Here is a 71,729-nt window from a genome sequence, read left to right as displayed (position 1 = left end):
CAATCGGTAACTCCCCTCGTTTCCATCGACAAACTCAACTCTTGATATCTTCCCTCGGACCTTGCCACCTTCTTCTTCACATTGTTCACACTCTTTTTCTCTCCCTTTCTGCTTTCTCGCTCCACAGCTCTTGGGGTCCCCAAACACTTTCCTTCTTCTTCATTCATTCATTCTGATCCTGTTCTGAGACAATTGAGAAAGGTATTTCCAAGTCCCAGTATCAAAAGTTTTAATCTTTGAATCGTTTTAGAATGGCAGCAACATCCCATTTCTTTTGGGTTGTGATTTCTTGGCTGATACACTCTACTGTGTTATTTGGTCGAAATAGTTTTACCATTTCCAACCAATTTTACTTTTCTTTTTTTATCGTTCTGCAATGGCAGTGGCGCTAATATTGGTTTTTGTTTCTTTGGTGTAACTGGGTTTACTTACTTAGGTCTCTTTGTTTTCAAAATGGATGCCACAATGCCCATTTGCAAGATTGTCACTCCAACTCCTGTAAGTACCTCTGTCTCCCTGTATTTATTGTATTTTTGGAATTGAGTCTTGGGTTGTGTTCTGTTTAGTTGGAATTGGGTTGTGTTCTGTTTAGTTGGAATTGGGTTGTGTTAGTTTAAGTTCTTAGGTACAGAATTGGGTTGCATTTTATTTCTGTATGGACTGAAGGATGTCTGGCTTGGTAGATAATTACCTTTTATATCGTCAGTTTTGTAGAAAAGCTCAATGCTTTATCCAATGCAGCCAAACAGATGATAAGTGAAAGATCCTAATTGATTAGGGAAAAGTAAAATATTGGAATTCTTAGATAAGTAGAATTTACAAAACCAATGAGGTCTGCTTGTTATATTGTCTTCAGAATCCTCCATTCTATTATGATCTCCACTCCAGACCTGTTTTCTGGTTTATTTATTCATTCACATTTGTTCTTGTTTTTCTTATGTCAATGGAAGGGCTTATTTTTTGGGAGAACTAGAGAGATCCAGAGTTCCCAATGCAGCTTTATGGTGGGAAATAAAGTCAACTTTTTAAGGCAGAGAGCTCGGGGTGCTCAAGTTACTTTCAAATCCAGGAAGCATGGGGGAGCTCTCCATGCTACATGTCGTGCTGAAAAAATTCTGGTGGCAAATAGAGGAGAAATTGCTGTTCGCATTATTCGAACTGCCCATGAAATGGGAATACCTTGTGTGGCTGTTTACTCAACAATAGACAAGGACGCACTGCATGTGAAATTGGCTGATGAATCAGTTTGTATTGGTGAAGCAGCAAGCAGTCAATCGTAAGTGGTTGATCAGTTAATTTTTCATTTTGTTGTTCTTTCTTCTTTAACCTGCATCCCTGTGTTATTTTGTTGATTAAATGGAAAACTGGAATAGTTTAACATGGAGCTCATGTGGAGAGAGAGAGAGAGAGAGAGAGAGAGAGAGAGAGGCCATTTAAACCATGACAAAGGACTGCATTTCTTTCTGAATACCATTAAAGTTCATGATTTAGGAAACCTAAAGGAACCGTGATGTATTTATTCATGTCATGCCTTAACTGGATTTGTGCAGTGCGTGTGATTGTTTTTTTCTTCTTGCTTAGTTACAATTTAGTATAAAGTTAATCTTAATTACTCAGATTTAGCTAGTAAGATTACCATGAATTGTTTTTTCTCTTCCGAAAAAAATTAAGGATGAAAGTAAAATACATAACAACATCATTAATAGATGATCATTTTTTCACAAAGACATTTGAAATAAAGAAAGTGAAAACAAAGACTCTAGTAATAATAAGCCAATGGTTTTAAATGGCTCATGCCTGGCATTGGTCCTTTTCGTGCTCGTGCCAGATATGTCGACCTGGACCGACATGAATGTGAATGTCCATGCCTGGTTGGCATGGCATGACATTGGATATTTCCCCTTTCATGACCACTTTAATTGTGCCATTCTCATGCCAGCCTGCTTTGCACCATTATCTGTGCACTACATTCTTTATCTTTGTATCATGATAAGTTTTTTTTTTATCCTTTGTCTCAGTTTCTGTTACAGATGACAGTGGTTGAATTGTGCATTTTGATCTGTCTTTCTACAGGTACTTAGTTGTTCCAAATGTTTTATCTGCTGCTATCAGTCGGAAATGTACAATGCTGCATCCAGGATACGGTTTCCTTGCTGAGAATGCATCATTTGTTGAAATGTGCAGAGAACACGGAATCAACTTTATTGGGCCTAAGGTAAGTACTTGAAATAAAAAACTTCAAGCTAGGAAGTTTTGGACTTTCTTCTCTTCATTCAAATTTTAGATGTAACCCTGATAACTTAACATAGAGTCTTTCAAAATTTCATGTAAATTCGGAATGACATATTATCTAGCAATTTAGTGATTAGTAATGAATAAAATGTTCAACTCAGAAGATATTTATTGTTCTTATCCTAGCCTAAAACAATTTTTTATTTTTTATTTCTTGAGTTGTGCTTTATTTGCCTTTATATCTCTCTAAATATTCCCTTTCTTAGAGTGAATAGTGATTGATCCGTTTAGGTCATGGAGATATAAGCACATGACTCTTTAGTTACTCATTAGTTAATTGATGTACTGATGTGGGACAAACTGTTTGCTATTTGGGTTACAGCCGGACAGCATCCGTGTTATGGGTGATAAAGCGACTGCCAGAGACACAATGAAGACAGCAGGTGTTCCAACTGTACCAGGAAGTGATGGATTACTACAGGTCTCTACTTTACCCTCAGTTATTATACATTTCAACACCTCCAGGTCTAGGTGGTTATATGAATTGGTTTGTGTTAATTGTTGTCAACTTTTTTTTTTTTAATTTTTATTTTTCTGTCAACAGAGCACAGAGGAAGGAATCAGGCTTGCAGATGAGATTGGTTTTCCTGTTATGATCAAGGTAAAGTGTCTTGTATTAATATATCTCATGATAATTAAAATTCATTGCACCTTCATGTGCCTTAGAATTTGCAGTGCATACTCTCTCATGTCAACTCTGAAAATTCAGAAGTTAAACGTACTTCTAATGTAAAAAATTGAATTTGTTTTATCAATAAAACCTATTGATAATATTATAGGCATTTATTGACTATCAATTGTACAATGAGGGTAATTTAGAGGAATACATGCCTATTTATGTAGGATAGCCGCTCAAGATTTGTAACTGTTTGACTAGGAAAGACTTCCTACCCAGTTACCTTGCTATAGTGCTAGACTAGGACAACTTACTAACTCAATGAAGCCGGAAGATATTTTTTACGGGTTTCAAATTTTCAGTTTGAATCATGCATGGAGTTGCTAAGAAAGACTTCAGTTGGCGGCTTAATTCTTAGTACCTATAGAGAATTTGAACTGTTACCTCTGATCTCTGGATAAGGTCGCTTTCATCGTTTTTCAGAAAAAATCTAAACGATCTTATTTACTAGTATGGTATTTATCTACCTTAATGAATCAAACTTGAACTTTTTAAGACTTCAATGAACTGTAATACTTATGAGATGAATGGTTGTTTTAGGATTCTGGCCTTTCATTGATATTTTCCTTCTAGCTCTGTGTTAACAGAGCCGATATACTATTTTATCTGTTATATGATTTGTTTCTATAAAGTGATGAGCATATTTTTTTTATTTAAGGCAACGGCAGGAGGTGGAGGACGTGGCATGCGTCTTGCTAAAGAACCTGAAGAGTTTGTGAAGTTGCTACAGGTACTACACCTAATAAGACATTATCTTCCTATTTTGTTGCTTTGATGCCTTCATTTTTTGTTTGTCTTCTGTGAAAGTATTTCGTAAATCATCTTTGGAGGTATATTTTTAAGTTTTATGTTAAATAAGTTTAAGACTACAACTTTGAACAGTTGGGTTCTGAGTTTAGTCGATCTTGTTATCGACAAAATGAATGTTTTCTATTTGTATTACATTGTTGCTTCCATTATCTTAATTTGCTGCCTCACTTTAATTGTTTGCAGCAAGCAAAGAGTGAGGCTGCAGCTGCTTTTGGAAATGATGGAGTTTACTTGGAAAAGTACATCCAAAATCCTAGACACATTGAATTTCAGGTAATGTACTCATAAAAGTTCCTGTAAAATTTGTTCAAATATTATTCTTTATAATTAGACATTGGTATTCAATTTGACTTTTGATGCCTGCCTGCAACCCCTTGATTCATCTATTGTATACAGGTTCTTGCAGATAAATATGGTAATGTTGTTCACTTTGGAGAGCGGGATTGCAGTATCCAGGTACTTTAAGTGGCCTTATTGCTTGCATGAATCTCTATTAAGTTTTTTTTCTTCTAGTTATTATAACTTCTTAAACATCTTAGTTCTGATTTCTTGAAGGCAAGCAAAAATGGTCATAACCTTATGACTCTTTGTAACATTAGGATATATTATCCATTTATCCTCTATTTTTTCCTTGAAATGCAAAACCCAATGACTCCTGCCATATTGATTTTTCATGTGTTGAATTCGACCATCTCAGAGAAGGAACCAAAAGCTGCTGGAAGAAGCACCCTCCCCTGCATTGACCCCAGAGTTGCGTAAAGCTATGGGTGATGCAGCAGTTGCCGCAGCAGCATCGATTGGTTACATTGGTGTTGGAACCATTGAATTCCTTTTGGATGAAAGAGGTTCCTTTTACTTCATGGAAATGAACACTCGTATTCAGGTTAAACTAATCTTTTGAGGATGGCTTTGTTTTGCACAAATTTTTTTGCTTAGTTATGTTAAATTACTTTTTTTCCCAATGGAACCACAGGTTGAGCATCCTGTGACAGAGATGATTTCCTCTGTTGACTTGATTGAAGAACAAATTCGTGTAGCTATGGGAGAAAAACTTCGATACACACAGGTAATTAATTGTAGTAGGGTAGTTTTAGATACACATATGATGCTTCCTGTTCAATGTCTGATGGAGGTGGCTCCATCTACAGGATGAGATAGTGCTCAGAGGACATTCAATTGAATGTCGTATCAATGCAGAAGATGCTTTTAAAGGATTCCGACCTGGGCCAGGTGTGTGTACATAGCTATGTTCTGGTTCCCTCGGTTTTTTTCTATTATCTTGTATTGGTTTTATGGGGTGCAGCCAAACCCTGATGAATAGGTTCTGAGTTAGTTCAGCAGTCAAGGTTTCCATGGATTTTATTACTGTCGTTTTCAGTGTACGTAATCTTCTCTGCCATTTTTACAGGAAGAATAACCGCCTACTTACCATCTGGAGGTCCCTTTGTTAGAATGGATAGCCATGTTTATCCTGATTATGTGGTTCCTCCAAACTACGACTCCCTTCTTGGAAAGGTTTGTGGACCAATAAACCGTTGCTAGCCATGGTTTCCCATATACATATGTACAGTATAAAATTATAGGTTCTAGGTTTGTTGTTCTGATTACCTTGGCAATTTCTCTCTTAATGTAGCTTATTGTTTGGGCACCAACAAGAGAAAAGGCAATTGAGCGAATGAGGAGGGCTCTTGATGACACTATTATAACAGGTAAGTAATGAAGTTAATTGTTGAAATCCTTCCATTTTACTTATTATTTGTGTCAGCATAATTGTACTTTGTGTGAGCCAATTGGAAGTGTTGTCAATAGAACAGAGCGGTTGGCAGTTTAGTGGAGGATGATATTAGAAGGGTCTGTATGCCCAGGGTTCTTTCTGTTTAGTTGTTCTTTGTTATATTAGTGGGGTTGAGTTGTATTTGTTTCATTTTTTGTTTACAGCTTTGGGTCGTTCAATTCATATTGTAAATCTACAATTTTTTTTCTTTATTCATGGCTGTGAATGTAGTTAGCTAGATAAATATTTTTTTTTTCTATTCATGGCTGTTAATTTAGTTATTGCCTTTATTCCACAGGGGTTCCCACAACCATTGAATATCATAAACTTATCCTTGATGTAGAGGATTTCAAAAATGGCAAGGTTGATACTGCTTTTATTCCGAAGCATGAAGAGGAGCTCGCAGCGGTAAGAAGCTAGTCTAACCCTGAACATAATTTTGCTGGTGAGGTTTTGATTTTTCATTTGGGTTATTCTGGTGGTTATGGACAGGCGACTGGGGCTCAGGTGTTTACAATTTATTTATTTATTTTTGTGTGATGTAAGTCAACTAGAAACTGGCTTCAAACTCTAATTAGGTGATTAGGGTTTTAAAGGTATTAACAGTCAAATAACTTTTGATCTTTGTAAGTTATTTAACACTGAGCTCTACGTCCAGTATGTAAGTCCTGGAAAGTAGTTATCTTTGCCTTTGGCATTTAGGGCCTGTTTGGGAGTGCTTTTGGAGATGCCAAAAGCGCTTCTAAATGGGTAAGAGCACTTCTTTCTTTTAAAATTTCTAAAAGCACTCCCAAATGAGCCCTTAATATATTGTCACCTGACTGATTCTGAATAAATTGTATTTCTTTTTAATCCATAACTTAGTATCATTAGATGAAGTGGAGATTTTACGTGCACAATTTATATTTTTAAGAAATAACAAATTGCTTCTTTTTAGTGGGTCTTTCCCTGGTCAGAGGTTTTTATTCATTAAACTTGTGTTATATTTACTAATGCCGTATTATTTATGTGACCACAGCCCCAACATTTGGTGCCTGCAGCCCCTGCCAAAGAACTAGCTGGTGCATCTGCTTAGATGGATGGAGCTCGAGTTGCTACTGTCTGGTCAAGTCACCCACTACATTTAAAAAGCGGCAAATCATTCACTTTTTTGTATTTTAGTTATTTAATTTGTGTTAATGTTGTTACTTTTATAGCACTAGTAACATTGACATGCCTTGCATTTCATGTGAGAATTCCCTTTGGAATTTTGATATGTTCTGTTTCAACTGGGTGTACTGTGTACAAACCTGTATTGCTCCCTATATATGTAGAAATGATGATGAGGTTTTGCAAACTATCCATATTAATAAGCAAAGATGCTTCCTTCATTGTTAGGCTCAATCCTAAAATACCATTTTTCAGGTTTCACTTTTGGCTGAATTTAATTGTTAGGCTGTTGGCTGAAATCAACCTTAATTAAGGTTTTGAGTTATAAGCTGTAGTGGCATCTAAATGAGGCAATGCTCCCATATGCTGGTCTTCAAATTGACATAAGAACCCTATGTTGGATGAATGCCTAATGTCTGTCTAGAGGAAGTGGGAATTGATTATATATCATTTCAATGTAACGAAGCAACAGCAAACAAGAGACTCATCTCCGAGAAGTTATTGTGTATTTGATACACCTAACTGGACCTGGCAACAAAACCCGTTTTTTGTTTTTGTTTTTTCAGGTCGTGTCCGACACAACCCGTTTTCTTAAATGGGTCAATTGTAACAAGTGAATCTATTTATCAACAAGGCCCACTCAAACTGAACCCGAATACTGAATTTTTCGTGCCTGTCTCCATTCTTTTTTTTCTTTTCCTTTTTGGTAAAGTGGAAGCCAAACGCCCAGCAAAAGCACTAAGGAACGATTAGTCTGGGTAAAGAAACCCTGCACAAATCATTAACAATCAAGTGGGTGTTTGTATTCTTTATCGGATCATGCATACCTAACAAGTATATTATATATATATTTTTTCTTTTGTGCCAAGAAGGGTCAAAGCCCATTACAAACAAGCACCTAAACTACTCTGGGTCTCAAGCCCCTACAGAGATCCTCAAAGGTGAGTGCAAACCCAACTCCAAATACAGTCCATAGACGCTCAGACTATCATGAGTGGTAAGTTATAAGGGGTAAGTTATAAGCGTTTCACTTTATAGCCATTAGATCAATCCAAGGGCTAGGGAGGATTGAGATAAAGTTGTGCAATTGGGTAGGTGAGGAACCCAAACCCGAATTTAATATCCAGCATTGAAGTTGGTCCCAAAAAAAAAAAAAACAAAGAGGCAAGTTCGAAGTTTGAACAGAAAAAAGCCATCGTTCTAAAACCCATAGCTCTTTGAGAAACCGCTAAGCTCTGGGAACGATTGAAGGCAACGGTTACGACGGTTGAAGGCGACGGTTGAAGGCAACGATTGAACGCAACTCTGTTCTCTAACTCGTGAAAAAATATTTATTTTGAATGGAAGGGGCAAAGGCGTGGATTCTGAAACAGTGAAAGGGCGAAGCAATGGAAGGGGAAGGAGAAAAGCCATATTCGTTGGAAGTGATAGGTTCCATTTGTGGAGCAAAGCCGCACAAAGAGCCCTCACAGACACCTTGCGATTGTTCAATAACCAATATTTGGTGAGTAATTTATGGAATTTGAGTTTAGGGTTAGAGTAATGGTTTTCCCCAATTTGTACCATCAATGTTGTTGGATTTGGTATCTCTTCTTTGTGCTTCACTTGCATGTTAATTTTTGCTTGGGTATATGTTAAAAATCGAATGAAAATCAAGTCAATAACATGTCAATAACAAGTCAATAATTATGGGAATAAGATAATGGTGTTGAATTGGGGTTAGAGTAACGGTTTTCCCCAATTTGTACCATCAATGTTGTTGAATTTGGCATCTTTTCTTGGTGCTTCACTTGCATGTTAATTTTTGCTTGGGTATATGTTAAAAATCAAATGAAAATCAAGTCAATAACATATAACATGTCAATAACTTGTCAATAATTATAGGAATAAGATAATGGTGTTGAATTGGAGGAGGCCTTCAAAACCTTCCACATTTGAAGCAGTGCAGATTACCTCTCTGGCGCTAGAATTTATATATTTTTTGAAATAAATATTATTTCCTTTGTTACTAAATTTGCCTGTGAAAAATGAGAACATATAATAATAAACTCATGAATAAAAGTGCAAAGCATTTGAAATAAAGGTTGATCTATGACGATTGTGGCTGACTGAAAAAAAAGCTAGAAAGAAAGAATGATGTGGCAATGGCTTAGCAAGCAGATAGCAGAGTAGATGCTTTGCTTTGCTTCCTTCCACCATATTTCTTATTTATTTATTTATTTTGTGTTGTGTATGAGATGACAATAATTGTCATGTGTGTGAAGTGCAGAACTTGCCTAGATTGCACTCACACTCACTCATGCATCAACCATTGATTGGAGTTTGGATCCATAAATAAAATACATGTTATTGCTTGTAATTCACAGAATCATTGCATTAACAGGTATTTGCACAAAATTTGTCATATTGCTTTGATGATGTTAAAGCCTGTGATCAGTAATCCCTATACGCATGTACTTTGTACAATTTGTAATGTGCCTGATTGACTAGTTGCGTAAATACCAATATGATTGTGTAGTATATGTGTTCACATTATTTCATCTTGTATTTCAGGAAATGGGATCCAACGTGGAGCTGGTATGGCCAAAGTCAGAGGCATATTCATCACGGGTGAACAACTGCTCACATGCAAATTCATCTCTAGCTGCAATTCGAGCGAAGTTGAGTGCCGAACAATTAGAAAAATTCAAGACATCATGCTTTGGCCATCTTCTGAATATAGATAAGATTCAGTTTAGCAGGCAGATTGTGCATGGGGTTGTGTTGCGTTGAGTAGCGAGGCAGGGTGTGAAAGACTTGGATGGACTAAATTTCTTAATAGGGTGCGACGTTGCTCAGTTCACTCGTCAGGATTTTTGTTTGATCACTGGGCTTCGTTTTGGAGAAGTGCCAGAAGTTTTCAGTGGAGAAAGTGATGAAATTAGACTTCATAAAAGATATTTTATAGACGAAGGAATTACATATAATGCTTTAGAAGAAGCATTTCTGAGGTGCACAGATGAAGATGACATCTACAAGCTAGCTCTTGTTTACTTTGCTGAGTAGTGGTTTTGGGAAGGGACAATCATTTGAACATCAATGTAAATCACCTGACCCTTGTAGAGGAGTTGGATGCATTCAACAGGTATCTGTGGGGTTCCGTGTCATTTGACAAAACCCAAGACAATCTATTTTCTGCACCAACAAAGTATATGAAAAGCTTTGAAAATGAAAAGGGAATAAGGAAGGGGAAAAGTAAGGTAACGGGAATAAGCCGGAGAAATGAGAAAGGCAAGAAGGATAAGCATGGTGAAGTGCAAAGGGGTGGTTGGAGTTTTAATGGTTTCACTTATGCTTTGCAGGTACATAGTAATAATGTTCATGTCAATTTTGCTTTGTGGACTTTAAAACTTAAATAATGACTTTTGTCATATGAATTGTGTAGATTTGGGTATATGAATTAATTCATAGAATGGTGGACCTGAATTACTGCAAGGTTGTTGATCTAACAGCTGTCCCACGTATTTTGTAATGGAGAACCACTACGTTTGTTCCCGAGATGAGAAAGTTGAACAACTATTTTTTCCAGAGCAAAGAGGTTTGGTTTGCAACCCTTGAAACTGTTTATAAGATTCAATGAAATTATTAAGTAGAATGATTAAATATGAATCTTGTCTGTATTCTAAAACAGTCAGTTCAGTTGCGGGTGCTACGTCCGAGTGAAGAGGAAATGAGACAACCATATTGGAGTTGGCCACAGGATCGCCCTGTTGTTGTCTCGGCAGAGTCAATTCCTTCTTCATGTGCAGATCTTGATGAGTTGAACAAGGTGGTAAACTTGTTGAGGTCCGAGTTGTTTCAAGTAAAGCAGGAAAAAGACGTCATTGAGTTAAAGGTCATACGGATCGAAAAACTTTTGGACCACTGTTTAGGTTCTCAGTTTGAGCAGAAAGTAAGGAGGGACCTAGCTTTACTGAAAGAAATGACGAATCGTTGTGCCATCTCACATCTATTTAAGGGAAGTGAGGAAATGGATGACATTCAATGGGATGAAGGGCCAAGTAACAAAAATGAGGGAGAGGAAAAGGAAGAGGAGGGGATTGAAGGGGGTGAAGTGCAAAGAAAACTAAGTGAGGTAGAGGAAGCTCAAAGGAAAAGAAGTGAGGGAGAGCAAGTGAAAATAAAAAGCAGCAAGGGAGAAGAAGCGCAAAGAAAGAGCAGTGATGGAGAGAAAGTGAAAAGATAAAGCAGTGAGGGAGAGGAATTGCAAAGAAAAAGCAGTGAGGGAGAGAATCCGCAAAGAAAAAGAAGGGAGGGCAAGGAATTGAAAAGACAAAGAAGTGAGGAAAAGGAAGTGCAAAGAAACCAATGTGAGGAAGAGCATGATGAAGTTATGTTGCTTGGCGATGACATTGGCGAGAGCACGGAGGGGACAAAGGTTGAGTTTACTCTCGGGGACATTGATTTGGATCAACCTACAACTGTGCTATCTCAGTTGAACGTTTGCTTGAATGATGAAGGTAAAGCTGTGGAACAAGGGGTCCAATTACGGAAGAAGAAGAGGATCATTCCTATGTGGAAGATTCTTGAAGCTAGTGAATTGGTTCAAAAAACTCTGCCAGAGACAACCGGACTTCGGATGTTAGACCCAATGAAGGAGATTCCGTATGATGATATGGTGAAATTGCTGAAACTTTGTTGGGAATGGCACCATAACCCAAAGTAAGTCCCTTGTTTTTTGATATAGAAGGCATGAGTGTATATATTTTTTAATTGTTGTGTTCTAAAACTTTATTATATTCATAGTTTGGTGATGCAATTTGGCAACTTGGAAGCTGAGATTGAATTCTTCGCTTCCCTCGTCAAAGCTGACGGTTGGCTGAAAGGAGATGTAAGTTTAATTGATTATGCATTTGTTTTAATGTACATATATTATGAGATTGATAAGAAAAACATGTGCATCACATTGATTTGGGGTTGTATCTCATCCAGAAGTGACAACAAGAGTTGGAGGAAGTAGAAATATCAGACTAGACAACGACCGATGTATTTTTTATGGTATGTGATAGGCCTTGACCAAGTGCAGTTAATAATTACAAATTATCCACACTTGCTTTGTGGAGCTATTGATTGTTTTCTATTTCACAGAATCACATTCATACTTGCTTTATTTTTTATGGTATGTCATAGGCCTTGACCAAGTGCAGTTAATAATTACAAATTATCCAGACTTGCTTTGTGGAGGTGTTTAACTATTGATTGTTTTCTATTTCACAGAATCACATTCATACTTGCTTTGCGGATAATAAACGAAAAAAAGAGCAGGTTGGGTGGAAAATTAGAAACAGTTTATTGAACATTGTAAATGGCAAGGTTCCGACGTATGGGATGGATTGACAAAACACGTACAAGGTGTATGGCCCTTGTATGTTGACGAAGTGTAAGCATTGGGTGGCTCTAATGATTGATCTGGTTCAGTGTCAAATCAAAGTGTACGATTCAATGGTTTCACTTATTCCAGATGAGATCTTAAAGGAAGAACTTGCCCCGCTTTCAATTACGATTCCAAATCTTCTCAACACCATCGACTTTTATGAAGAAGGTGTTTACGCAAACGATTGCAACCTAGATTGGTGGTTTCTGTGGCCAATAGAATGTGTGAATGTTCCACAACAGTCTAATCAGTGAGCACAACTTTTTATTTAATTTTATTACTTTAAATTGTCAATTACGTTAGAATGTCATTAGTTGAATTGATCGAGTTCTTGTTTTGCTTCAGAGGCGATTGTGGCATGTTCGTGTTGAAGTACATTGAGCTTTTGAGAGCTGAGATTCCGTTAGATACTTGCACCTCGCAGAACATGCCCTTTTTTCGATTGAAGTTTGCTACAGAGATATTACGGGGAGATGCTTACATGAAATGATATTGGTTGAACTTGGTTTAGGTACAACAGTCCAATTTCAAACTCATGTAAATACACAATAGAGACCCATGGTTCCTTTTGAAATTCTACCTCTGCTCCTCAATTCTTCTTCGTCTTTCTCAATCTTAGTGTATTTTTGTACATAATTTTAGGTTTAAGTTATTGGAAAAGAACAATTAGAACAAAAATAGTGGCAAATATTATAGCGGATGCATGCTTATTGTTTACGAAGATTGTTTATTGTTAATTGATTGTTTATTGCTTATGAAGGAAATAAACAACAATACACAAGCAACAGACAAGCAATATGCACGAAATAAACATGCTATATACACACAATAGACATGCAATATACATCAGTCCCCGATTACACCACCCATAAGGATGTCGTATTGAATAGGAAATTCTACTTAACGGTTGTTTTTCCTACTAAAAGAAAGAATAAGGATCATTTCCCCGCTTAAATCCAACTCCTTAAATCTTACTTGAGTGGTACTTTTGCCCATAATAAACATGCAATATTGGAGTAATAACATGCAATATACATTCAGTAAACAATCAATAATCCTTCAATAAACATTCCATATCGAACCAATAACATGCGAAATACATGCAGTAAACAATCAATAAATCTTAATAAACATGTAAACAATTAATAAACCATAAATAAACATTAAATATCGGCTCAATAACATGCAAAATATATGCAGTAAACAATCAATAAACCTTCAATAACTATTCAATATCGGAGCAATAACATATGAAATACATGCAGTAAACAATCAATAAACCTTCAATAAACATTCAATATCCGAGCAATAACATGCAGTAAACAATCAATAAACCTTCAATATACGCAAATAATCAATCTATATACACTGAATAATTATGCAATTTTTTAAAAAATGTATTGTCTTATTATTGCATTGTATTGGCCCTGTATTGTGATTTTATCGTTTTCGTATGACTTTATTTTTTTTAAGTCAGTCTTGGAAAGTTTTTGCTAGGTTTCAGACAAATAAATGCTGTTGTTTCAAACAATAATTTAAACTCAATGTCAATCCACCTATTTCAAGAACAAAAATTACAAAATTGGTTTGAAAACTCATTGGTGGTGCGTGCAACATATCCTTTTGGGGAGAACTTTTACAATCCTTGAAACTGTGCACTTAATTGGTCATTAAAAGAACAAATAATATGAAAATTGATATAAGTAATAAAACTAATACCAAGTCCTTAATAGACTTCAACATATTCAGCACCGTAGCATCATACGTGTCATCTTTCTGTTCTGCTTGAGTGGAGGTTATATCAATTCATTCGAATCCATTGCAACTGGTGGCTCTCTAATTGTAGGCATCATATATGCAAAATAATTCTGTCAGAGTTAGACCTAGGTTTTTTTTCACCAACATACATATTTTGGAAATGAAAACTTACATAGGAGGTTAGACACTTCCAAAATGGCTTCCTTCGATTTTTATCTGATTTTGAAACTCGAAGCACCATTGCAGCTCCACAATACTGACACCTTTTGTTTGAGCAGGAGATGAAGACGAAGACATGTTGAATCTTCTCACTTGTACCTCTTCTCACTCAGATCTTCTCACTGAAACCTCTTCGGACTCATACCTTCTCACTCATAGTTCTCAGTCATACCCCTTCACTCATAACCCTAAACTTCTCACTCAGCTCTCTCTCATCTCTACCCAAATCGAATTATATCCTTCTTTTCTGTGTGTGGGTGGGTTGGTCACGATCTGGACACCTGTACCGTCAGAATTGTGGCACCTTTTACCCCAAAAACCAATATAATATTTCATTACCAAATATTAATCAGAAAATTGACAGGGCACTGCTTAAAATATATTATTTTAATTATATTTCATTAACCCTGCTAGTTAGATAAGAATCTATCATCATTGGTTTCATTTTAATAACCTTAGTTTAAAGTGATGTTATACGTGGCAACCCAATCATCGGAAGATCTCTTCCATATGGAATCTGTGTGCCCATTATTCCATACGTTGGCAAACACTTCACAAGTGTGGAACACTATTTCAATGGCAAAGTACCCAGACCATCCTAGTTGGTACCATGCCAATCCTGCGGTCCAGCTTTTTTTGCAACAATGCAGGTTTGCGAGAACCCTGAGTCGATATTTAGAGAAGCGTTCGAAGTGTTTTTCATGCAGGGTAACATGGAAGCATTGTATGGGATGCGCATTGCAGCCACGACAGGCCATATGGAAGCAGCATATCTAGTTGGACTACTTGGCATGTCCGGAATTGGTCAGTCAAAAGAGGATGCATTAGAATTTTTGTGCTGAGACGAAGATTAAGCCGAGTTTTCTTTGTTGCAAGACACATCGTAGATATGTTTTACTATGGGAAGATTAAGTTCAATCACTGCAGTGCTTGTAACAGCAACGAATTGTGTTTTGTTATTCAAGGCTGGCTTACTGAAGCAAAGATAAATCATGCCTTTTGGACTTGTTGCAATCGATGCAAATGGCACCGTGAGAGTGTTTTTTGGTTCAAGGTGATGCGTTTGTATGTTGTACCAGGGAATCCATACCCTTATAATTAGTTGTAGTATGTTTTTACGGATTTTATGCATTGTGGACTTGCTTCTCTTCAGTTCTAGGTTGGCTGGCTATGTTGAACAAATGTTGTTTACATGTTGGGTATTAATCTATATTTTGTCTGGTGTTTGTGCTGTCATAAACCGTTTTATATATAAATGCATAATATATATATATGTATATTATATAGTCGAATGATTACTGACATCATAGATGCGTACGAATGATGTTTTACTGACACAACCATTTTGCACAACTGCAATCTTAATATTTGGTAAACGAAAAGGCATGCATGGAGTGCGTAGGTGTCTTTTTACCGGTGCTTGGGAATGCCACTTTCCCACTTATCATATCCCAAACAATTTGGTTACATGTTTTTTAAGCAAAACTTGAACAGTGAATGACTTTGAATAATTTGTTCCTGATGTTGTAGAATGGATGGCTTGTATATTTCCATTTTATTTTTCAAAACATCCCTTAACCCTAAAAAAGAAAAAAAAAACAAACAAATTGAAGAAAGAGAAACTGATTAGCACCAAAAATGGTCTATTCGCACGCAAAATAAAAATAAAAATAAATTTTTTGAGTAAATATAATTAACAAATGTACATGCTAAAAAGTAATATAATAATTTAGGGTAAATAATAATAAAATACTAATGTAGCGTAACCATGAAACAGGGAATTCAATAGGAAGATGAAGTCTCAATGAGTTCGTAGCAATTTTCGGAACATTATTGTGATTTTTGTGTATTTAGTTATGAATTTTTTAAGAAAAAGTAATAAAATAATAATTTATGGTAAAAGGCAAGGATGTAGCTATGTTGACTGACGTACACTTGTGCAAGTGGTGAAAGGTGACGGGTTGAGATCGCGTCAGGTGTCCTCTTGCGATTATTTTGTCTTTTTAAGTGCAAAAATCTTTCAAAAAATATAATAAATAGTAGAAAAATCCTAAAAATGCCCCGAAAATTCCTAATGCCTCCTTGTGACGTTATAAAACTAGGGAAATCTATAAATCATCCCTTTCGCAATAAAAAAAATCAGAATTGTTTTAGATAACTCACTTTCCTCTTTAAGTATATATGTTTGTTAACTTTAACTTCAATAACCTACATCAACAAGTATCTCCCGTTAATGTTCGGAATTGTTTTGTAAAATGTGTAACCATGAATCGGGGAATTCAGTAAGAGAGCTGGAGTCTCAATGAGTTCGTAGCAATTTTCGGAATATTTTTCTAATTTTTGTGTATTTAGTTATGAATTTTCTAAGAAAAAGTAATAAAATAATAATTTAGTGTAAAAGGCAAGGATGTGGCTATGTTGATTGACGTACACTTGTGCAAGAGGTGAAAGGTGACGGGCTGAGATCGCGCCAGGTGTCCTCGTGCGATTATTTTAGCTTTTTAGTGCAAAAATCTTTCAAAAAATGTAATAAATAGTAGAAAAATCCTAAAAATGCCTCGAAAATTACTCCAGCCTCCTTGTGACGTTATAAAACTAGGGGAACCTATAAATCATCCCTTTCGCAACAAAAAAAATCAGAATTGTTTTAGATAACTCACTTTCCTCTTTAAGTATATATGTTTGTTAACTTTAACTTCAATAACCTACATCAATAAGCATCTCTCGTTAATGTTCGGAATTGTTTTATAAAATGCGTAACTATGAATCGGGGAATTCAGTAAGGGAGTTGGAGTCTTAATGAGTTTGTAGCAATTTTCGGAATATTTTTCTGATTTTTGTGTATTTAGTTTTGAATTTTCTAAGAAAAAATAATAAAATAATAATTAAGGGTAAAAGGCAAGGATGTGGCCATGTTGACTGACGTACACTTGTGCAAGAGGTGAAAGGTGAAGGCTGAGATCGCGCTAGGTGTCTTCTTCCGATTATTTTGGCTTTTTTAGTGCAAAAATCTTTCAAAAAATGTAATAAATAGTAGAAAAATCCTTAAAATGCCCTGAAAATTACTCCGGCCTCCTTTTGACGTTATAAAATTAGGGGAACCTATAAATCATCCGTTTCACAATAGAAAATTCGGAATTATTTTAGATAACTCACTTTCCTCTTAACCCTAAGTATATATGTTTGTTCACTTTAACAAGTATATATTACTCTTTGTAAAAATACAAGAATTAGTTTCCTTTCATATAAAAGGATGTAAAATTATCTGTTTTTTTTATTTATAATAATGTACATATATAATAATTGTACACTGCTTTGAAGCCATCATTGCAACTGCGCCTAGAGCTTTGAGTACGTCAGAGGTATTCAATAAGTTGTCCATATGCAACTTCTCCTAGAGTTTTGAACACGTCACAGCTATTCAATAAGTTGTCCATATGACGCCGCATTGGGAATCAGTAATATACTATCATGTCCAATCACATAAAATAATGCCATACTTAGTCTGAAAAACCTCCACCAGTCAAGCAATTTTAAAATATTAGTGAATATTTGTCCTAGTCTATATGAGTGATTATATATTCACTTTGCATTTTTTTCACAGTTTATGTTAACTTTGGGGATTCCACAAACATATAATATAAAGACAGAAAGCAATAGTAGGAGATGAACCAGTACAAAAAATAATATATAACTGGTACAAAATAATGCCATAACCTTGTCACAAACGCACTCACAAATGCTTTTCCATAAACGTTGCCCTAACATATAATAAATAAAGGGAACATTGCATATGATGCAACCATGTCCAAATCTGATACATGATAAATAAAAAATGGACATGGCAGCAACATATGACTGAAGTAGATGGGCACTTTGCATCTTGTGTTATTGTAATTAAAGGCATCAAAATATTAAAGTTGAAATCTTCCATAGTAGTAAGCATCAAAATAGGTTTGAAGCAGAGTTTAACGAAAATTCCAATTCCACTGATTTGCCTATGCTCAAACACGAGAACCAAAATGGTTACTTCCCTTGCTGAGTATATTTGTTAACATCGGAAACGATAATAGATGACAAATCGAACCCGGGTACGATGAGTTTTGCATAGGATTGGAAATATTTGAATCCAGCTTGCATCACACACTTCTTTGACTCCAATGCATTAGATGAATTCTTGTATTTTTGAACAGCTACACTTCGAAGTCGTTTGTGTCTACGCTTCCTGCTCTGCAACTTCGCCCTATCCAGATTGGCCTGCCTTTTGTCATCTTCAATTTGGCCTTCAACAAATTCCAAACGTGTCCTTGCTTTTTGGATTTCATCACCAAGTTGAAGATGTCTCTCCTTCCAGAAAGAAAGAACTCTTTCAGACTCAAAACTTCCAACAAAATGGTCATTTTGCCTAGGAATGTGACATTGCTTGTCTGGTGACTCACTTGCGTTTCGAAGGCGGTCTTTGTTTGGAGGGGTGTTTATTATGCTCACATCAAACTTGGTTAGTAAATCCATTCTACGGGGGAAGAGAGTTTCTGTGGAGGAAAGAGTTTCAGTAGATGGAGATAGATTCGGTGGAGGAGTGAGTTTCTTGTGGAGGGGGAGTTTCTATGAAGGGGGTGATAGTAATACCAATAAAAGGGTTCCCGCCAAAAAACATTTGGTTGACAATGTATAAATTAATTTTTGGTCTGATACAATCTAAGTTTAATCATAACTAGTTTGGTTTGTTTGGTTGGGTTCACTAACTAGATGTCACTTCCATTAAGTTTCTTTCAACCACTAACAGTGGTGTAAAGAGAGTGTCAGGTTGACATGCTTGAAAAGCAAAACCTGACACCTTTTTAAAAAAAATTGAAATAAAGTACATATGTTGACTACGCACAAGCTTTGGTATGTTGGTCTATAAAGCTATGTCCATTTTCTCAAACGAAATTGCATATGCAATCCTCATCCTATAAACCAAATAGGATTATTCAAGCATGTCAACCTCTTTAGGCGCTAACAACACAGTCGAAGATGAAAAATTGGAGTCGCAGGTTCCATTTCCACGTTGTACTCGCCGACCCCTTCCATTTTCAAGATCATTTGGGAGTGAGGGGGACTCCGATGATCCATTAGAGGCAATACATGCAGCAGTAGCAAGCTAGATTATAATTCCAAACTGATCAATTCATGGCATGAGAAATGTGTTGAAGACGAAGCCATTTTGGCTGATCTTAACATTAGAGTGAACAAAGCGTTCTCCCAAAAGAACAAGTACTTGAAGCTAAGTCATAAAAGGAAGCTGAAAGCTGATGAGTTGGATACAGTAATGAATGATGAAATTAAAGGTTGTTTGATGAACCATATGCGATGCGAAGAGCACCACAATGAACTGGAGTTGGCATTCAGCGAAAGATTTGAAAAATTCCGAGCATTTGTGGCAACTACTCATACAAGTTAAAATTGGGACTATGTGTCCCCTGATGATCTGAGAGAGATACTAGGCGATGGTGGTGACATGAGTGAGCATAAGCACGTCAAAGCTGCTCGAAAGAAGCCTACCAATACGACTAAGTGATTGCGGCTACCGCTGTTCAGTTGGTTAGGGGTAATCGTGGTATTGCACATATTAGAAGTATATTCCCTTAATGTCATTATCTTAAAATAACACGAATAACAGTTTCATTTGCTTCATATATAATTATTGGGACTATGTATTGCAAGTCATCATATGTTCCTTCTGTCTAACATTATATTTTGCAAACATCGAAATATTATTCAATAAGCCGTCAATATCACAGCATGTTGGGAATCAGTAAAGCCCCATTATCATGTCCGTTCACATTAATGAGCTGGCGTACTTTTTCTCAAAAAACTGACAAGTGAGTCATAAGTAAAACACCATGTGCTATACATTGTTTAGTGAATGGTTTATGGTTTGTTTATATATAATAAAATTTCAAATATTGCTGAATATTTATTTCGTCTATATCACTGGGGACATGAGTGATTATAAGCACGTGAGACCTGCTAAGAAGAAACTGACCAATACGACCAAGTGATTGTGGCTACCGTTATTCAGTTGGTTGGGGAGATCGTGGTATTGCTAAGAGGGAGCACATAAAATGCTTTGCAATTAAATTTTCTTTTGTGTGTGGAATTATGAGTAGTTCAAATGTTAATGTACCCTTTAATATTCTCCAACAGTTCGAAATGTGATTAGCTGCAATGTACTTTTTTACACGCTGCTTTCTAATCATTTTGTTCCAACAAAGTGCTTCAAGTATCCTTCAATTACAAATGTTTACAAAGTCGTGCACCTAATAACCAGTAGAGCTCAGATCTTAATAACTAGTAAAACACTGGAACATAACATTCGGAAAAAGTGGGTGCTGTTGGAAATAATGAGTGCTACTGGAAATCATTACTGGTAATGGAAACAACAGCTGGCTGCTGGAAATGCTGCATTAGCCTGTGATATAATCAATGAATCTGTTAAAATATAATTCACCATAAACTACCCATTTTACATGGTAAAAGTTATTGCTTCTTCACATAACTCATGTAGGGGCCTTTTTTCTTCGACAATCAGAATGGGTCTGTAAAGGGCGATTGATGAAATTGTCCCCTTTATTTGAGTTCAAAAATCAAGCCCCAAAATGCTTCGAAAAGGCAGTAGAGCTTTAGGAAACATCTTGGTTTTCTTCAACAATCAAAGCAACAACAACTTATAGATAAATTCTTGGCTTCGCATGAGAAGCTTGTGGCATGGGAGCAAAATTTTCATGAGTTTAGCAATGAAGAGAAAACTAAGTGTTCCTAGGGGAAAGATGGGGTATTAAGGTTGGAGAGAAAGGATTTTGCAGAGAGGTTTGGTTGAGCATCAGGAAAAAGAGAGAAAAAGGTAGCTGGAGTGTTTTTTCGGCAACTTGACAGAGACTCTGTCAAGTGTCAGAACAGCTTGCCAATAGGGAAAACTAAGGGAAAATGATGAGCTGAGCACGAAATTGTTGGGTTTTGGGAGTAAGAGAGGAAGCTTTCTCTCTGATGTAGTTGATGCTTGGTGGGTGAAAGAGGCCCCCTTTATAGCCGATGGAAGTTGACATTTTCCAAGAAACCCTAATGGTTTCTATCCAATTTGGCCAAGTCTTTCCCTTCCTTTCTCCCCTCATCCTTTCAATCATCCTATTTTGGTGAAATTTCCTCTGCCCATTTGCATAAAATCAGGATTTTGGGTACTCAAAGCCATTTCCTGGAGCTGCCTCAGAATTCTCATTTTCAGCTATTTCCTTCCTTTCATTTCTTCCTTTTTTTTATGGCCAGGTCTGATGAGGGAAAGAGAATGGGTGTGCATGCTAGTTCAAAGAGTGATCTACGCTCCAATATCCCTTGGTCATTTGGAAGTTTTTGCTTGAAACTTTTTCTTCCCATGTGCTAGAGCTTTGCAACAGCTTTTCAGACTTTCCTTCGTGGCTTTTGTTTTCCAACAAAGTGCTGATGGTTTTGCAGGTCTTTATTTTATTTATGTGGGCCTTCTAGAACAATGGATTGACTTATCAAATAAATGGGCCAACTTCACCAAGGTTTGGCTTGAGGTGTTGGGATTTTTGGTTGAGTCAATAGGCTATTTTGGTTGGGCTATTTTTATTTGGAGTGATGGGATATTCTTTTCTCTCTTGTGCTTACCCATATGTTTGGGCCTATGAAATGGGCTTGAGTCCCAAGGCCCCCAAGCAACCTGGGACTTCCATTTCTCGGCCCATCAATGGGCCTCATGACAATTTATTACCATCCATACCACAACCCACTCAAGCAAGCCCCGGGCAACTTGCGTGGCTTGGGCCCACTTAAGCTTGTAGCGTGGCATGATGCTTATTTGCTTGGCGTGGCATGTGTGCAAAGCGTATATGATGAACTTTCACGTGCCCAAATCGGGTTTCTTCTCGATAAAGTATCACATTGGGCCGAGAATTTATTTGGGCTGAAGCGTGGATTTTTTGGGCCTCAACAACTCAAAATTTGATACTTTATCAAATGTCTATGAAAATTTCTAAATAGGGAGAAGACGTAAAATTAACGCGTGTCAAAATTTCATGCAAGAATGAAACCAAGCAAATTTTCATTTCAATTATCAGTGGACATAGTAAGAGCTCATCGGTGCACTTGAACAAAAAAATAATAATAATAAAACTGCATCTAGAAAACTTCACTTGATCATTAGTCTTCATAACAATCGGGCTTCGTATAATAGAAACATAAATCATTTAGTTGGTCTGTGCATCCTGTCAAATTCATCGAATAAAGGGTCACTAACATCTATTGGAGTTGATTCGTCATTGTTCGACGGTGACGTCCTGCATAAACATCAAACACAAGCACATAAAAAATTTACCCATTCAAATTTTAGGTGTTATTATAAGTGTTAACATCTTACGGTGTGTTCAAATTTCTTGGGCATTGTCTTCTATCAAGACCAATGTGTCCACACTCCCGACAGTGTCTAATCTCTAGCTTCATTGCCTTTTCCTTTGCTCCTGTTACTCGTTTCGACCTTCCATTGCATCTTATTCTCTTAGGGTCTTTCATATATTTTGTTTGAGAGCTGGACCATCCAACTTCGTTATTACTTGGTCCATCCTTCAACAACTTCAATTTCACCCGCAAACTTTTTAGAGTCTCTGACAGTAGCTCACATCCTTCTTCACACATTAATGCATCCTCAACCACATCTGAAGCAAGTCGGGACATTGTACTCCGCTTTATTAAAAGACCAGGATCTGCAGAGTCTTTAATTTCGTTGCCATTTGCATCTGACACCAATCCAGATTTCGTAGTTTTCTTCCATCTCTTCAAAATATATTTATCGGGCATATATTCAACCTGGTCCCTTCTGAATAATGCTAGGATGTGCTTGCAAATAATTCCAACAAATTCAAATCTTTTGCAGCTACACGATGCGTGGTCAGAATCCTTAACATATACGACTTCTGCCACTCTTGTTTCCCAATTTTTCCTTTCGCTCACATTAAAGATAACTTTAGAAGCATCCTCTGTTTTGAGCTCTAGGAAACATGTTGTACTTTGTATTAGTTCTTGCTCAAACTTTTGAAACATTGTCCTTGTGTACAAGGTAGCCATTTGTTTGTTCATTGACATCGGTAGAATACATTGAGCCACTTCAAATGCATCTGTGTGATCAACAACTAACTCTTTTTGACGTTGATGAGAAAGTGCCCTCTTAAATCGTATTATGAAATCCATCAACGAATTTCTTCTTGATATGTATTGCTTGATGAAACCATGAGAACCTTCTGCTCTTTGGCTGCTTGACATTCCAACGGCAAAAAAGTGTCATGCGTAGGCTGGAACCCAAGATTCCTTTAAATCAAACATTGAACTTAGTCATGGATGATTAGTCAAACCAGCCTTTGTAACCACAATATTCCATTTTGCATCAAACTCATCCTTATTGTCAGTATTCCATATGGCTTTCTGAAATTCAAGCTCATACTCCTTATAGACAGAATGTGGTCACTTAACAGAGAATTTTGATGTGATGTGCCATATGCAAAGTCGAAGAAATGTAGTCGGGAAGGCTATTGAAATTGCTCTGGTCATTGCCGCATCTTGATCTGTAATGATTGTTTTAGGTTCGCCACCTGGCATGGTTTTCTTAAACTCCTCAAACATCCAAATAAACGACTCAGTCGTTTCCTTGCTCAAAAATGCGCATGCTAAGACAATTGTCTGACCATGGTTATTAACTCCCAACATTAGTGCAAATATCAAGTCGTATCGATTCGTGTTGAATGTGGTATCGAATACAACAACATCTCCATAAAACCCGTATGCCCGTCTAGAAGTTGCATCTGCCCAAAAACATCGACTAAATCTGTTATCGCCATCTCCCTCAATCTTGAAATAAAAAGCCTCATTTTTTTTTCTGTTCAGCTATAAAATACTCGGTCACTAGTTCAACATCGTGGTTCCTCAGCTTCTCATTCACACTACATTCAAGATTGTAGATATCTTTTTTGATAAAAACCAATTTTATCCATTCCTCCGGATTGCACCTCGAAAATACTTACCTTATGATTAATGGGAATATTAACCGAACTTAACTGTTTTGTGAGTACTTTTGTAGAATCCAAAATACAATGGTGTGATCTCAATAAATGCATTCTTTCTTAGGGGGTCATCTTATGATTATGTCCCTCTGCAAAACGAGATATGGTATACTTCTTGCTCCCATTTGTCTTCACAGCCACAATCTTAGCTTTGCAATTGCATCTACTTATTCCCCGCTGTCTTTTTCTCTTTTGAGTTTCATCTTTCTTGTATGCACCTTGTTTGCAACATACAAATTCTTTCATCAGAATCTCTTTCTTATTTTTCCCCCAAAAGCTGGAATGAAGTCGAATACCAAAGCCAGCTAAGAATGCATATCTATTATAGAAATTATAAACGATGTCAAGCGAGTCGAACTTCATCCCAACTGCTGGTGTTTCCTCATTTCTTACTTCAGGAATGTAAACCCTCCCATTAGCTGTTACACAATCATCACTCTCTGAGCCCCCAGACATTTTATCCACGTATATTATTTATCTACTTCTATATTACTACATAGCAAATATTAATTCATTAATCAATCATTACTGCATCACAACATATCAATGCATTCCACTTACATAAAACATTGCCCAAATTGACACAAAACACTCAAAGCCTAGCTTGTTGGATTCCAATTACACAAAATGCAAGCAAAATTTAATAATAGTTACGTCATCTCTTGTGAAATAATCTGGAAAAAATAACGCTAGAACCAACATGTTCAACTAAGAACACAAATGTAATTCAAATCAGCAATTACATAACTTCACCCAATATTCTCTCCAAATGCTTACTCCTAATGCCATTAAGCCTAAGTTTAAGATCTTTTACCTACATTTCATAATTTTCCACCCCCCACCCCCCAAAAACAATCAACTAAGTATATTGAATATTCATAAAGAAATGACGCATTATTGACAGCAGAAATGACGCATTATTGATTCCACAAATGACGCATTATTGATGCCACAAATGACGAATTTCCCACCCTCACAAAAAATAAACCAAACCCAACAAAATCAATCCAGCAAGAGTGAACTTACCTCTCAAAGTCAATCGGGAGCTCCGAAATCAGTCAGCTTGATAGAATGTGGTGGACATTAGAGAAGATTCTTTGGTAATGGAGACTCCATCTCTACCAAAATCAAGGAACAACTGCTGCTGCGGCGTCTAGCTACAAAAAGAGATATGTTACTTTGCTTTCATCTGGAATCTCGTCTGCTGAACGAAAAAAATCAAAACAGGACAATAGCTAGGTAAGAGCCATTAATCGTCATACCGAGGATACCATAGATCGCAAGCCTCCCAAGGAGCTGATGACAAATGGAGCGACTATAGGGTTTGGGAGCTTTAGATCTTTCTAATTGTGGGTTTGCATTACATTCAAAAAGAGAGGATTGTGTTCTTCAGTTTTTCACAGAGAGGGAAAAATCTTCAATTGAAGTTGGGTTTCCAATGGGTCATATTTCAACCCGGTTCTACATGCACCCTCTTTTAAAAACTCACCGTTGGATGAAATCTAACGGCTCTTACATACCCCTTGAAAACACCCCTTATAACTTTTCACTCACTATAGAAGCCCCATCCATAGATATAGCCAAATTGTCTGCAACACAATTTTGTCTACGAGTTTAATTTTTTATCTCATTTCAATGTAAATAACTGATGTTTATCGAGTGATATCGGCTTAATGTTTACCCCACCCCTGAGCTTAAGTAAAGAAAAATACAGTAAACTTCTATATATAAAAAAGAGACAATAGTAAACATTTGAGGGAAAAATAGGGAGAATACAAATAATATAAATTTAATTTTTATTAGAACAATAAATTTTAAAATAAACCCAGACGGAAAACAAAAATAAAAACATTAGGGTTATTGGCTAAGCATGCAAAAAGGAGCCCAGTCCAAGGCTAATCTACTACCAACAACTTCTCTTTCTGCCACTCTCTTCCGAAAGCTAATCTCACACGTCTAGGTTTGAAAGTTTAGGCACGATTGTTATGCAGTTAAGAATGCATGTTATGATCGTTATAACTATATATTAACTCAAATCGAGTTCAGCTAACTTGGAGATGGTTAATTAATCAGGCTTAACACTATTATTTAAGAGACTGTTCACCAAACAATAATTCCTTCATATCATTACTCTTTCCTCCTCTTGGTGTTTTTCTCTTCATGTGCTTTGGTTTCTTCCGAGCAAAACCACAAGTGTCAATGGCGCCGCTGATGCGCATGATGAAGCGGGGGATAGAATTTATGGGGAGGCAATGGAACTTATTTGATATAGCCTCATTGGTTGTGGTTTTTTCTTTGCATTTGCTTGCTCTTTTAGCTCCAGTTCATTTCAGCTGGGGTGCATTATGGTTGGCCTTCGCACTCTATGTTGTGACAGGTCTAGGTATAACTCTAGGTTTCCATAGGAGCCTTGCGCACCGGAGTTTTAAGCTTCCTAGATGGCTCGAATACTTTTTTGTCTATTGCGGGGTTCTTACACTACAGGTACGGTGTGTACGTCAAACGAAAATACTAGTAGACTGAATACAACATTTTACTTTACTTTTTATAACAATGCTCTTGTTTTTTATGTGCAGGGAAGTCCAATTGAATGGGTGAGCACACACAGGTACCACCACCAGTTTACTGACACAAAGAAAGACCCTCATAGCCCTCTCATGGGATTCTGGTTTAGCCACATTGGTTGGATATTGAACAACAGCTTTCGGTTTGAAATTGTAGAAAACTCTCTCTCTACTCTCTCTCTCTCTCTCTCTCTCTCTCTCAAAACTAATTAACATGCCAACTTTGCAGTATGAAAGACGACTAAAGAACGTTGACGATTTAAAAAGGCAGCCGTACTATAGGTTTCTTCATCGCACCTACCTTCTTCACTCGGCTCTTCTTGGAGTTCTACTATATGTCATAGGAGGACTGCCCTATCTTGTTTGGGGAATGGTAAAATTACTCTTACTTTCTTTCTTTCTTCTTCGTTAGCAAGGGCAGATAATGGTGACTATTGCCGCTTTTTTTTTTTTTTTTGTTGGGTAGTGCTTAGAATTACCTTCTAAGTACAAGATTTAATTTGTGTGGTGTATTTTTCTTCCTTTTGCTTCATAATCAGTTGCTTTTGTTTCACTGCAGGGTGTGAGGACGGTAATTGTTTACCATATTACATTTTCAGTAAATTCAATTGGCCACACATGGGGAAAGCAAGTTTGGCACACCGGTGACTTGTCTAGAAACAACTGGTATATTGTAGCTACAATGGAAATATGCCCTATATATATAGATTGAAAACATTTACAATTTACAAGGGTAAATAATAAAGTTAATAAATTTTAACTGTATAGGTTGCTGGCATTGCCAACTCTTGGAGAAGGCTGGCACAATAACCACCATGCTTTTGACTACTCAGCTCGGCAAGGTCTAGAATGGTGGCAGATTGATATTACATGGTATTTGATAAGATTTCTTCAAGTGGTTGGTCTGGCAACCGACGTGAAAACACCAACTGAGACTCAGAAGAAACGAAAAGCTTTACACAACGCCAGCAATTAGAGAAGAATAAGTCAAAAGTTAGCAATGGAAAGTTTAAAAACAACAAAATAGTATTGCACTAGAAATCCAAATTAGGCTATGAACATTTTCCTTATGCCTTTTAAGATAGCTTTGGTTTTATAGGGGAAGAAGGGTTTTTTTTTCTGTTTGTTTGAGGAATAAGGAGAGTTTGGGTCTCTCTATGTTTGCCCAACTAGAGAGATCAAACCTACAAACTTAATCTAATTCATTGCCAACATTAAAGGAGCAAAATTATTATACACTATAAGGACAGTTTTGAGCCCCTTCTACCTGATATATATTCACATTTATTAAATTATTACATTCAAAAACTGGTTTATTTGTATTTGTTTCTGTTTGGGCTTGACTTTGTTGTTGGCCAAAATGTGGCTATTATTGAATTTATTCGATAATGGGTCTAAAGAGGTTTTGGGTTATTTAACAAGTGAAGCCCAACGTTTTCTTGATTCACGAAGTACAAGGCAGAAATTATAAGTGAATGTTTGGTAATTTGAGTTCAAAACTTAAAAAAAATCTGGTTGGTAGGCCCGGATTTGAAAATATAAACTCAAAAACACCCAAATATTTGAAAACATAAAAAATCGGTTTTTTAGAATTTTGTTAGAAAAACTGTTTCAAGCTGCATACCAAACACGTATTTAAATCTTAAAAAATAGATTTTAGAACTCCTTATTTTTAAGAAGAATCAAAGTTTCTGAACACCCTTCTTGAATAGGACACCAAAAGCCACCTAAATCTTGATTACAATCAGCGCCAGTCATGGCCGTTTGGAAATATTTCTAACTTTATGTCACACTTTTGGATTGCCACCTATGTCTTCTTCAGCATGCTGATAAGGACCTTGTTTGTAGTTTCAGCTTTGATCATGGGGTCTTGAGCCCCATGTGCTTGATGTGGGAACATGAATTTTGGCAACCAATAAAAAGGTGACACGTGGAAAAAGAAATATTTCTTAAGTCAACTAATTGCGCTAATTAAATCTCATTTAATTAGGCAATTATCCTTTATTTAAGATAGAAATATCTTGCCAAATCAAGGATCCGATTTCCAGCAAATCTCCTTGATTTATCCTATCACCTATTTTGCAAACCCTAGCCTGCAAGGAGACTCTATAAATAGATGGCTACACTCCACACATGAGGTAACTCTTTCTAACTGAAAAAATCCTAGACTCTCTCTCTCTCTCTCTCTCTCTCTCTCTCTCTCTCCCTGTCACGCCCTAGACCCGAGGGTGGGTGGAAATCTCGCGCCCGGTGCGTGAGAAAATAAAAATAAAGAAAATAAAAAGAAAGCTGAAATATGGGTTTAAAATAAACTTCTCTTATAAAAAAAAAATAGCTCCAAAAATCTTACAACTTTACAATTAATAAATAAAGCTCAATCACTCTCATCTAATTCAGCCTTAACTGGTTTAGTCCTTGTATTGCCCATTAATTCATCTGAAAAATTAAACAGAGTGAGGGGTGAGCAATCACCGCTCAGTGAGTAGATTATGTAATATGCCAGTCAAGTAATGCCGTTTTACACACTCTAGAAAGTATCATGAAAAGATACACCAGTCCAGATCATATCACATCGTCCCTTCATATCTCGATTATCCTTCATAGCATGTAACCAACCATGTAACCCCTACTGGCCTCACTGCCCTGTGTCCCCGTGTGGTACATCTGTCCCTTGGATACCCCAACATTGAAGTTCTCATGTTTCATGAATAATACATACTTCACAAATATTCCAGTCAATATATATATAATGTGAAAGATTGCACCAATTTAGACATGCTTGACTTGAAATAGAGAGATATTTGTAAATAGAACAAATCCATGATAATTCATGGTTTTCATATTTTATCACAAAATAAGAACTTTAACACATTACATAGACCACTCACCTCGATAATGAGAGCCCTTGAAATAAATTGGCAAGACAACCCATATACCTATCTTCATGTATTATCACCCAAACCAAGCTCTAAGAATTTCATCACCACACTCTCTCCTTCTTTCTCTCTTACTCTTTCTCACTTTCTTGTTCTATCATGCACTACCATGCATCTCCTAAAAATAAGTTGAGGAAATGGTTCCTAATTATAGTACAATAAGAGTCGGCTAAAGATGAGATAGAAGGGGAAAGTCGGCACATCAAGTAGGTGGTGTCAATTGGCATGTGCATATAACTGTAATGTTGCCAGCTATAAGAAATTATATCAGGAGGTGTTCAAAGCTAAGCAAACTCAAGATATATAGATGACAACTCACAAGGTGATAGTGCTCCTTACTTGGCTATAAAAAAAATGGACATGTCTATCACTAATATCAATCAAAGTTGATCACTACAATCCTTTAAACTTAGCCACCAAGTATTGATAACATGCAGGAATTGCAACGAAAGTAAAACATATTCAGATATTTATTTAAAGTATAACATGTAATTTTTATATGTACATATATAAAATATATAAATTAAATGGCAAAATATTAAATCTTCAAACTATATAATTTTATAAATACGGGGTGTCACAATCTACCCTCCTTAAAAAAAAAAATTTCTTCCTTGAAATTTACTAACACTTAAGAAAATCTACTCCTAAAGATCTTTGTCATTCACTTCTTTAAATTCAAACCTATATGCTCACACCAATCTTCTACCACAGTTCCCAAGGCTGTCTAATCCCTATATTATAATACCATTCTGTCACGCTCCCGGACCCGGGTGGGTGGAAACCACCGGTGCGTGAGAAAATAAAAATAAAAATAAAAATAAAATAAAAAGAAAGCCGAAATATGGGTTTAAAATAAACTTCTCTTATAAAAAAAAATAGCTCCAAAAATCTTACAACTTTACAATAGGGGTGGGCATCTTAAAACTGAAATACCAAAACCGTAGCCTAACTGTATCGTACCATACCGATTTCATACCGTTTCATTTGGTATGGGGAGATATTCGGTACCGTATCAATAAAGTATGGTATGGTAGTGATATCAAGATTTTGGTACTGGTCAATACTGTACCGTACCGAATAGCACTCTCTCGCTTGTGTCACACCCCAACCCTCGGATTTACAAAACCTTGGATTACGACGTGATTCACACCTTAATTATAGAATTTAATAAAAACTATAACTAAAATGTGAAGAAGACATTTAAATAAATAAAATAGATATTTCACATAAAATATTCAGCAGAAACGCGGAAACGATAACGTTTGAAACCATAAAAATTTTACATTATTTTACAAGTTAGAACTACTCGAGAGTTCACTTAAAGAGTAGCTCATTATTCAACCACAAGCTATGTTACATTCTATAGACATGCCAAAAATCATCACAAGCTCTAGATTTCAGGTTCGGTACTTGCAAAGCGAAATCACAGCTCAGTAGGGACATAAACCTTTTTACTATAAATTGATATTAAATTAAGTGACAAATAATCAAGCAGCCAAATTTCACATTATTAGTAACAATGCATGAATGCTCTTCATCTAATCCTGTTAATTCATATAATTGGACAAGCAGACCTACACAAAAGACCATTCCCATTACCCTCTTTTTCCACCATTATTTTCTCAACCCAAGAACTCCAAATAATTTCCATGACATTATATAGTTCACATATCTCATAAAAACAATGTAATCATTTAAATATCACCAATGTACATATAATCATGCCCACATTGTTCAAACAGTTAAGAGTACGTAAATCAAATAGTACCATGTATAGTATAATGCTCACGAAATTTAATTAAATCAATCTTTGAAAAAGGCCCCCCCAAGAAAACCCCTACCTTGATTCCAAAACTAGCTCCAAATTACGAAAACACAAGCTAAGTACCTCCTCCAAGAATTTCCTCACTGCTCTCTCCCTCTACGTTTTTCTCTCTTTGTAAGAACTTTCATGCAGGTAAAAATGCTTCCAAAAAAACAAAGGAAGTGTCGTATTTATAGTAATACTCAAGAGGTTTCAAATTGTTCTAATTGGCGGAGAGGTGATGACCACGTGGGAACTTGATCTCCAAGTTTAGGATAGCTATTTATCAAATTGCCAACACCTCATGCTAAATAAGGCTTAGTCATCTCAATAGAATGACACTTGGAGTCTTAAAGTGTGTTTGTACAAATTATCTAGGCCACTTCAACTTGGTCGGCAAGGAAGAGATAAAGTTAAAAGCAATACATAAACTTATTTCTAATATTACTACTATTTTTTTAATAACTAAGAACAAAATCTAAAAGTATAACACCTAAAACAAAACAATTATATATATATATAAGTTATTATTGTAGTAGTATAATAATTAGTAAAAAATTATAACAACAATGTTTACATTTATGTACCAAGATAATTAAAAATATAACCAATATATATATATATATATATTTATATATATTTTAAAATACGGGTATTCACAACTTGCCTCTCAAACGCCAAAGCCAAACCCTTACTCTCCTCAGACAGAAACGCTTCGCTCTGTCAAACTCTCAAACTCAGGCCATTCGAACTCTCCTCCATACCCAGACCCAGCTCTCTGTCTCTCTCTCAATCTCACTCGATTCAAGCTCTCTCCAAGCCAAATCCTTCTCATCTCATCTCGATCTCTCACTCGATTCAAGCTCTCTTTGTCTCTCACTCTCTCGAACTCAATCTGTCTCACTGTCAGTCTTTGGATTTCTTGATATGTCTCTGTCTCACTCTCTTAATCTCTCGATTTCTCCATCTTTCTGATCTCTCTCAAGCTCTCAACCCTCTCTCAGCTCTCTGGAATAAGAAGCATCCCAAATCGACGAAGGGACAAATGGTAAGTTTGCTGTGATTTTTGTTAATTTATTTAGGGTTAATTAAATACGAATGAAGTTTTTGGAATTCCTTGTCTAGAATGTTGATTGTATGCTAGGAATATTGTGGGTCTAAGTCTAACACCTTTTTTCCCAATGTTGATGAAAACAAGACAGAAGAGAAGGTCATGTTTTTCTGGATTATGACATTTGTGTTGTGTTGTTGATTCTGGATTATGGCATTTATGTTGTGTTGTTGATTCTAGATTATGCCATTTGTTATGTGTTGTTGATTTCTTGCTTTTTCTATATTTTGATAGCCTTTGTGTGTATGTTTATAGAGCCTTTTTCTTTGATTCATTTGATAATAAAAAGCTGTTTCATGTATATGGTTTCTTTCATTGACTGTATTAGCATAAATTTCCATGTATGCATCATAAAATTAACTGAGCTTTGTTATTGGGTATGGAGTTGCATAGGACTCGAAAATTCTCCTTCACATACAAAATCTGCATTTGTTTTTGTTAATTACATCATGAATTGGTGCTTGATGTTTTTATTGGTTGTTGCTGCTTTGTTTTTATCCGTCCCAATGGCCACCTGAGCTAAATTGGTTGCTGCTCTGTTTTTATTTGTATAAATTGGTGCCTGTTGTGTTATAACTTATATGCATTGCATGTGAAGCAGAAACTTTATCTAAAGGTTTATTCTGATTTTTGTTAATTCTTGTCATGTAGTCTCGATCAAGTAAGCATCAGGAGCACAGTCGACTTGCTGTTTCTTCAACGGCAACATCACCAGCACCACCACAGTTTTTGTGCAGCCGGAAGCCCAACCTTCTGAAGCTCATGTGCCTGAGCCAATGCAAGCCCTTGAGAGTGAAGATACATAAATGGTTAGTGAACTGAACTCATATAGCAAAGGTAGAGGTAATAAGAGAAGTTGGGTTTGGGATCATTTTACACCCTAAGATGATAAAAAATAAAAAAAAACTGTCAAAAGGATGAGGCCACATGTGGTAGATGTAGAAGTTATGAATAAAAGAGCTAAATGAAGATATTGTCCTAAATCTAAACTTGGTCTTGGAGATTATGCATGTGATAGTGGAAAAAATGGGACTTCGGGAATGATAAGTCATATTAGAAAATATTGCAAATACTACCCACCTAACCAAGATAAAACACAAAAAATAATTACTGGTGATAGGAGTCAGAGTAACAAAATGGTTGCTAGGGGGTTTTTGCAAAGTGATGTTATGGATGCATGTGTTGAAATGATTGTGATTGATGAGCTACCATTTTCTTTTGTAGAAAAGAAAGGTTTTATAAAGTTTTTTAGTGTTGCTTGTCCAATGTTTGAAGTGCCTAGTAGGAGAAAAACAGTGAGGCAGTTTCTTAAAATGTATGATGCACAAAAACAGCAGCTGAAGAATGATTTAAGTGCACATAGAATCAACCTCACGACTGACACTTGGACAAGTATCCAAAACACCAATTACATGGTGGTCACTGCACACTTCATAGATTGTGATTGAAAGATGCACAAAAGGGTTTTAAGCTTTTGTGTTATTCCTAATCACCAAGGCAACACCATAGGAGACCTCACTGAGAGTTGTTTATTATAGTGGGGTATAGAGAAGGTTTTAACCATTATTGTGGACAATGCCTCTGCAAATAAAGTGGCAATTGATTGGGTGAGATATAAAATTCACAAATGGAACAATTCACATACTATTTTGGGTAGGAAGTACTTACATATGAGATGTTATGCTCACATCACTAATTTAATTGTGTTTAGTGTGTTGAGGAAGTTGCAAAAATCTGTTTTGGCAATTAGGAATGCTGTGAGGTATGTTCGATCGTCTCCACAGAGATTGGATTATTTTAAAACCTCTATTGAGAAGGAGAAACTGACCTGCGAAGGTCTTGTATGCATGGATGTCCCCACAAGATGGAATTCAACATACATGATGTTGGATGCAACCTTGAAATTTAAGAAGGCTTTTACTAGAATGGCAGAGGATTTGAACAGCCCATTCATGGCTTATTTCAAAGAGCCAGATGAGGTAGTTGATGAGGATGGTGTAGTTCAGACTAATAGTAGGCAGTGTCAAGTTGGAACACCAACTGATGTAGATTGGGACAATGCAACAGTGTTTGCAAGGTTTTTGAAGGTGCTTTATGAGGTGACCTTGAAGGTGTGATTGTATCTTTGCAACCCCACAGTTCATAAAACATTTCATGCAGTTATTTCCATGGAAAATGAGATTGACAAGTTGTTTGTGGCACCTGAATTTGCCACTAGTTCAAATGCAAAGAAAGTGTTGACTGACATGGCTGGATCTATGAGAACAAAATACAATAAATTTTGTCAAATATCAAGATTTGAACATGTTGGTGTTGATTGCACTTGTTTTGGATCCAAGGTTCAAGTTGAGGCATATCACCCATCTCTTTAAGAAGGAAAATTTTGATGAGGATGATGTGCAAATAAAGACAAGATAAGTGAAAAGTATGTTAATGGCCCTCTATGATGAGTATGTACCAAAGGTAGATAGTGGCATTCACATGAGACAGAATTCTACCACAGAATATGTAGGATCTGCAAGTGGTAGTAATAATATGGTTGGAGAAAGTGTTGGTGATGATTTTTTAGATGATTTGATTAGGGAGCTGGAAGAGAGTGATGAGGCTGTGGTGTCACATGAAGTTGATTCTTACTTGGCAGATCCTTTGACATTTGTTTCCAAAGATGCATTTTTTGACATATTGATGTGGTGGAAACTCAATGGGCCCAAGTATCATGTCTTAGCAGCAATTGCGAAGGATGTCCTTTTAATTCAAACTTCCACAATGGCATCTGAGAGTTGTTTTAGCACTGGTGGCATAGTCATAGATGCATTTAGGAGTTCATTAACTCCTAAATCAGTGGAGGCTTTGCTATGCATGCAAAATTGGTTGAGAGGGGGTGAAATTTCAAGCTTGGAAGATACACCTTCGATTGAAGAATTTGAATTTTATTGAATCAGGTAAATTATTTTAAATATTGTTTGTTATTTATATCAGTTTGCATTGAATTCTTTCTAATAGTTGTTTGGGTAATTTGCAGAATATGCAAATGATGGGGATACTTGAATTCAAATCGTGGGCTGCAAATGAAGCTTGGATTGCATAACTTTCTGTTTTTGTCATTTATGTTTGGATTGTGTTTGTATTTTTGTAAGCCATAAGGCATAATTTTAACTATTTTGGTTTGTAAGCCATAAAGCATGAGTTTTAACCATTTGGATTTGATGAATCTGTTAATGGATAAATATTGATTTGGTTGATTTGGATATTGAATATGTTGATGGATATTGAATATGTTGAATCTTTGAATTTGTAAGTTAGGCATCACTTATTTTGGTGAATGAATATGTTGAATATTTAATTGGTTCATTTTTTAGTTGTGCCATTTTGGTAACGAAATGGTACCTATACCGTATCAATACCGATTTGGCATGGTACGGTACAGTACAAATTTTGGCAAACCATAATCTCATACTGTACCATACCGATTTAAATTTCCGGTATTGGTAGCGATACGGGCTCAATACCGTACCATACGGTACCGTGCCCACCCCTACTTTACAATTAATAAATAAAGCTCAATCACTCTCATCTAATTCAGCCTCAACTGGTTTAGTCCTTGTCTTGCCTACTAATTCATTTGAAAAATTAAACAGGGTGAGAGGTGAGCAAGCACCGCTTAGTGAGTAGATTATGTAATATGCCAGTCAAGCAATGTCGTTTTACACACTCTAGAAAATATCATGAAAATATACACAAGTCCAGATCATCTCTTCATATCTCGGCTATCCTTCATAGCATGTAACCATTTGTCCCTGAGTCCTACTAGGGCAAGAAGGGTATTTTAGTAATTTAGGCCGACACATGCCTGGTGTCAGATAAGGAGAGGGTTCATCATGGATTCCAAGGGGGAATTCAAGCGGGTCCTTTCAATTTGGTATCAGAGCATTAGGTTAAATTCCTATAGACTCTGCACCTTGTGTACCTCCTTATTTCGGTGAAGTGTTTGACGTCCTATTATGTTGTCTTGCCTTCTCGACGTGGTTGAGCTCATATGCTGGTTGAGATTAACGACTGTTTGGAACATTTGAATTTCGTGTTTATCAAGATGACTGTGCCCATGGTGCTAAAAGTTTGGCACAACTGGTAAGTAATGTGGGTATGGGAATTTGAAGTACGGTGTGTTGACAATGGACAAAGTATTTTTGGATATACATATGCAGGATATCTCTCTGATCCACATAATGGTCGTTCACAAACTTGCTATGTATTTACCTGTGGAGGGACAACAATCTCATGGCGTTCCATAAAGCAAACATTAGTGGCTACATCCTCCAATCACTCAGAAATACTTGCACTCCATGAAGCGAGTCATGAATGCGTTTGGTTAATATCAATAATCCATCATATACGGAGCACATGTTATTTACCTTCAGTGAAAAATACTCCAACAACCATATATGAAGATAATGCTGCTTGTATTACTTAAATCAAGATAGGATACATCAAGGGAGATAGGACCAAACACATATCACCAAAGTTTTTCCACACACACGAACTTCAGGAGAATCAAGAAATTGAAGTCAAACAGATACTTTCAAGTGATAATCTGGCTGATCTTTTCACCAAATTGTTACTGAAATGCACATTTCAAAAACTGGTGCATGACATTGGATTACGTCGACTTTCCAATTAGTAAAATTAATGACATACTTATCAGGGGGAGCGTGCTATCAACAAAGTTTCTTTACACTATACTCTTTTATCTTCGCCTAGGTTTTTATCTCAACGATTTTTTCCTGGCACGCATGTTAGTGTCATATACACAGAATTTTATGTTACACATGGTTATGTACTATTTTTCTCTTCGACCAGTTTTTGTCTCACTGAATTTTACCGGCAATGTTTTTAATGAAGCATATTCCATGCATGATGGACATCAAAGGGGGAGTGTTGCAAATACATGTTGTAAATCAATATAGATTAATATGAATGCCCATCATTACCAATCATCCCTACCATTATATACTTACCCCACAATTCTATCATTATATTTGAAACCTATCATATGACTCACCACCCTATATTATATTTTAAATCGTAGTGAATGGTGTATTCAGTGGCAGACCCACAGAGGCGCAAGGAGGTGCAGTTGCACCTCCCATTGTCGGAAAAAGCTTTGGAGGTGTCGGAGTTGCCCCTTTGCTATGGTGCCCACCAACCTGCTTGAGCAAATACCGACAGTATTCTTCTTTCACTTGCCTTACTTTTTTTAAAGTCTGGCCAAAACGACGCTCGTTTTGGGCCAGGCAAAAAAAACAAAACCTTGCAAATCACTGACACGGAATGAAAGCCTCCCAATCCAATTTGAAGAAGCTGTGCAAGGTGATATCACTGATATGCAGCAAATCTCAATTTGCTTTTAATCATGCAAGATGCCTCATCCCAAATCCTAATATGAATTTCAACAGAGATGGAGTCCTTGCCTTTGAATTTCAGCAATTTTAGTTCTGCTTCCTTTCCTCTGTTTTTGTTAGTGATAAGTTTTATTATTATTATTTTTATTCAGTCCTTGGCCAATATCAAAACCATTATTGTTGTTTTCTTTTTGTAGAGAACTCCAAGTCTTTTATAAAAACGGATTCATCGATCAAGTCTTGTGCCAAGGAACAAAATATTGTATCAATCAAACCTCCAAAGTATGTTCGAATGTAATTCATAGTTAATCTAGAAAGAAAGAAAAAAAGATGAAACATGCTGCGCTTTTTTTTTTCTTCTTTATCAACTGTTGCACTCGCACCAGTTTCGTTTTTGGCATATAAATGAAATTTGCATTGTTTAAATTATAAGGCTATTTGGCTGTAAATTTTTTTAAAGCTTTTAGTATTTCAAAATTGCACATCCACTGAAAAATTCTTAGATCCACCAATAAGTGTATTACTTATGCCTATAAATAGACACCAACAATAATAAGAATGAGGAACTAGAACACAAGAATAAATGAGTTTTCTTCTTCCAAATCTCTCTCCAAAATCCTCTTCATTTTATAACAGGATAGCAATTTAAAAGACACCTACAATTTGGTAACAATTCGAAACCACCTTCAAAATTCGGGAAGTTTCATGTAGTCAATTCAAAAATAAGTATTTCGTGGACCAATCTCATTTGGCAATTTGTCTCTAGTCTTTCACGAATTTTAGAAGCGACAAAAATAGAAATAGAGAAAGGACGAGCCCAATCTCTCAAATAATGTAGCTCTACCTCTACTTGACACCGTTGCTGTCCCCACATCCCGGCAACCTGAAAAAGAGCATATTATTCACCAAGGTTTGCCAACGAGGTGATGATCTCCCAAATTTTTTGACTCTGTTGTATTTCCATGAAGAAACCAGCGAAAATTTCAGAAAGAGAGAGACATATTCGACATGGGTTTCTCCAAAGACAATCTTAAAGGCTTTGTTTTGGCTTTGCTTTCAAGTGGGTTCATAGGGGCAAGCTTTATTATCAAGAAGAAAGGCCTCAGAAGAGCCGCAGCTGCTTCTGGGGTCAGAGCTGGTGACTTTCTGTTCATTTATTTATTCTCAATCTCGGTTTTTCTTTTACCTATATTGGTTTTATCAGATGGGGTTTTTTTTCTTCTATTGATTGGTTTGTTATTGATCCTTGATTGTTGTAGGTTATGGCGGGTACTCTTATCTCTTGGAGCCTCTGTGGTGGCTGGGCTTTATTACAAGTAAGCTTCTACTTCTGTTTTTGGCTTTTTGGTTCTGTTTCATAATGTTTGTAAGACAGCCAAAATTCTGATAACTGTTGTCGTTTTTTGTATATTTTTATCGTTGAATATAGATTCTGCAAATAGTTATGGCCATGTTGTCTATAAAACTTTATGGATTATGGTCATTACTTGCTCTTATGAGTTTTTGGTATTGCATCACCATTCGTGCTTCATTTTGTAATCGAGTTCAAGTGCTTGTCATGGGAAATAATTTTCTTCACCATGGAAGTAATGCTATTGTTGCGTTGTAGCAATTGATGTTTTCCAATGTCACTATGTCAGTTAAAAGTACGGGTTTTGGTACTCATTTTGTTCGTTCAATTCCACTGATGGTTTGCAGAATCTCTCTTGATTTATGATTTTTGATATAGTGATTGTTGGAGAGATTGCAAACTTTGTTGCCTATGCATTTGCTCCGGCAGTTCTTGTTACCCCTCTCGGTGCATTAAGTATAATTGTAAGGTAACTGCTCATATATTGCTTTTGATTCCGTGCTTGGTCGTTCGTATATATTTTTATCATGTCCTATGATGTTGTTAGGTTTTACTAATAATGTTTAAAAATTGAATGGTATGGTGTAGTGCTGTGCTGGCTCATTTTATCTTGAAGGAGAGGTTGCACCGGCTTGGAGTTCTGGGCTGTGTAATGTGCATTGCTGGGTCTATCATTATTGTTATCCATGCACCAAAGGAGCATTCTATAACGTCAGTTCTTGAAATATGGAGTATGGCAACTCAGCCAGGTTTGATTCAGGCTATTTGTTTTATTCGAATTCCTTTTTCTCTGTTTTCTTGAGCTCTATATGATTCTTCATTGGAAATTAACAGCATATACTGTCTATTTCAGCTTTTTTGCTTTATGTGGGCTCGGTGGTTGTTCTGGTTTTCATACTAGTCTTCCATTTTGCACCACAGTGTGGGCACACGAATGTGCTAGTTTTCACCGGCATTTGTTCATTGATGGGTTCTCTCTCGGTAAATTGTTTCAAGTACTTATAAGCTTTAGTTCATTTCTGTCTTACTGTATTGAGTTTCTCTCTTTTCAACCTATGGTGTTCTCCAAAAAAATAAAAATAAAGAGGAAACCTGATCCTCTCTCATTCTTGTCTTCCTGTACTAAAATAATTATGCATTATACAGAATGTAAGAATTTAAACTTTAAGCACAAAGTTCACACATAAAACTAGTGTTCAAATTGTTCTAATATCAACCTGTAAGTTCTTCATGCTCAAATTTCATTCTAAAGTTACAGTACAGATTTATTTCGAGAAAGTATAGGGTGGGGACTGGGTGGGTAATTGATACATAAGTCAAACTGATTACTTAGTTGGATGAAGACAAATTTCTGTTAGCACATCAATCTACACAGCCCCTGTAGTCTGCTTTAAATGATTTTTTGTTATCAAATTATTTCCTTTCAATTTTAATAATATCTGGATCTCTCGTAATTTACATGCATTGTTTTCCATGATTCTGCAGGTGATGAGTGTTAAAGCCCTAGGAACTGCTCTGAAATTAACTTTTGAGGGGAAGAATCAGTTAATCTATCCAGAGACGTGGTTTTTTATGTTGGTCGTAGCTACATGCGTTATCACTCAAATGAATTATTTGAATAAGGTTAGAAACTCCATTTCATTGTGAATATGTTAGATATGGACATAGTCTGATTCATAGGAGTCTTTTGGAAGTTCTTGCTCTTGTACTGTTCTTCCACCTTTCCCCTTCTCCAGAATAGTTTTCTGGCTATTCCCTTGTCCTGCCGTTTGCTTTGCTCTTGTGCATTGCATCTATCACTAACAGAAAAAGTAGTCTGAACATAAGTAGGCTTTTGTTTAGTCTATAAAATTTGACAAGTTCAGGGACGAGTGGTTCTACATACTTTTCAGAGGATGTATGGGAAACCCATCAAGTTTTGTTCAGTTTTAGACCTTTTCCCGTCTTTAAGATTAATCTTGTTCTATCCTCACTACTAAGTTAGTCAAAGAAAGCAGTTTTCTAATGAATATATGCTGCAAAAGAAAAAAAAAATCGGTATTGAAAATACATTTGTACAACTCAAAGTCTGTAGCTGCCTTCGGTGGAGGCTTTAACTACAATTAATCATAGGATAATTTCATGTCATATGATCTTTTCAAATTTCTGTGTAATGTTCAGTATAGTTTCCATGTTAACATGTGGTTGTCACATCTCTTACTCATATTTTCATATAATTTTTTTTTCTTCACTAGAGTGGTTGGTGGCATTGATAACATATTACATGTCATTTAAAGAGTGGTGGTGATGCAGGACAAAGAGAAATAATATCCAAGTAAGATCAAAATGGAAATTTATGGAATGCAAGGAGAAAATTAAAAGAAAACGATAGAAACTAATAGCATCACACCAATAGTGTTTTTGGAATCACTTATAGAGGCCTTAGGCATCACACCTAGGCTCAGGTTGCATCGTACATACCTTGAGAGAAGTAAAGCTGATGTTACTTTATTCAATCATCAAAATCTGTTCTCTATGATCACGACTAGATAATTTATAGAACCTAAACCTAAGAACTTTGGATAAAAAAGTACTAAAATATCCTTCACTTAAACAGCCTTAAAACGACTCTTCAAACAGAAAACGGAAGAGAAACCCTAGGTATATTTAAGTATCCTTACCTTAAATAATGTTAAAATAAAACAGTCCACCATTATTGACTGAACTTGCCCAAGCCCAACTATTTACTATCCTTAATGCACCCAACCCAACTGTGCCACACTATGGCTTGAGCCTTGGATATACCATGCCTTTGATAAACCTTTAAGGGTTCCTGCCACTTTTGTTTCTCCTCAGTTGGTGGTAGAGGATATTTTCTGAATGTTGCATGTTTATCCCTTGGATTCTAGTTTGGAACTCAACTGAAGCCATCAAGCATGGCTCATTGATGTAATTCCTCAGGATAGTTTAATTACTTCAATTCTTGCTGGCAAGAACACGATTTTGCACAAGTTTCCAGTTGCCTAAGATTTCTTAGGTTATATTTGTTAGAATGTTTCATATCTTACATTCAATGAACCAATGTGGTAGAACATAGCTGGCTTGCCTATTTGGGTCATGGCTGGAATCTGGGCTGCATATTAAGATTCTTTAGAAATACTCAGTTAGTCAATTCAATTTAACTCACATTCTGCTATTGACTTGAGAATACATGAAAATAGTTATTCTGAAATTTCCAGGAGTTTGCTTTACTGATTCCTCTCTTTTATTTATTTATTTTTTGTGAAATCCTGAATAGGAGGGGCATAATGAAAAAAAAGAAAGTAATGAGGTCGGTATTGTAGAGAATAAAGAACCTAAGGGCCCATTTCTGAGGAGTGATTTCAAATATAGGGACTTACTTAATATTTATTATTTATAGCTAAATTGCTCAATTGGACGGGACGGTAATAGTCCTTTTAGTCTTGTTTTAATTAATTTAGCCTTATTATCTCAACTGAATTCTTTACTTTAAATTATTCCATCCCATGACACTGTAATTTAGTTTATGTATAATATAAGGCAGCTTTTTTTTACTAGGTGGAAAAGCATTCAGATCAGAAAGAAAGCATGCAATCCTTAGTTATGCATCCACAGCTTTTTTAATTTGGTACAACTATTTGGGTCTCATCTAGTTCATTACAATAAAAGATATATAACTTGGTTTGTCAACATTTCTGTAAGCATCTTAAAAAACATAATTAAAAGGTAAAAATAACTTGAGGGTTATTCTTTATTGCAGTAGTAGTTTGGCTCTTGCTTTTTGCGCGTGCATGAACATATATATGGATACATTCAAGGATACATGTATACCATATATATGTATGTTTCTTTAGAAGAATTAAAGGAATCTTTGTATTCATATTTTCTACTGAACCACTCAACTCTGATTTTTCAGGCGCTTGATACATTCAACACTGCAGTCGTGTCCCCTATTTATTATGTCATGTTTACAACGCTGGCAATCATTGCTAGTGTCATAATGTTTAAGGTATTGTTCCCTTAAAAAAAAAAAAAAAAATTGTTTAAGGTATTGTTAAGTGATAGTATTATAAGTTGGACATGTCATGGTGTCATCTCTTTGCCAAGTCTAGCTTCAGTTCCAAGTTGGATTGTTGTTAATGTGATTGATTTTAACAGAAGGCATGAATCTGGAATGTGACTACAAGGCATACACTGAAAAGTAGCTCCAGTAGATCCTTGTGTGGATAATAACATCTGATTTGGCATTTCAAGCAAAGATCATCCAGTTAAGAAAATCACACTTTTTATGAGGCTAAAGCCAGGTCCATTAATTTAGTTGACATGAAAAAATGTTGGTTCTTTGGTTGATTGGAATTGGTAAGGGACTTCATAAAAAGCTGACGAAAGTGTACAATGTCAGTGCTACTAACTATACTTAAAATTAACCTATATTAGAATTAGTCAAACTTAGCCATCCAGTACTCTTGATCCAAATTGGAGGGCTAACTTTATGACAGGGAGAATTCTAAAGGGTTTGCTCTACTTTTTGTATCAGAATTGTTGTTCAGACACTCAATTTCTACTGCTTAAAATGTGATGTATATCTGCACTATAAAAGAGAAGAAACAGAGTCAGATTTCAGTTTCTTGGTTAGACCAACTTACAGAAAATAGGTTAGACCAACTTACAGAAAATATTTTTTTGCATAGAATGCTATGTGACCATTCTTTCTAGCAAAATATTTTTTGTTCTTCTACTAAAACCACAGGCTGTTGATTGTGGAGTTAGTTTGATGACATTAATTACATACTGCTTTTTATGATTTTAGGATTGGGATGACCAAAGTGGGGGAGCCATCCTATCAGAAATATGTGGATTTATTGTTGTATTATGTGGGACCATCTTATTGCATTCAACAAAAGAATTTGAAAGAAGCTCTTCGTTTAGAGGTGTGAGACCAATCTGTTCTTTTACCTTTTTTTTTTCTCTCTCTACTCTAGTATCATCTATTTCCTAACCAGTTGACTCTCTTAAATTTCCAATTATTTTGTGCTTTATGCTTGTTGAAATAAACAGGTGGTAGTTATATGCCTGTGTCACCTTCATTATCTGCGCGACTTTGTAGTGGCGGGAATGGAGAATTAGAGAAACATGAAGAAGAAGATGGGTCACCTTCGGAGGAAATTTGCTTAAGAAGACAAGAATTGTACTAGATCATATCTAGGATGATACCATTCCATTCCATATACCTACAAGGCAAGCAAGAGTTAAGTGCCAACCATTGTTTTACCATTGTCCATTAGATGAATCTATGCTTGCCCCATCTTTGTCAAATCCAAACTTACAGTGCTGGGTGGTGGCTGTTTGCTGAACTGCCAACTGCATTTTCTGTGTAGACGAGGAGGAATGGATTGACAATGCTGACTTAACCTAGGGCTTCGCAGACAGTTCGTCCAAGATTTCAATAATGGGTGGTTTGTTCACATTATGAAATAAGGAAAGATAGCTTTAAAATCATGTGAAGCCAAAGCATACATGAAGACCTGGATTTTATATCCAGGCAGGGCTTTTCTTTGTTGAGGTTAACTACGGCGAAAATTGATGTATGAAGGAGCTCAAGGTCAGTGGGGAGTTGAAGTTTCTGCCCAATTTTTTTCCTGGTGACTTCAAACATAGATTTTTTTAGTTTGCTTATTGGTACTAATTCTTTTAGGGGTGGTTGGGGTTGGTGATTTGCCCTTTTTCGCTTTTTGGAAGGCATAATAAGAAATACGTCTTTGTAGAGTTCTGTAACCGCTTATGATTGTACTTTTTGAAGATTGCTGAGTTGATCTAGAAATGTTTATGCACACACATTGTGTTTGTGACTTTTGTTGGATCAATACAACCGTTTTTCTGATCAAATAAAAACCAATTCTAATACCTTTTCTTCTGTGCAAATCGATTTTCTAGTACCAATCCATCATGTCCTTTTGGATCAATCCCTACAAATTCTGTTTAAATGAAATACTACAGAGACTTGTCATTTTGTGTGAGCCATCCTTGTGTGATTGGATACACATTTACTGCAGGCTTTTTAAAAATAAAAATAAAACTAAATGGTTGGTTTCATAAAAGACTTACGTTTGATGCATTAGTTAAAACATTGTTTAAGCAATTCATCTTCGGTTTAATCATCTCTACACGGATTTTGGTTGTCTAGCTCAAGCAGTGAATGTGCTTGTGAGAGATGACACTGTGAAAGCATTGAATGTGCTTTTCTTGTTGCCATTCTGATAGGAGAGACATATATAAAGAGAGGAGATTTTAGGGTTGGTTGTCAGGGAAGGGAGAATAATTTACATAACAGGGATGCCACTGTGGCATCTCAAGCCTATCACACCTTGCCATGTTAGAAAGTTGTGTTGCCATATCGGAAAGTTAAAACACATAGCAATGAGTGATTGGCACGAGATAACACTACAGTGGTATTTCCGGTATAAAAAAGCTTTTCTCTAGGGAAGGGACCGCGTGTTGTCAGCCACTGGCGAATGCAAAGGGGGGTTATTGGGGTTGATTTGCCCCATGAAATTAGTTCAAATGTGCATATTTGATGGTTTTATTGATACGTGATAGCTAGTGCATGGGCATATTGGATGGCTTTTTTGATATGTGATAGCTAGGGTAACAAAGAGGGAAAAATAAATGAAACTTAATTTTCATTTTCCGGCTAGGAAAGCAATTAGAGTATAAAAAAAAAAACTATTGTTTAATTTTTGCAGTTATTTTTGTCAAAAAAAATGTATGGAGACTTTTACACCAAGACTCCTTGGGGTACAAAACACTGATCCGCCCTGTTGTCGGCGATTGGTTGGTGAGATTTTCCTTCATTTTTGTCTTCAAGGGCATATTAGTAACTTCATATTTTCTTTGGGCGAGGAACAGACAAGCAAAACGCATAAAACAAACAAGGAGAGGCCAATTGGTCTAGTCTAGTTAAAAAGCGTTGATTTGTAGGAGGTAATCTCATGCTCGTGCCATATGATACTTTAGTAGTAGGTGTCGTGAAACCCTTATCATGACACTTTGATAGTGTATGACAAAACAAAAACAAAAAACTATGGATTGTAAACCAGGGAGAGAAAAAAATAAGGGTTATTTACTGTAGATGTCCTGAACTTGGCCTCAATTTGCAATTGGGTCGTTAACTTTTTTTTTTGCAATTACATTCGTTAACTCGATAAATAGTTCCAATTGGATCCTACCGTCCAACTCTGTCAATTTATCTGTCAAAGTGACAGGGTAAAAGCGTCCTTTCGGGTTCTTCATCCATCATTGACCACAACCCCACCTTCTTCATCCATCATCAACCCTAACAACCCCACCTCCATCTTCACAAGTTTACAATACAAATCCATATCAAACAATTTGTGATTGGTAGAAACCACATAAAAGAATTTAACCACAAAAAGAAAAAAAACCATGCTATGAATTCAAAGGTCCGTAAAATTTGTAGAACCCATTTGTGCACTGACAATTCCTACAAGCCTCACTACTCTAAAACCCAACCTGACAACACAAACACACTGCCTAAGCCACCATCGCCGTCTGCATTGTCCCAAGGCGAAAGAGGGGGAATGGGTTGCGAGAGAGAAGGAGAGACAGAGCGAAAGATAGAGGGATTTGGATTGACGCTTCTTCCTCTGCGATTTTCATCCAAAACCTAATTATGTGATTGCATTTGGTACAATTCAGAAACAATAAATGATTTTTATAATCTGCAATTTCTTGGAAGCTTTGTTTTTTCGGAAATGTAATTTGATTGTTTGTGCACAGAGCAAAGCATAGCAAATTGATGGAAGGTTTTCACAGCAACTCGAGAATGGCGAAATTGCTCAAAGGAAACTTGGAGAATGTGGACCTTAACTCGCAAATGTTCAGGTACTTGTGCGCGCAATCTCAGAGTCAGTCGCTGATGGACGCCTTGAAGCAGCGTCGTCGCCACCTCTCACTGCTTTTGCCTTTCGGAGAATCTGATGGAGAGGCCACAACCTTCGATAGTTTATAGAACACCGATGAGAGGGGTGCAGAGGGAGGAGGTCCTGGTCATGGATTGTGTTTTAGTCGCCGGAGAAGGAAGAAGCTCAAGGTCTGCTTTTGATATGTCGTCATCTTCTTCTTCTTCGGATTCTTCGGGGAAGATTTTGTACAAGACCGACCTTTGCAGGTCCTGAGAGGATTCTGGAAGTTGCCGCTACACCTCCAAAGGCCAGGAAGAGACAGAGCGAAAGAGATAGAGGGATTTGGATTTGGAATTTTCATTTTTAAGTATATTTATTATTTTAATTTAATTTTTTTCTTCACTTTTTTCAGTTTTTTTCTTTAATTTTAAAATTTTAAAAATATTTTAATTTAGATGGATGGTTTTAGCCCTCAAATTAACGGCCAAATTGACAGAAGGACTCAATTGGAACTATTTATCGAGTTAACGGATGTAATTGCAGAAAAGAAAAGTTCACTGACTCAATTGCAAATGGGAGCCAAATTCAGGGACGTCTACAGTAAATAACCCAAAAAATAAATATGTTTTTTGGGTTGAGAGACCAAACAAGACTTAGCACTGAAGTAATGTAATTTATTAAAAAAAATATCTTCATATATCAAACAAAGTCCCTCCCAAAAGAAAGCGAAAGAGGAAAGAGGCTCAATTTGGGCTTTTACTCGTCTATCTGAACCGTGAAGCAAAAACCCCAAAACACACAAACCAAACGAGAATGGCAGCGAATGTTGGGAAATTCTTCGAGTCGGTTGGCAACTTCTTCTCCGGTGGCGATCAGATCCCATGGTGCGACCGTGACGTTATCGTTGTAAGCATTTTTCTAAACTTATTTGTTATTATTTATTGCTTAAAATTTTGGCATACATGTGAAATTGGTTTGCAGCTTATGGTTTTAAGAGCTAATTAACTTTCGATAGAATTAATTCGATTATTTGATTTTCTAGGGTATATTAAAAGACTTTGCTTGTCAAGGTTTTGTTGTTAGCTTGCTTGTATGTATAAATCCGTCTTATAATGGATCATGGTTTTCATTTTCTCCAGATTTTAACTTCTCTAATTGCAATTATTTGGCTACTTCGTTGAATTATTTAATGGATAATAATAATAACGATGTGGGGATTAAATTAGATGAATGTAAAATTGAATCCCCTATTAAAGCATCGTTGCGGGATACTCCATTTGTTAAGAGTTTCGATTTCAGCAGCTCCTTTGCAATTTCGGGTTTGAAACAGCTTTTACAAAAACAATTAGCATCTCATTGTAGAAAGTGTAGAGGTTCTTAAGAAGTAATAACCAACCTTACAATCTTTCCAGATCAGAGTGTTTTGTCTATATTATGATGCACTGATGTATTCCCTCTTGTTTTATTCTTCCCAATTATTATTATTTTCTTTTTAAAATAAAAAAATAAAAAAATCATGTTGCTTTTTACTAGAAACTGCATTGTGGTTGCAGCTCGCATGATAGTTTCAGTTTAATTTGCTACAAGTGAAAACAATCAAGTGCTTTACATATTGTGATGAGTAAGATAAAGAATATGGATCTTGTTACAACTCTAATACTTAAGTAACTACGTCTTCTACTCCTTGATTCCTCGAACTAATGAGGAGTAGTAACTAGTTCTTAACGATCTATGAGAGCCAACCCGCATTACTGGGGTTGGAGTTCCGTAAGGGCTATCCAGAGGTTGGAGTATAATGCCTTGGTAGAATAGTGCTTAGTCATTGAATACCAGTAGATGTGTGAACATACTAGGGAATATGGCTACCACCTCACCAAGGTAAAAGTGGTACCTTGTGATTTGGAACCATGGTGGGATCTTACGGTCTTAAAGATTAAATGACTAAGCCTTACACAGCTCTAATATTGACTGGTTCATAACAGAGTCCTAATCAGCATCGTGGTGTCAGCTGGAATGGTCAGGCACATGGTTTGCTCCCATGTGGTCTGTTTGAAACTCCCAAAAGGATCTACCTAGCTATTTGCTAGTCTTTTCTGCTGCCCAAAAATTGTAGGGTTTGGTGAGGGGCCCCAGTTTCAAATCTGTGTCCGCACAATGGATTGGTGCATTTGTGGGTATTAAAAAAGGAAAAAAGAAACAGAGTCCTAATCCCAAAAGATGTGGAAATAAATGACTAGTAATTTTTGAGCATTCTAAAATGTAAATGCATTTTAAGGACTGCAAGAATTTATTGATGAGTGTTTGGCAGGAGTGGTCATGTTGCATGCCAACTCATCTGATGTTTTCATGTTTCTGAATACATGTTATGACAGGGTTGTGAAAGGGAGGTTTCTGATGCTCAGAAAGGTTCCTCTGATGAATTTTTTAAAGAATGTATCATGCGATTATCATGGGCTCTTGTTCATTCAAGACAGCCAGAAGATGTGCAACGTGGGATAGCAATGCTTGAAGGTTCTTTGTCTCCATCTCTGTCTCTGTCTCTGTCTCTCTCTCACACACCCACACACCCACACACTTTTTCGTTAGGGCTTCTTAGATAAGGTAGTCAGCTTGCCATGTCTCATTTGACTGTATGATGTCTTTAATTACGCAGTGCACCACCTTCATGCTGTTCAATTTATTGATTTTTTGTGCCTTTTTCTGACTTGATATATTTATAATTTGCAGCCTCTGTGGCTGATGCTAATGCTAATGCTAATGCCAGCCCTCTGCAATTGAGAGAGAAGCTGTATCTTCTTGCTGTTGGGTATCACAGAGGTGGTGACCATTCTAGGAGTAGGGAACTTGTGGAACAGTGTTTGATGGTATGATTTTATTTTACGGATTGGATTATGCAAATGTACCAGAGCTTAACGCACGGCCATGCACACTTTGAAATTCTCTGCATGTGTGGATTGCCCTATTTTTGAAAGCATGCATAGTTCAAACTTGGTGGAGAGGTAGAGAAGTTCCTCAGGAGTTATGGGTGGAAAACACCCTGTTATAATGATGCTGAGAAAGATGTGAATCAAGAACCTTTTTTTCTATATAGTAGTGCGGATTGCTTTACAAATGTTGGCCTCATTATATAATATATATGCAGGCAATGAGATATGTTTGTTTTTTTTTCTTTGTTTCTTTTTCCTTGAACTTGTTTGTAACATTACCACGATATGGTTCTTTTGTAGATTGCACCTGATTGGAGGCAGGCACTGACCCTTAAGAAAATGAATGAAGACAAGATCAAAAGAGGTAGAAATCAATCATTGTTCCTCTCTCTCTCTCTCTCTCCATATATATATATATATATATATATAATATTTGTGTAACTTGGCAACTGACAATTCTTCCCCTTTGGTTTGAATGTAGATGGTGCGATTGGCATAGGTATTGCCGCAACTGCTGTTGGACTCATTGCTGGTGGAATTGCAGCAGCTGTGGCTCGCAAGAAGTGACCCAACCCTTCTTAATTCTCTTATATGCTCGACCCATGAATCCTCTTGCCTGTCCGTTCTGTTCCCTGTTCATATAAATTTTAGATGTAAAACTATACAACTTTTAGCAGCTTAAACAAACCAGTTTGGAAAACCTTATATCATGAAGAAAAGTCAATAGAGATGGATTTTCCTTGCTTTATTTCTCTTGGGAAACCTTACAGGAATTATAACTTGTTGAAGTGTTCTGAACTTGCGATGAAATCCTATTAATCGTTTGTGCTTGTTCTCTCACCGTTTTGGGGCAACCGCAGCCTAAAAGTTTGCATGTCATGAATTTGCATCTGCAGCGGGACCCATTTTTGCATATTCTAATACTTATTTGGGATTGATTTGTTTTTGCTGGTAAATGTTTACTTGGGTTGTGTTTCTGTACTATATTTTATTTGCAGTCCAAAAGAGGAGCCAAGAATATGTTATGGGATGAATTGAACGTAACTTCTTTAGAAAATACCACTTTCTTTGACACAATCGAATGGAAAAGGCAAAGAAAAATTTAAATTAGATGAAGGGACAAAGTGATTGTGGTGATGGAGGGGCTGTTGGTCGGCAATGGAGGGCGCTGAATGAAGGATGGTGGAGATGACTGATATAACCACACAAATGAGGGAAAATTTAAGAAATGTAGGCTACACTTATAAACAAATTTCAATTTTTCGTCTTAAAAAAAAATTAAGAGATATGTCCTCAATTATTTTTTTTAGTACAAGCGATGGTCTAAATTTTGGAGAACAATTTCTCATTCACAAACACACATAATTATGATGTTGGCCTCAATTATTGAAAATTCATGATTTGTCACTTAACATTAATTCCATTCTAAATTCCGTTACCCTCCATTTGAATGAAGTAATTGAAAATTGCATAGAATTCTTAAATACTACTCTCATCATTAATGAAAGGATCTAAAGTTATATTCAATATCAGATAATATAGCTACCCAAATTCTTGTTCGACTAATATTACCAACTCTATGGTCCATAAAATGTCAATTCTATGCTGCACGAATATTATAATACAAGAATTTGTAAGACCATGTGGCCATATGATTGTTACACCCAAAAAATTTCATGCTTGCTATTCTTAATGAGTTAACTATATAAAATTAAACAAATGTATCACAATGTGTCATTTTCCTTATCTTGAAAATATATTTTATTTGCTAAAAAAACGAATGATAGTAAGAATTTGGAATCTCCATCAACATACCACTACAATTTTAAAATAAGTTATTCGCAGCAATGGTCCCTCAACTATACTCGTATTTACATTTAGGTCACTAAACTCAATTATTAGTTGCAGACGTCACTCAATTAGGTGTTGTGTTGCGCCATTAGTCCTTCCGTCAAATTTTGTTAAATTTTATGTCAAAAATGAGGATAAATTTGGAAATTCATCCACAACCCTCCATTGCCGCAACCCAATCTTTGCCGACACCAAAAAATTCAATTAAAAAAATGCTGCACAGCAACAAAAATATTTTCAAATATTCATAATAAATCCTTCAAACCAGCAAATAGATTCAAGATCTCTCATTTTACCTTCAGACCAACCCTTCCCCTAAATCACATTGGTCTTCCATAATCTTCGAACACAATTCAAATACACCAATTTAAAACCCGACCCTTTTGCAAGAGCCACTAAATTTGACTCATGGGTGCTAAAATTTGTAGACTTTTGAAACAAAAATGAAAAAGGGTAAGTGCTGAAATGATGAATCTTTAGACCTCCCTGAGGAAGCAAACAAGAATGGAAGGTTGAACCATAGGTTCGGCACAAGAGGAATCTTTATTAGACTCGATTCGCCGTCAGTTTGCAAACCGTGGGTTAGGGTTTTGAAGTTTTGTATAGCAGATCTATGGGAATTTTTATTATTTGATATTAAATTCGAATTTCTGAATTTCCGAATTTACAAATTTAGAAGTTGTGGAGGAAAGGGAGGGTTGTGGATGAATTTTTGAATTTACCCTCACTTTTGACAGAAAATTTAATAGAACTTGATAGAAGGACTAGTGGTGCAACAAGACACATATTTGAGTGACCTCTGCAATTAATAATTGAGTTTAGTGACCCAAATGTAACTACGGGTACAGTTGAGGGACCATTGCTGCGAATAACCCTTTTAAATTTTTTCATTGGAAATAGTAGTTCCGATGGCAGGTAGCGATCAAGGACACCGGTGGCCATGGTGGTATATGTATGGTAGGTTTGGCTTTGTTCTCTAATTAAATTGTCATTATAATGGAATTTTGGAAATATTACCTATTTAGTTAGGTAGCACTTACAATTCAAATCTATTCCTTTGAATTTCATACTTTTTCCATTCTCGATTTAAAGATTTTTTTATTGATTCTATCAAATAAGGAATCTCAAATTTTTTTTTAGAGAGGAATCTCATTTATTAATTTGATGCAATGACTTCCATGTAGATTATATCAAATAAGGATCTGGTTTATTAGTTTGATGAAATTTACAAACTAAACAAAACAAACCATACATGCACAATGAAGATATCCCAACATTTCTGACCAAAAATAAAAAATAAAAAAAATGAAGATATCCCAATAATTTGAAAAAATAAAATAAAAAAATAATTGACAGGATAATAAAAGTATTTGTATTAGATTTAAATAACGGCTGATAAATAATTAGTGAAATTATTTCAATTCTCCCACATAAATAATTAGTGAAATTAGCTAGCAATAAAAGTATTTGTATTAGATTTAAATAATGGCCACTGATAATTTTTTTATTTATTTAAAAAACATTGTTAATTTGCAATGGTTTATTATCACAAAACGTCCATAAGGTATCAGATTGCATCCTTAATGTTTTTTTGTGTCACTTATGGTTTTAAGGTTAGTATGTGCAATCACAAATGGTCCCCTGCCATTAGGTTCTCACAAAACTTATTATTTTCTTTGACGCATACATATATATCATTAAAACATCCTTGAGGTTTACATACTTATCACAAATGGTCCCTACAATTTTTTTTTATTTTTTAATTTAAAAATTATAAAATTTTGGTTTTCTTTTTAAAATTATTTATAAATGAAAAAACCATTTATGGAAGGATTTTAATCTTGAGGACCATTTATGAACCCTAAACCTTTAGTTTTTTTCATTTTTAAATTTTATGAATTTTAAATTATTTTTTTGAAACTTCATTAATTTGTTGATGTGGCATATATATGGAGCCCACATCTACAATAATATAGTGTCACATGTATTTAAAATTTAATATATATTTTAAAATAATTATAATTCATAAAATTTTAAAAAGAAAACAAAAATTTTATGAATTTTAAAATTAAAAAATTAAAAAATTTCGTAAGGACCATTTGTGATAGGTGTGTGAACCTCAAGGATGTTTTGTGATATACATATATGCCACGCCAGCAAACTAACGGAGCTTTTGACGGAGCCTAACGATAGAGACCATTTGTGATCGTGCATACTAACCTTGAAGATCATGAATGACAATAAAAAATATTAAGGATGCAATTTGATAGTTTCGTAAACCTTAGGCATGTTTTGTGATAATAAGTCATTTGCAATTGTAGTATTATTCTCAATAAGAGCAGAAGAGCAACAATGTTCTACTAGCGAGGACTGTGAAGAAGCTTTGTGTGTTTCAAGAACCGTTATTTGCATTGACCACAAATGCAGGTGCTTGGATCCAATTGATTTTGATCGTCAAAGTGAAAGTCAAACCGCTTTTCTTACAAAAGAGTACCATACATGCTCTGGATCCGTTAATTGTAAAGATGTTAGAGCATCATGTGTTTCAAGAACTGTTATTTGTCAAGATGGAAAATGCACATGCCTTTATGATGCTAATGTTGCAACGTTGCCACCAAATTAAATAAATTCCATCCACAAGTGGCTCTGTCATCTTTCTTTAACAAATGATGAACACAATATTTTCGAAAGGCGAAATGGGGAACATCTTCTAGTGAGAAATTTTTGGTATATATATATATATATATACAGAGAGCTTCCATTGAGGGATCCTCAAATAAGCTTATTTGAGGGACACCTTATAGGCCCCACTCCAAATTGTATTTCACTAATCCAAACCGTCTATTTTGTAGATACTCATTCAAAGATCATCTCTACAAAAAATCACTTGAATCCGATATCATTTGATCACTCAATTGAGTTATTGAAATTTTAGTACTTTCTTGAAGTACCGTATTCATTGATTTTGTAATACACAATTAGATGTCGAAACGGTTTCCGATTTGTCTAATTTTTTATAAGGATGATCTATGAATGAAGACCTAAAAAATAAATGGTTTGGATCATTAGGAAAAAATTTGTAGGGTACCCTAATGGGCGTCCCTCAAATAAAATTATTTGAGGGATCCTCAATAGAATGACAGTATATATATATATATATATACACACATTCAGTCTCCTTTTATTGAGGGATCCCTCAAATATTTGAGGGACACCCTTTAGGGTCCCCTACAAATATTTTTTCAGCAATTGAAACCATCTATTTTCTAAGTCTACATTCATAGATTGTCCTTGCAAAAATTAGACAAATCAGAAACCGCTTCTTCAAAATCAATTAACACTTTTCTTTAAGAAAGTACTAAAATTTCAATACTTCAATTGAGTGGTCAATTGATATCGGATTCAAGTGATTTTTTTGTAGAGATAATCTTTGAATGAGTATTTACAAAATAGAAGGTTTGGATTAGTGAAACACGATACGAAGTAGACCTTACAAGGGTGTCTTTCAAATAAGCATATTTGAGAGATCCCTCAACTGAAGCTCCCTATATATTCTATTATGTATTTACTCAACAAGAAACCTATTGATCTTCTCTCTAACTCTCTGTCTTCTGCCCACCGCTCGTGCCCTACCCTAGGGACTTATCGTTTGGAAAGAGGACTCACGAGTCAAACCTTAAGAGAGAAAACAAATAAATGTCTTGAAGAATAAAAGAAGTAGAAGAAGAAAACTACAAAACTTCAACTCAGAAAACCTAAACCAGCCACTTGGGTTGGATGAGTTGCGACTTAGACGAATCCTTACAACTCTTACGGCTCTGATACCAGAAAGGTCTAAAACCAGAGAGGATTAGCATAGATAGTGATGAGACATACATAATAGAATAAGCGAAGTTTAAGCATGAACCTAATTAATGAAAATACAAATATAGAACATAAAAACAATAACATAATGATATGAATTTAAAATACTCAAAATATATTGATAACTTGAAAATAGGCTTATGAGAATATTGGCTTACAAAGATTGAAAGCTAGCTCTCGAGTTCCTATTGTTGTTCTTCATATCATAGTTTATGAGAGAACATTTAAACTGAGAAACTAAAATTTCGCTCTTTTACATTCTGGATACAACTGAGGCTGAAGCCGTCTTAAATAAGAGAAAAGCAAACTCAACTATGATTACATAACTAGGGTAAAGTAACTCAACTAGAATTGGATTTTTTAACACGGGAAGAGAGACTGCAGCTTTAACTCAGGGAATCTACTTTTATCAATTCAACTTTCAATTTTGTCTTCTGCTCATGCTTTTTCTAGCCACCTTTTGCTTTTACTCAGGGGAATCTCATAATGAAGGATTTGCTTTTAGTCTGAATTCAGGTCATAAGCTGGGTAGTCATCATTGGGGTCTTGACCATGAGGATAGTCAGACCATCTCAAAGGGCGATCAGGACTTTTTGACTAGAGGAGAGAGGGCAACAGCTGGAGGACGACTGAGACTCATTGTCTTCATCATCATTCATTTGAGAGGCTTGGAGCATTAGTTGTCGTGGAATATCTTGGAGCTCAGCTTTAGACTTTCCTTCGACGAAGAGGGAGGTCTGAGAAGATTGGGAAGAGGAGGACTTCTGCTTAGGCAACTGAGGTGCAGATACTTGAGGAAAATCTCTATAAACATATTCAGCAATTCGTGGAACCTGAAAGCGATCCCACCACTTAACAGAAAATTGGCGGGAGAAAGTTCTTGTCTCCCAATTAACTGCATAATGCCACTTTAATATCCAGGGAATTTTATAATGGGCAATAAAATGTTGGGAACTTGGAAAAAATAAATCACACTCAGAGAACTTATATTTTTGAGCAAAATAGGTGATTAACTCAGTAACTTGAGACGGTAATATTTCAGATTTAGGATCATGGGTATCCCACCAATGGAGGAACCAATAAGGAAACTCACTGTGAAATTTACTATCAAAGTTTATAAACCAGGAATGGAAAAAATCAGCTATTTGGTGTAGGAAAATATAATACCAGGACTCAATGTAATCAGTATAATTATATTGAAATTTGGATGGAAGGGTTCGTAACTCATAGGGATGTGCTCCCCAACTTTTTTGGCTCAGGATTTGGTGAATGTAAAGGGAATGATAAAGGATTTTTTGAGGATCTTGTTTATCACAGATAGGCTTAATGTCAACTGATTGGGTCTCATGGAGGATTTCTTGGTAAAATTTTAAGGACTTATAAGGACTTTGTGGCAGGAAATGAAAACCATTGGGGAAATGCTCTTTTGCAATCATGGCAGGACTCATTATTTCAGGAATATGAGGCTCAATGATAAAAATATTAGAACTACTTTTGTGAACATAAGGAGACGACTTAGGGTAAGAAGAGATGAGAGTAGCGGTTGAGGAAAGCTGAAAGGAATCATAACTCGAAACTAAGGCAGATGATAATTTGGGCGAAATTGGCCAATCTGTGGTACCTAAAGGATTATAACGATTAACAACTGGGATTGGAGAAAAACTAGGATAAGGAACAATCGAAGAGGGTGACTAAGACTTAGGGAGAGAAGAGCAACTAGACTCAGTTTTGACTGTCTTTTGACTCATTGATGCAAGGAGGATTCTGGGCAACTGGGAAGGTTGGTTTTGATTCTCTTTTTGTTTATCTTTTCTGCTGGCCATTGCATATCCTGCAAAAATTCTCTAGTAAGAAAATCAGGAACATAATTTTCACTTCCTCTCAGATATTCAATTTCAAAATAAAAAATGCTTAAAATAGCTTGCCAACGTGCAAAAATTTGCTTTGATGCAATATTTTGAACATCTTTTTCTAATATATGCTTAGAAGATTTACAATCAACTCTGACTAAAAATTGTTGATTTAATAAATCATCTTGGAATTTAGTAATGCATAATACAATAGCTAGTATTTCCTTTTTTATAGTACTATAATTAGATTGCGACTGGGTCCAAATACCGGAATAGAAGAACAATTTGCTCGGAAGGAGTAGAAGTAGTTTTTTGCTTAAGAATCCCCCCATATCCTATCTCAGAAGCATCTGTTTCAACTATTTTAAAGGAATCTGTTGTAGGAATGCCAAGCCAAGGAAGCATCTTAACATGACTCTTGATTTGTTTGACTATCTCAGTATGAATGGATGACCAAGGAGGAGGATTACTCTGTAGTCTATCAAACAAAGGCTTACACAATTTTCTCAGATTTTGATAGAAGTCAGAAACGTAATTAAGACAACCTAAAAATCTCTGCAACTGATTTTTGTCAATTATCTGATCAGGGAACTTATCTGCAAATTGGATAACTCTATCAATTGGACGGATCTACGACTGATTAATATTAAAGCCAAGGAATCTAATATTGGTTTGGAATGGCTTAATCTTAGGGGCAGAAACAACTAATCCATTTGACTTGACTATTTGGAAAAATTTATGCAGGTGCTTCCAATGTTGTTCTATAGATTGGGAGAAAATAAGAACATCATCAATATAAACAATAGAGAAATGACTGTAAGGATTAAAAATCTCATTCATTATATTTTGAAACTCAATAGGCGCGTTCTTAAGACCAAAAGGCATAACATTCCATTCGTAATGACCAAGGGAGTAACAAAAGCGCTTTGTATCTCATGACTCAGATTTGGATTTGCCAGAACCCACTCTTCAGATCAAATTTGGAGAAGATAACAGCTTTGCTTAAGTGATTAATTAACTCATCAATCAACTCATTAATCTCTGTTTTGCAAAATTCTATCATTTCTTGACTCACATATTTTTCTCAGAAAAATTCTTAACATAAGGTAAACTTACAACATGATTTTTTCTATGCCAAAAAGCAGTGGGTAGATCTGAACATATTTCATATACTAATTTTTTCTCAAATTCTAAGACCTGTTGTTGGAAAGACGGGCTACTTAGTTGAGACTCAATTCTCTTAGTTTTTACTTCTTCTTGAAGATGGCAGACTTGGCTACTTTTGTCTTTTATTAAAGTAATTGTCTTGGCAATATCATTTTTCTGTAAAGATTTTAACTTATGTAACTCGGGTTTGGTTAAAAATTCAAATTTAACTTTCTCACCTAAATGACTTGATACCACACCATCAAATTCAACTTGAAAAGGGTAAAGAAGGCTTATAAAAGGTAATCCTAGAATGACTTTATCAGTTATATTTTTAATTAAAACAAAAGAAGTTTTAAAACAAATTTTATTCTGACAAACATGGGCTTTTGGGATCTCATAGCTTAATTGAAGTAACTTTCCTGAAGCAGTACTTCAGGATTCTCTAGATTTCTTGTAATACTTAGTGGGAATTAAACCTTCTTTTATACAATTAAGATAAGCTCCCGAATCAAATAAGGCAACCGTTTTGAATTCAAAATTTTTAACAACTATAGTAATTTTAGAATACCATTTCCTAAAATGGACTTGTTTGATTAAATTAATGGTTTGTTCTTTCTGTAAAGATTTCTCAGAATTGGAGGGACTGCCAGGTTGACTATTAGACTCAGAGGATTCTTTATTTAGAGAGGGAGTTCAAATCCTGCTTAATTCCATAATTATTAGTTTGTAACTTATGACTTAATTTTTTTAACTCAATTATTTCTTTTTTAATTTTCTTTACTTCAGAATGTAGGTCTTGTAAAGAAACTTCTTTTTTCTTATGGAATCTTTCTAGAGTAGTATTAAGACTTATTGTTGGAGGACTCGGATGACTTGTATTAGTTTCTTGAGTGATGATCTTTCTAAGTTTCTTTAAATATTCAGATTTTAATTCAGGATTTTCTATTTTGCTAATCAAATCTATTAATAATTCTTCTTGTTCTTCTTGCTTAGTTAAAACAACAATAGATTTTAAAGTATTGCGGCATTTATCTCTACATCCTAATTGGATTCTAGGTGAACTTAACTGGGAATCGACAACTCATAGTTAGTTGACTCAGGGTCATTAACCGAAGTTTCAATCTCACTAGACTCAGAATTGCGTATCTCAAGGACTTTAATTAAATTGGCTTTTTCCTCATATGTTATTTTTAGTTGTCGGATAGCATCTTTTACCTTACACTTATTAGCATAGTGACCGAACTTTTGACATTTATAGCATCTTACTTTTCTTTTATCGATACTTTTCTTAAAGTGATGATTATCTTTTGGCACTTTTGACCAATTTTTCTTAGGGTGAGACTTTCTTTTCCTATAGAATTCATTATGCTCATTATTATGTTGGAAGAATTGTTTCTTTCTATTATAATGTCTTTTCTTACGGATATGACTAGGGTAATTCGACTTATTTTTTCTGGAAGGAGGGATAGCAATTAAACCATATTGTTCACAGAAATTTCCTAACTCATATTTAGCAGATTTTCTTTCAGATTGAATTTGTCTACTTATTTTCATATCGACCCACATTTTCATACCTTCTTGATTAATCGTACTAATTATATTACCATAAGTTAAATTATCATAATCTATATGTTCTAACTCATTACTTAAGACTGTTAGGGATAGTTGAGTCAACCTTAGGGGAAGGCCCAATATATTTAAATTGTTTTCCCAACTTTTCTGTTGCACTTTATGATATAAATGTCTTAAAAGCTTTGACGTTGAATATTCAAACTCAGGGTTATGATATGGACCCAGGATCCCAAAATCTAGTAATTATTTACGGGGTTTCATATAAGGTTATGAACACTGTCTGTCCTAAAGCTAAAGAATTAGACAGTAAAGGTGAAACTACCTTGTTCCAAACCAATCTTGAAAAGTCAAACGTGGTAGTCCCAAAAATGATAAAGTGGAGTGATATAACTTTGCCAGAAAAATGGATCTTGGATGAAGTAGCTCCAAAAAGGCCCCTTGAAAATCAGGAGCCTACACGAATCTGGCAATTTGCTGATGGAGAGGTAGAAATACAATTTTCTAGTGTTAGAAGAACTAGAATTGATTTGGCACCCTCTAGATCTAACATAGAACCACATAGATTGAGCACCTCCTCTGATAGAGCTTATGACCTAGAACATGAAAGAATGGTTCTATTAGGACTTAGGAGAACTCAAGAACAAATACAGAGGCCAGCTTATAGGTTCGAACAAACCATTCCAGACTTAGGTTTTAGATGAAATCCTCCTCAACCTGAACGACATTTTCAGATGTAGAAATTGAAATAAATATGATAAAATCTTTTGAAATAGAACACGAAAGATTAAAAGAGATTATCTGAGTATTGAAAATGTTGATAAAAGAATTTGGTTTGAAACAACCTTTAAGAAGGAAAGGTAAGACCATCTCTGGAAAGCCCACACCGCTTTCATAAAAGAAAAGAAATTCAACTGTTTTTTCTTTGCGTGGTTAGATTGGTGTGCTAAAAAGTATGACATCCCTGAATATAGGAAAAATATAGAAATGATAGGAAGCCCCTTATCGACTTATACTTCCAAAGATTGGAAGTCAGTCAAAGCCATACATCCACCTGAAATGGTGATTAAACAAAAGGATGTAATTGCAGCTCCCTACAAAGAAACCACTTTCCTTGAAGATAGTGCCAATAATTTTCGCACAACTAGTAAAGAAGATGTAGGTGCTGTCATTCAAGCAAAATAACTACACCAACCTGTTTCTGCAGTCTTTAGGAAAGCAAGTTACTAGGATTGAAAAATTTGTTTCAATGGGGGAACAAAAATTCGAACCAGGACCCTCAGAAACCAAAAGAAATAAAGAAGTAAGTCAAGTCTTCTTTAAACCATCGCCTGCCTTAGATAGTAAAAATTTTAAGATGGGAAGGACCTTATCTGAAGACGAAAACTTTGTTGACATCTTGGCCAAAAAGTTATTAGGGTTAAATTTGTCTGATAAAGGAAAGGGTCTTCAAGTGTCAGTGCTCACTGAAGGAGAAATAGATAACCTGGAAATAATGTTTAAGGAAGAACAACCTGAAATTAATAGGTTAATGACTGAAAAGAGGTTTACTCAAACTGCTAAGACAAAAAACTACTACCCTAGACCCACACTAGTTGATTTACAGTTTGAGGAAGATGGAATGTGGAATTCCGCTCAATTTGACAGATGCTCTATAGTTGAATGGAATATTGATGGTTTGACAGAATATCAGATCATTAATGCCATGAAACATATGATGATGTACGCTACAGCCTCTAAGATAAAAGGAAACGGAGATAGAAGGGTGGCTGAAGCTATTATAGCAGGTTTTATCGGTCAATTGAAAGGATGGTGGGATTTCCACCTGAGCGATTCGGCTAGAACCCAGATCTTAAATGCTCAAGTGGCCATTGGCCAGCAAAGTGTACGAGATCCAAAGAATCGAGTCATTAAGAGTGAAAACGCGTTTACAAAGAAGATGCAGTAAATTCACTGATTTACACTATCACTCTACATTTTGTAGGAATTACAGAATTGCAACATGATAGGTCTAGAGAACTCCTAATGAATTTTAAATGTCTGACCCTGTCCCATTTTAGATGGTATAAGGATATATTTTATTCTAAGGTGTTTACAAGACAAGACTGTAATGCTGATTTTTGGAAAGAGAAATTTCTTTTTGGATTACCCATTCTATTTGCTGAAAAGGTTAGGAATAGAATTAAAGATAAAAATGGTGGTGTCATTCCGTATGGGTCATATACCTATGGGGAATTATCCTCTGAGATCTGCACAGAAGAATTAGCTCTCTGCACGGACATGAAATTAAAGAAATAGCTTGATAAGCAGAAAACCCTAGGAAGAAAAGAATTAGGAGACTTCTGTGAACAATTTGGTTTTGAACCAGTGAAATCCTATTCACATAAACCACATAAAAGGGGAAAGAAATTTGGGGGGCGTAGGACTATGAAATATGAAAAATACAAGTCTAAGTCTGAGCCTAAGAAACCGTATAGAACCTTTAAGAAGAAGAAATATGCAGGGGAAACTAGTAAGAAGGCTAGTAAAGGAAAGCAAGGTGCAGTCCCAACATGCTATAAGTGTGGAAAAGTCGGACACTATAAATCCGAATGTAAAATGAAGGATAAAATCAATAGCTTGAGCATTAGCGAAGAACTTAAGCAACAACTTTGCCAAATAATGCTTAATTCCTCTGATTCTGAGCAAGATAGTGATAACGAACTAGCTCAGCTCGAAAATGAAGAATTATTTGAATTTGATACTGAAACTAGTTCAGAAAGTGAAAATGAGTGCACCTGTCAAGTCAACGATCTCAAAATATGTGTCTTAACCAAAGAAGAAAGTCTGATAATAGACTTAATTGACAAAATGGAGGATCCAAATAAAAAGAAAGAAGCGCTAGAAAGCTACATCTCATTAGCTAGAGCAGGACCAAATAACCCACAACCAGTTGTAACTAATGTAAGGCAACCAGTTGAAAACTATAGCTTTAAAACTATAGTAAACAAAATGAATGATAAAATTCACAAGAAATAACCTACTCTCAATGATCTTCAATGCGAAGTTCATGATGTGAAAAAAGAACTTAGAGAGTTAAAAAATAGGGTTAGAATTCTAGAACTTTATCGCCCTTTTTCGAAGAAAGATACAGAAGAAAAATCAGAGCAATTAGAATTTGAAACTCTAATGGAAGATTTTCAAGAAAAAATAGAACCTGTGAGAAAGGAATCCTTATAAGAAGAACAGGTTAATACCATGAAATTTGTTAAATGCATAGATAGAGTGATAGCTCAAAAATGGTATGCAATAATAACTGTTGTGATTGATAGAACCTACACATTTACAGTTAAAGGGCTAATAGATATAGGAGCCGATCTTAACTGTATAAATGAGGGAGTGGTACCTACTAGGTATTTTAAGAAAACTACTTAGGTTCTACATACATCAGTGAATAGCCAAAAAATGGGAATTCAATTTAAGTTGTCTAATGCTGCCATGCTCAATCAGGGTATTTGTTTTGAAACTCCTTTTGTTCTGGTGAAAGGTTTAAACCAGTCTCTTACATTAGGAACACCATTCATCAATATGCTTTATCCTTTTTCTGTTTCTGAAGAGGGAATTAGAGCTGAGGTAGAAGGTCAACCTATAATCTTTAGGTTTTCTCAACCGCCCAAGCATAAGTATATTAATGAAATTCAAGAAAAAATAAAAAGGAAAGAAAGCTATTTATATCATTTGAAAGAAGAAATGCAGCATAAAAGAGAAAATTGATAAAAGAGAATAGAAGAGCAGCTGCAAGATAGCAAGATAAAAGAGAAAATTGATGAGATCCAAAAGATGTTCGAAAGTCAAGTTTGTGCTGAAATACCCAATGCCTTCTGGAATAGAAAAAGGCACATAATTGAATTGCCCTATGAGTCTGATTTTGATGAGAAGAAAATCCCAACTAAAGCTAGGCCAATTCAAATGAATGCTAGGCTAATGGAAATTTGTAAATCTGAAATACAAGATTTATTAAATAAGAAGTTAATTAGGAAAAGCTCATCTCCTTGGAGCTGTTCCGCTTTTTATGTAGAAAATGCAGCTAAATTAGAGAGAGGAGTACCAAGATTGGTGATAAATTACAAACCTCTAAATAAAGCCTTGAAATGGGTTAGATATCCGATACCTAATAAGAAGGATCTTTTGGATAGACTAAATAAGGCAGTCATCTTTTCAAAATTTGACATGAAATCAGGATATTGGCAAATCCAGATCGCCGAAAAGGACAGGTATAAAACAACTTTTAATGTCCCCTTTGGACATTTCAAATGGAACGTTCTACCTTTTGGATTGAAAAATGCTCCTTCTGAATTTCAAAATATTATGAATGATATATTTAATCCTTACACTGCTTTCACCATTGTTTATATTGATGATGTTTTAGTCTATTCTAATTCTTTGGAACACCACTTTAAACATCTGAATATTTTCTTGAAAGTTGTGAAACATGCAGGATTAGTAGTGTCGGCAATGAAAATGAAATTATTTTCTTCTAAAGTTTGCTTTTTGGGGCATAATATAAATAAGGGGCTAATAGTTCCAATTGATCGAGCAATATCCTTTGCTGATAAGTTCCCTGATGAAATTAGGGACAAGCAACAGTTACAAAGATTTTTAGGAAGCCTTAATTACATAAAGGATTTTTATAAAGATTTAGCTCAGGACTCAAAATTATTATATCAAAGGTTGAAAAAGAACCCGGTTCCCTGGTCTGATGAACACACTAAAGCTGTTAGGAGACTGAAAGTTAAAGTCAAAGAACTTCCTTGTTTAGCTTTAGCCGACCCAGAGGCCTTTAAAATCGTAGAAACTGATGCTTCAGAAATAGGATATGGGGGAATCTTAAAACAGAAAGTTGATAACTCAGAACAATTGGTCAGGTTCACCTCTAGAGTCTGGAAACCAGCTCAAAAGAACTATTCTACTGTTAAGAAAGAAATACTAGCCATCGTCCACGCTGTCACTAAATTTGAAAGTAATCTTTTAAATAAGAAATTTTTGATAAGAGTAGATTGCAAAGCTGCTAATGACACTTCGTTTAAGGATGTTAAAAATCTAGCATCTAAACAAATTTTTGCAAGATGGCAATGAATTCTTTCTGCTTTCGATTTTGATATTGAATTTATAAAAGGTGAGACTAATGCACTCCCGGACTTTTTAACTCGAGAATTTTTGCAGGGTGAGAACAAGAAGTTCAGGACAGATGACCCCAAGTAAGAGCTCCTCAGCTCTTATTAAGTCATCCCCAAATGATCCAAAGCCTCTGATATCTTCTTCTCCATACAATAAGGGTAAGGAGAAGCAAATAGCTGAAAATCTTTTTCGTGAATACATGAATATGCCGGTGGCAATCATTGAAATGAATGATTTAGATAAACACCCTAATTTTCTGGCTGAAAAATATTTAAGGGACAATCTTCCACCCTTGAATAAGCCTCGAATTTTCTATGAAACTCTTATGCTTGAAACTAAGTCTGTTAACATCGTCCATCGTCATAGGGGTGAGAATGCTAACACCATAGCATTTTCTAAAATTCAAAATTTAAATGTCATTTCCTTAGAAGAATGGGGCCCTAGCCCTGAAAGGGCCAAAAGATTTATTCATCCTGAAATTAGGCCATATTCTTATAATTTTTGGGATTATAAAAAGGCATGGGAATATGTATTATGTTTCCAAAATCAAAGTTATTCCCATACTTGGTTTATCCACCTTAAGCTTAGAGCTCTGAAAGAACTCCCAAATTGGTTCAAGTGCTTTTTTCTGATTTGGGGTCCTACTATGGAATACCTTCCTCCTGAAATTAAGGAATCCTTTCAAATGAAATTTTGTAATGGAATAAAAATCATCCTGATCAAAGGACCTTATTCATGTGGTTCATGATGATGTATGAACTACCATGGATATTAAAATGGGAATATGTTATTTCATAAGATGTTGATGAAGAATGGACTTATATTCCTAATCTAGTCCGAACTATCTTAATCAGATGGTGGGAAAAATTCACTAGGGTTCACCTGGCCCCCACTAAGATCGTCCCAGCTCTTATCCCATCTCCCGATTTTGCTGCTGCTTAGCCTCTGGTCACTTCTTCTAATTTAAGTGTTTCCCAAAGGCTACAACTGTTGATAGACCAGCTAGGATCATCATCCTCTAAAGAAGACTTGAAAAAGAAAGTCCTCGAGATTCTTGATTTGGACGACGAATCTATGGCATCATCATCTGCCACCCAGCCTCAAGATGAGGTGGACCCCTTTGCTAATGAAGACATGCTAGATAATTTCCATCTAGAGATTTATGGTGGGCCTCAGTAATATTCTGTCTGATAGAAGACAACTTGTAAAATTGTAATTTTATGCTTTCCTGTAGTTTTACTTTTCTTTATCCAGTTAAAGCAAGATTCTCCTGCTAAGTGTGCTTTTTCCTTTTGGCTGTTTGCGGGAAAATTCAGCGAAGATTCTCAAAGTGAAGATGTCGCTCTATTGTAGGCTACTTTGTGATTTCTTGTCTTTATTTGACACGACAACAGCCACGAGGCTTTAAAAGGAGGACCTCTGCTCTGTTGCTTGGCACCGAAAAATTATCGCCTCTAGAAATAAACTTTGTACTTTTGGGTGTTTGAATGTTCTTATTCCAAGTATTGCTTCTACGAAGCTTCTGTTAAGAACTACTACTCTGCCTTTATGTAAGTTTGCTACATATTAATGTTATCGTTTATATCGTTTTTAGTTTCATTATATTCTTATCCTTGGTTTTGGCTTTGCATGTTTGAATTTCTGATAATTATCTTGTTTATTCTCTATGTCTCTACACTACCTTCCGCGCATAAATTAAAGCAAAAAATCAAGTAAAATTTTGCTCTTAAGAGGCCGGGCCATACCTGGTATCAGAGCCTAAAGTCCCTAGAAGAGTTGTTAGTTTGAAGGGTTTTTGTCAAGTTTCCTTTACTCACTAGTCATCAAGTTGTCTAGCTGTCAGATAGGCTTGTTGGCCATTGCCAGAGAGGCGTAATACATGGGGGGCGAATAAAAGTTTCTATTTTCAAATATCTTTATTTTAAGTATTTTCATATATGCATTAATTTGAAGTATCATCATGTTCATATTTTCCATGTTGATATTTTCATTAATAAGATTCATGCATAAGTTGCGTTTATTCTTGTATGTCTGCTTAATCACTATCTCTGCTAATCCATCCTGGTTTTAGCTTCTTTCCTTTTGGTATCAGAGCCTTTAGTGAGAAAAATATTCCCACTAAAGCCAGACCAATCCAAATGAGTCAAGAAATAATGGAATTCTGAAAAAATGAAATAACTGAGTTACTCCATAAAGGAATAATTCGTAAATCTAAGTTGCCTTGGTCTTGTCCTGCTTTCTATGTCCAGAAAAATGCTGAGTTAGAAAGAGGAGTCCCAAGATTAGTTATCAATTATAAGCCTCTTAATTCAGTCTTAGAATGGATTAGGTATCCCATACCTAATAAACGAGATCTAGTTAATCGGCTAGAAAAAACAGTTGTCTTTTCTAAGTTTAATATGAAGAGTGGTTTCTGGCAAATCCAAATAGATGAGTCAGATAGGTATAAGACTGCATTTGTCACTCCCTTTGGTCATTATGAATGGAATGTAATGCCCTTTGATTTGAAAAATGCGCCAAGTGAGTTTTAGAACATTCTGAATGAAAGATTCAATCCTTACAGTCATTTCTCAATTGTTTACATTGATGATGTTCTAATCTTTTCTCAGTCGATAGAATAGCATTGGAAGCATTTGTACAAGTTTCTTCAAGTAGTCAAACACAATGGTCTAGTTGTCTCTGCCAAGAAAATCAAGTTGTTGCAACCCAATGTTCGCTTCCTTGGTTTCAATATTTGTCAATCCCAAATTAGTCCAATTGATCGAGTTATCCAGTTTGCTGATAAGTTTCCTGACCAAATTCTTGATAAGAATTAGCTCCAGAGATTTTTAGGGTCTCTTAATTATGTGTCTGATTTCTATCAAAATTTGAGAAAACAATGTAAGCCTTTGTTTGATAAGTTGCAGAGTAATCCTCCTCCTTGGTCTCCTGCTCACACAGAGATTGTCAAACAAATTAAAAGCCATGTCAAGACACTTCCCTGTCTTTGAATTCCTTCAGTTGATTCTTTCAAAATAGTTGAAACTGATGCCTCTGATGTTGGTTATGGAGGTATTCTCAAGCAAAAAGTCAGCCCAAACCACCCAGAACAAATCATACGTTTCCATTCTGGTATTTGGACACAGTCGCAATATAATTATAGTACTATCAAAAAAGAAATATTATCTATAGTATTATGCATTTCTAAGTTTCAAGATGATTTGCTTAATCAAAAGTTTTTAGTCAGGGTTGATGGTCAGTCAGCAAAGCATGTTTTAGAAAAAGATGTTCATAACATTGCATCTGAACAGATTTTTGCACGATGGCAAGCTATTTTAAGTATATTTGATTTTGATATTGAGTATTTAAGAGGAAGTGAAAATTCAATCCCTGATTTTCTTACTCAAGAATTCTTGCAGGATAACCAATGGCCCCGAAAAAAGATAAGCAAAAAGAGTCCTCCTCTAATAAGCCCAAACAGTAGCCCAGAATCCTTCCCTCTTCCATGAATGATCCTAAAGCAGAGTTGCCTCAGCAATTGTTCCCTTATCTGGGATTTTCTTCAATTTCAGTTGCCACACCAATATCAGTTGCCAATAGATACTCTAGCTTAGGTTCCACAGTTGGCCAAATTCGTCCTAGTTACCAGTCATCCCTAATTTCCAGTTATAATCCTTTCTCAGTTGGTCCTTCAGTTGCCTCGCCTTCTTTTAAAAAGTCGTCTCCTTATTTGCCCAAAAGTAATTCTCATTTGTTTATCATGGAGCCTGTTTATGATTGTCACTCTGATCTAGTTGCAATAGCCAAACACTATTTCCCTCCTGGATTTCTTTATATGCCACCAAGTCCTTATAAGCCTCTCAAGTATTATAGAGATATTTTTCTTGAAACCCAATCAATTGAAATAAAGCCGATAAGGGATCGTGATCACCATGAAGTCATCCTTTATCATTCCATATCTATCCACAAAATTATATGCCAAGAGTCATTCAGTAGTCATCCTTATGAGTTGAAAACCATCCAGTCAAAATTGCAGTATTCTATTTTCCTTCATCAATCTAAGGATTTTAGTCATTCATGGTTTATCAATTTTGACAATAAGTTTAAAGGTCCCATTCCTTATTGGTTCCTTCATTGGTGGGAAAAACATGGTCCATTTGATGAAATCCTACCCATTCAAGTTCATGAGTTGATTCGATATTTTACCAAAAAATACAAGTTCTCCAAGCAAGAGTTGTTCTTCCCAAAACAGTTGCTTTTTATTTACAGATATAAAGTCCCCTGGATCTTAAAATGGTCCTACAAAGTTACCAAAGACACCAGAGTCTTTGACCGCCAATTCTCTATTACTGGTTCCTTCACGAATACTCCCGCTGCCTGTAGATCGATGACCGTGACCAGTGCTTTCAAAAGTGGCCTCCGCGAGTCCAACTTCCAGTACCTAGTCTAGAGCAACCCTTGGAACATATATGGTGAACTAATAAAGTAGGCAACAGTTCATGCCAAGGATGAGTACTTCAATTCCAAGCATGGTCCAGCCACCCCGCACGTAACACTTTTGCTGATCCTCCACCGCTCAGCACCCACCCCAGCCCCACCTCAATATTCTGCCCCACACCAAGTACCCAGGGTGCCCAGACCCAAAAGGAAGGATAGCTATCAGTATACCTTTAGCAATAGCAAGCGTGGCAGACATGGCAACCACCACCAGTCTAGTGGAAGCAACCCTCCCAGGACAAGTGATCGGGCGCCACTCCCCTTTACACCCAAGCCTAGGTTCAAGGTCTTCATCGCCCTCAACCCTACCTACAAGAATGTCCTAGTGCACGAGGCACCTATCATACCCAAGCCTCACCCCCGGAAACTAGGCAACAGACTTGTAGCGTGATTGGGTGTGAAATAATGATTTCTTCCTTGGCATGACATGTCGCTTGGCATGCTTTAATTTTATCATCCCTGAAGAGGGACATGATGTTCAATTTAGCATGGGCTTGTAGAGCCAGTGCCTTTTATAGGCTCATTTCAATTTTTAGCATGACAAATTTCATATTTATTTGGCATGGCACGTGGATCATGACTCGTGCGAACTTTTGCATGCCCCAAATTGAGTCTTTTCTTAATAAGGCATTGTGCTGGGCCAGGAATTCATTTGGGCCGAACCATGAATTTTTTTGGGCCTCAACATTAGCCCCCTTAATTATTGGGGCCATGAATGTGTATTGAAATGCTCCAAATAATCAATTTCCAACCCAAAATAAATGGCAGTGGCATGGCATGACATGGGTTTAGGAACAACTCAAGGATGACTAGTTAAGTGTCTCTGAAATTACAACCAGATTTTTTCCGAGAAGGTTGGAGGGTAGCGATGGTCCCGCTTAAAACCCAATCCCTCTTAAACACCGAGGGTGTTGCCTTGAAGAACTTTACTAGACACTGTAATTTTGGAGGTCACTCACTAGGATTACCAAGAGTTGACCTATTTTGTGGCATGACATAGAAGAAAATGCTTAGCGGATTAGCTCAAAATAACTTGGCTTGCATGATTTATTTGCTTGAGTGACTAGAGAGGCTTGATTTTGCATGATTGTGGTTTGCAAGAGTTGCATTGACTTGGTATTGGCATGTATGCTTGATGTTGACATGTATGCTTGGTATTTGGCTTGGATGCTTGGCATTGGCGTCTAAGCTTGATTTTAGCTTGTATGTTGACTTGTACGCTTGGCTTCGGCTTGTGTGCTTGGATGCTTGGTATTTGGCTTGGAGACTGTATATTATATGGATTCATTATCACACCGTGTGGTTGATGAGGAATGCAAAAATGTATTGAACACGTAAGTTGATTTATCGTAATGTGTGTTTGTAGGCTAAAATATTTTTCATTAACACCTTGTTGTCTTGAAACAATGCAATCAAAATGTATAATGCAATCAAAATGTATAATGTTATCAAATCACCATATTTAAGTTCCAAGAAGTTAATCCATGGTGTGATACACCAACCATATAGCAATGGTGAAAGTTAAAAAATAATTTTCTTTATCATAATGAAATCATATGATGACATGAAGCATGAACTTCAACCAAGGAGCTGGAT

At 35.9% G+C, this 71,729-nt stretch overlaps 5 protein-coding genes across 6 annotated transcripts in view; 4 read left to right on the top strand and 1 right to left on the bottom strand.

Moving 5' to 3' along the window:
* Positions 1-6,922, top strand: part of LOC103326769 (biotin carboxylase 1, chloroplastic) — a 6,968-nt gene extending 46 nt beyond the window's left edge. Inside the window, exons 1-16 of one of the 2 annotated variants that reach the window (XM_008229008.3) lie at positions 1-201; positions 437-498; positions 951-1,276; positions 2,074-2,215; positions 2,615-2,713; positions 2,837-2,893; positions 3,627-3,698; positions 3,962-4,051; positions 4,175-4,234; positions 4,476-4,661; positions 4,752-4,844; positions 4,927-5,008; positions 5,187-5,293; positions 5,412-5,487; positions 5,851-5,960; positions 6,571-6,922. The exon at positions 1-201 is cut by the window's left edge and continues 46 nt beyond it. In XM_008229008.3, the coding sequence (XP_008227230.2) occupies positions 454-498; positions 951-1,276; positions 2,074-2,215; positions 2,615-2,713; positions 2,837-2,893; positions 3,627-3,698; positions 3,962-4,051; positions 4,175-4,234; positions 4,476-4,661; positions 4,752-4,844; positions 4,927-5,008; positions 5,187-5,293; positions 5,412-5,487; positions 5,851-5,960; positions 6,571-6,627 (1,602 nt within the window). In that variant the 5' untranslated portion in view covers positions 1-201; positions 437-453 and the 3' untranslated portion in view covers positions 6,628-6,922. Of the gene's footprint in view, positions 202-436; positions 499-950; positions 1,277-2,073; positions 2,216-2,614; positions 2,714-2,836; positions 2,894-3,626; positions 3,699-3,961; positions 4,052-4,174; positions 4,235-4,475; positions 4,662-4,751; positions 4,845-4,926; positions 5,009-5,186; positions 5,294-5,411; positions 5,488-5,850; positions 5,998-6,570 lie in introns of both variants that reach the window. The other variant, XM_089049365.1, reaches the window with a different exon arrangement.
* Positions 6,923-22,333: 15,411 nt separating this feature from the next.
* Positions 22,334-23,229, bottom strand: LOC103326774 (protein FAR1-RELATED SEQUENCE 5-like). Its single transcript, XM_089048323.1, has 2 exons — positions 22,508-23,229; positions 22,334-22,427 (listed from the first exon to the last, which is right to left on the bottom strand). Exons 1-2 carry the CDS (start codon positions 23,227-23,229, stop codon positions 22,334-22,336), a joined length of 816 nt encoding a protein of 271 aa, XP_088904449.1.
* A 3,091-nt stretch (positions 23,230-26,320) lies between these two features.
* Positions 26,321-28,035, top strand: LOC148919116 (palmitoyl-monogalactosyldiacylglycerol delta-7 desaturase, chloroplastic-like). The gene is made up of 5 exons (XM_089048322.1): positions 26,321-26,684; positions 26,777-26,917; positions 26,994-27,137; positions 27,324-27,430; positions 27,533-28,035. The coding sequence occupies exons 1-5, from the start codon at positions 26,361-26,363 to the stop codon at positions 27,738-27,740; spliced, it is 924 nt and encodes a 307-aa protein (XP_088904448.1). The 5' UTR covers positions 26,321-26,360; the 3' UTR covers positions 27,741-28,035.
* Positions 28,036-38,776: 10,741 nt separating this feature from the next.
* LOC148919115 (putative magnesium transporter NIPA6) lies at positions 38,777-45,260 on the top strand. The gene is made up of 9 exons (XM_089048321.1): positions 38,777-39,155; positions 39,277-39,333; positions 39,747-39,837; positions 39,957-40,117; positions 40,222-40,349; positions 40,854-40,991; positions 43,285-43,377; positions 44,179-44,299; positions 44,427-45,260. Exons 1-9 carry the CDS (start codon positions 39,026-39,028, stop codon positions 44,561-44,563), a joined length of 1,056 nt encoding a protein of 351 aa, XP_088904447.1. The 5' UTR covers positions 38,777-39,025; the 3' UTR covers positions 44,564-45,260.
* A 2,748-nt stretch (positions 45,261-48,008) lies between these two features.
* LOC103326771 (mitochondrial fission 1 protein A) lies at positions 48,009-50,965 on the top strand. The gene is made up of 5 exons (XM_008229010.3): positions 48,009-48,196; positions 49,663-49,801; positions 50,018-50,154; positions 50,518-50,581; positions 50,699-50,965. Exons 1-5 carry the CDS (start codon positions 48,104-48,106, stop codon positions 50,782-50,784), a joined length of 519 nt encoding a protein of 172 aa, XP_008227232.2. The 5' UTR covers positions 48,009-48,103; the 3' UTR covers positions 50,785-50,965.
* The last annotated feature ends 20,764 nt before the right edge of the window (positions 50,966-71,729 follow it).

This window comes from Prunus mume, linkage group LG3 (assembly GCF_029339155.1).
Source record: "Prunus mume cultivar Tortuosa linkage group LG3, ASM2933915v1, whole genome shotgun sequence".
Taxonomy (NCBI): Eukaryota; Viridiplantae; Streptophyta; class Magnoliopsida; order Rosales; family Rosaceae; genus Prunus; species Prunus mume.
This window is presented reverse-complemented; position numbering and strand designations above follow the sequence as displayed.

Bases quoted from the DNA above. Each gene is read 5' to 3' on its own strand.
- LOC148919115 (XM_089048321.1), top strand. From the start codon at position 39,026: ATGGGTTTCTCCAAAGACAATCTTAAAGGCTTTGTTTTGGCTTTGCTT. The intron at 43,378-44,178 runs GTATTGTTCCCT...TTATGATTTTAG, and splicing joins CTAGTGTCATAATGTTTAAG to GATTGGGATGACCAAAGTGG. The intron at 44,300-44,426 runs GTGTGAGACCAA...TGAAATAAACAG, and splicing joins AAGAAGCTCTTCGTTTAGAG to GTGGTAGTTATATGCCTGTG.
- LOC103326771 (XM_008229010.3), top strand. From the start codon at position 48,104: ATGGCAGCGAATGTTGGGAAATTCTTCGAGTCGGTTGGCAACTTCTTC. The intron at 48,197-49,662 runs GTAAGCATTTTT...ATGTTATGACAG, and splicing joins GCGACCGTGACGTTATCGTT to GGTTGTGAAAGGGAGGTTTC. The intron at 50,582-50,698 runs GTAGAAATCAAT...GTTTGAATGTAG, and splicing joins TGAAGACAAGATCAAAAGAG to ATGGTGCGATTGGCATAGGT.
- LOC148919116 (XM_089048322.1), top strand. From the start codon at position 26,361: ATGTGCTTTGGTTTCTTCCGAGCAAAACCACAAGTGTCAATGGCGCCG. The intron at 26,918-26,993 runs GTAGAAAACTCT...CCAACTTTGCAG, and splicing joins ACAGCTTTCGGTTTGAAATT to TATGAAAGACGACTAAAGAA. The intron at 27,138-27,323 runs GTAAAATTACTC...GTTTCACTGCAG, and splicing joins CCTATCTTGTTTGGGGAATG to GGTGTGAGGACGGTAATTGT.
- LOC103326774 (XM_089048323.1), bottom strand. From the start codon at position 23,229: ATGTCAATGAACAAACAAATGGCTACCTTGTACACAAGGACAATGTTT. The intron at 22,428-22,507 runs GTAAGATGTTAA...ATGTTTATGCAG, and splicing joins CCAAGAAATTTGAACACACC to GACGTCACCGTCGAACAATG.